This window comes from Lactuca serriola, chromosome 9 (genome assembly GCF_051521515.1).
Source record: "Lactuca serriola cultivar US96UC23 chromosome 9, Lser_US96UC23_V15, whole genome shotgun sequence".
In the NCBI taxonomy this organism is placed as follows: domain Eukaryota; kingdom Viridiplantae; phylum Streptophyta; class Magnoliopsida; order Asterales; family Asteraceae; genus Lactuca; species Lactuca serriola.
The window spans coordinates 214,950,463-215,022,387 of NC_136416.1; the positions used below are offsets into that span (position 1 = coordinate 214,950,463).

The 71,925-nt window shown below is 34.9% G+C and overlaps 6 protein-coding genes across 7 annotated transcripts; 2 read left to right on the forward strand and 4 right to left on the reverse strand.

The window, feature by feature from the left end:
* The first annotated feature begins 25,088 nt into the window (after positions 1–25,088).
* Positions 25,089–28,865, forward strand: LOC145072980 (ATP phosphoribosyltransferase 2, chloroplastic-like). The gene is made up of 11 exons (XM_079019502.1): positions 25,089–25,489; positions 25,607–25,666; positions 25,771–25,884; positions 26,947–27,012; positions 27,108–27,215; positions 27,309–27,392; positions 27,673–27,774; positions 27,854–27,967; positions 28,068–28,148; positions 28,273–28,392; positions 28,648–28,865. Exons 1-11 carry the CDS (start codon positions 25,238–25,240, stop codon positions 28,741–28,743), a joined length of 1,197 nt encoding a protein of 398 aa, XP_078875628.1. The 5' UTR covers positions 25,089–25,237; the 3' UTR covers positions 28,744–28,865.
* Positions 28,866–28,907: 42 nt separating this feature from the next.
* LOC145072981 (uncharacterized) lies at positions 28,908–30,338 on the reverse strand. Its single transcript, XM_079019503.1, has one exon. The coding sequence runs from the start codon at positions 29,825–29,827 to the stop codon at positions 29,171–29,173; it is 657 nt and encodes a 218-aa protein (XP_078875629.1). The 5' UTR covers positions 29,828–30,338; the 3' UTR covers positions 28,908–29,170.
* A 2,360-nt stretch (positions 30,339–32,698) lies between these two features.
* LOC145072365 (ATP phosphoribosyltransferase 2, chloroplastic-like) lies at positions 32,699–36,735 on the reverse strand. The gene is made up of 12 exons (XM_079018778.1): positions 36,248–36,735; positions 36,071–36,130; positions 35,861–35,974; positions 34,761–34,826; positions 34,560–34,667; positions 34,383–34,466; positions 34,012–34,113; positions 33,819–33,932; positions 33,638–33,718; positions 33,399–33,518; positions 33,047–33,143; positions 32,699–32,863 (listed from the first exon to the last, which is right to left on the reverse strand). The coding sequence occupies exons 1-11, from the start codon at positions 36,497–36,499 to the stop codon at positions 33,048–33,050; spliced, it is 1,197 nt and encodes a 398-aa protein (XP_078874904.1). The 5' UTR covers positions 36,500–36,735; the 3' UTR covers positions 32,699–32,863; position 33,047.
* A 3,013-nt stretch (positions 36,736–39,748) lies between these two features.
* LOC145074004 (RNA helicase family protein) lies at positions 39,749–56,187 on the forward strand. 2 transcript variants are annotated; one of them, XM_079020450.1, is made up of 33 exons: positions 39,749–40,112; positions 40,410–40,515; positions 40,639–40,829; positions 40,916–40,954; positions 41,018–41,168; positions 41,246–41,643; positions 41,734–41,952; positions 42,026–42,137; positions 42,202–42,390; positions 42,476–42,549; positions 42,642–42,764; positions 42,991–43,077; positions 43,167–43,267; positions 43,396–43,453; positions 43,556–43,621; positions 43,713–43,795; positions 43,861–44,041; positions 51,566–51,712; positions 51,800–51,901; positions 52,011–52,163; positions 52,383–52,487; positions 52,591–52,731; positions 52,821–52,910; positions 53,148–53,288; positions 53,396–53,494; positions 53,581–53,721; positions 53,794–53,864; positions 54,329–54,398; positions 54,481–54,573; positions 54,686–54,898; positions 55,195–55,287; positions 55,505–55,627; positions 55,910–56,187. In XM_079020450.1, exons 1-33 carry the CDS (start codon positions 39,813–39,815, stop codon positions 55,985–55,987), a joined length of 4,338 nt encoding a protein of 1,445 aa, XP_078876576.1. In that variant the 5' UTR covers positions 39,749–39,812; the 3' UTR covers positions 55,988–56,187. The 2 variants fall into 2 exon arrangements, with proteins under 2 accessions (XP_078876576.1, XP_078876577.1); XM_079020451.1 differs by having other exon boundaries at positions 39,860–40,112; positions 40,415–40,515.
* Positions 56,188–65,779: 9,592 nt separating this feature from the next.
* Positions 65,780–66,560, reverse strand: LOC145076542 (uncharacterized). Its single transcript, XM_079022377.1, has 2 exons — positions 65,853–66,560; positions 65,780–65,788 (listed from the first exon to the last, which is right to left on the reverse strand). The coding sequence occupies exons 1-2, from the start codon at positions 66,558–66,560 to the stop codon at positions 65,780–65,782; spliced, it is 717 nt and encodes a 238-aa protein (XP_078878503.1).
* A 60-nt stretch (positions 66,561–66,620) lies between these two features.
* Positions 66,621–68,035, reverse strand: LOC145076543 (uncharacterized). Its single transcript, XM_079022378.1, has 2 exons — positions 66,868–68,035; positions 66,621–66,766 (listed from the first exon to the last, which is right to left on the reverse strand). Exons 1-2 carry the CDS (start codon positions 68,033–68,035, stop codon positions 66,621–66,623), a joined length of 1,314 nt encoding a protein of 437 aa, XP_078878504.1.
* Positions 68,036–71,925: the final 3,890 nt, after the last annotated feature.

Consider the following 71,925-nt stretch of genomic DNA (forward strand, 5'->3'; position numbering starts at 1 on the left):
TATAAGAAATGAAAAAGTTTTGAAAGTTTACAAAACTTGCCCTCAAGTTTTGGAACAAGTAAAGTCTTGATTAAAACTTTAGTTCCAACCCTTAGAATTTTAAAAGTTAAAATTCAACCCTTATACTTTATAATATTATAAGTTAATAATATATATATATATATATATATATATATATATATGTATAAGATCAAGTCGTTTTACCGCTAGTACGCCTCATTCACGAAGCCGATCTATAAGGGGGGTATAAGGTTGTTTCCTATAAAATGGCAACTTAATGGGTGTCCACTCTCACCCACTGCTTCCTTGATCGGTGGAGGGTCGTTAGCCGAACGGGTAAGACAAGGACTTATAAATTCTCATTAAAAGTATGATGAATATTATAAAGTAACTAAATGTTTTTATTAAATTCCTAATCTTAGTTACTTTAGGAAAAATGTGAATAAGGTGTTAATCCATGAAATTACACTTTACACTTTGTTTAAGTCGTTGGTGGAGCGTGTGTGGTTAACCGACACACTAACTTGGACTTACCAAGGTAGGTAAAGGGTAACTTAAGGTTTATCATAGTATCGGTGGAGCGTGTGTGGTTTACCGGCACATCGATTGACTGATAAACTTTAAGGGTACCAAGTGATTTGCATGGTTACTTCACACCTCGTTTTGTGATCCTCGGTATCCCAACTCCAAAACTTGGAGGGCACACTCGAGATTGAAACATGCCTTTGAAAAGTTCATTGAATCTCAAAAGAATCTAGGAATTTCTAAGAACCAATTAAAAACCTAATATTTATATTTCGTTTTTCATGGTGGAAGTTGGTGAATCGTCATTCACCTACCTTTCAAATATGTTATAGCTTGGATTACGACATACCTCTTCTAAGTTATAATATATTGTGATCGGATCCTAGCCTTAATATTACATTTGGGTGTTTTATTAAGGACTCTCTTAATATCTAAACTAATCTTGTCCTTTTCCTTCAGATGTCTTCAAACAATGCTGCTTCTGGATCTAATCCTAATGGCTCCTTTACCCTTATGAACTTGTATGGGAAAGTCACTTTTGATGGATCCAACTTCAATGAGTGGATCAGAAACATCAGGATGATTACCCGCTACGAGTACAAAGAATATGTCCTGGACAAGGAGCTTAAGGAGATTGATGAGACCACTGCAACTCCCCAGGAGATCGTTGACTTCCGGGCACATGAAAGGGATGCTACAAAAGTGGCATGCATCATGTTGACCACCATGACAACGGAACTCCAAAAGTCCTATGAGGACTTCTACCCTTTTGAAATGAACCAAGATCTGATGGAAAGATACCATCAAAGTGCAAGACAAGAGAGGTATGAAATCATCTACTCCATCATAACAACCATGACGAAGTACGGGGAATTTGTCACGAGCCACATGCAGAAAATGCAAAGGTATGTGGATCGGTTGCTGAAGCTTAATGTGAACTTCCCTGAGGAGCTTGCAATAGATATCATTTTGCACTCCTTACCATCGTGCTATGATCAATTCCGCATGAAATATCACATGAATAAGGAAGAGGTCACATTCAGCAAACTTCAGGGACTCCTCAAGACCGCAGAAACAGGTCTTAAGGGTAAGTCAGTTGTTAACACTACTGCTCCAAACTCCGCCCCGGTTTTTGCAATCGGGAAAGGTCGAGGGAAGAAGAGAAAGAGCTCTTCGAAGGGTACTAAGGCTAGGACCCTTGATGGCTCTTCTTCGAGTGGAACCAAGAAAGGTTTCGTCACTCCTTCTTCTGACTCAAAAGAGGCTGAATGCTTCTATTGCCATGAAAAGTCACATTGGAAGTGGAACTGCCCAAAATACCAGCAAGATGTGAAGGATGGGAAATTTAAACCCAACCATGCAGGTATTTACACTATCTTATCTAATAACTCACCCCATTCTAATTTTTGGGTCCTTGATACCGGTTGTGGTATTCATATATCTTTTGATTTTCAGGGACTAAGAAGAAGTGAGAATGTGGAGCATGGAAGAATAAACTTAATCATGGGGAATAGGAAAACTTTACCTGTCACCAAGATTGGAGTTTATACTTTATCGCTAAGTAGTGGGTTTAGTTTGGATTTGAATAAGTGTTGTTATTCGCCAGAAATGGCAAGAAACATTATTTCCTTTCATGCATTGTATAAACAAGGTTTTACCTTTTCATTTGATAATGAAGTTGGTTCGATTAATGCTTTCTTTAATAATGTTCTTTATTTTAAAGCATTACCTTGTGATGGTGTGTATGAAACTGTATTTGTGGTTGATAACTTAGGTAATAATATATTGTGTATTGATTCTGTTAATGATAATAACTTGGATAAAACATCATTATGGCATCGTCGTCTTGGACATATAAGCAAGAAACGCATAGGTCAACTCCAAAAGGATGGAGTCTTGGATTCATTTGACCTAAAGTCAGATGATAGTTTCAAATCATGCTTACTTGGAAAAATGACAAAGTCACCCTTCACAGGTTCTTGTGAGAGGGGTGAAGGTTTGTTGGATCTTATACACACGGATGTGTGTGGACCCTTCAAACATGCCACAAGGGATGCTAATCGTTCTTATTTGACTTTTACTGATGATTACAGTAGATATGGATATGTCTACTTAATCAAGCATAAGTCAGAACTTTCAAAAGGTTTAAATAATTTAAACAGGAAGTCGAGAATCAATTGGGCAGGAACATTAAGATGCTTCGATCCGATCGAGGTGGTGAGTATCTTAGTTCAGAGTTCCTCGACTATCTTAGGAAATGTGGGATTGTCTCACAACTGACACCTCCCAGGACACCGTAGTTGAATGGTGTAGCTGAGAGGCGTAATCGAACCTTGTTGGATATGGTTCGTTCCATGATGAGTCGAGCTTCGCTAACAACATTTTGGGGGTATGCCTTAGATACTGCCGCCCATATCCTTAATCTAGTCCCTACAAAGAAAGTTGCCAAAACTCCTCATGAGATGTGGATTGGTAAAGTACCAAAACTAGACCACATTAAGATTTGGGGTTGCGAGGTTTTCATGAGACGCGAGACTCATGATAAGCTCGAACCTCGAAGCGAGAGGTGTATTTTCATCGGCTACCCACAACAATCCTTTGGTTAGCTCTTCTACAGACCTAGTGAAAATGTGGTCTTTATAGCTAGGAGGGCTGTCTTTCGAGAGAGAGAGTTCATTAGCCAAGGAAACAGTGGGAGGCAAGTTGACCTTGAAGAAATTCAAGAGTCAAGTGGTGAAGGAACTTCAAACCCTAGCACTCAACTTGAGGAGGAAACTCCTGTTGAGCCAATTGACAAGTATGTACCTCTAAGGCGTTCCACAAGGGTTAGGAATGCACCTGAGCATTACTATGGATTCCATATTACTACGGAAGGTGATACACTTATCAGTGATGAGACACTGATAGGTCTGGATGAACCTAACAGTTACGCGGAAGCCATGGCAGGCCCTGAGTCAGCCAAATGGAAAGAGGCAATGGACAGCGAGATACGGTCCATGTATGACAATCAAGTTTGGAACTTGGTTGAGAATGTACCAGGTCGTAAGACTGTAGGGTGCAAATGGATCTTCAAAAAGAAGACTGACATGGATGGTAAGGTACACACTTATAAGAAAAGACTGGTTGCAAAGGGTTTCTCATAAACTCCGGGAGTTGATTATGATGAGACCTTTTCTCTAGTGGCCAAGATTAAGTCTATTAGGGTTCTGTTATCCATAGCCGCATTTCATGACTATGAAATATGGCGAATCGATGTCAAAACCGCTTTCCTTAATGGAAAGTTGGTTGAGGATGTTTACATGAGTCAGCCAGAGGGTTTTGTCAATACAGAGTACCCTAATAGAGTGTATAAGCTTGAGAAATCCATTTATGGGTTAAAGCAAGCACCTCGCTGATGGAATTTTTGCTTTGATGAGAAAGTCAAAGAATTTGGATTTTCTAGGAGTGAAGATGAATCTTGTATATATGTCAAGGCTAGTGGGAGTATAGTTATCTTTTTGGTGTTGTATGTGGATGACATACTACTCATAGGAAATGACATCCCAACTCTGCAGGAAGTTAAGTCCTGGCTTGGGAAGTGTTTCTCTATGAAGGACCTAGGAGAAGCTGCCTATATTCTAGGGATAAGGATCTTGAGAGACCGGAGTAAAAGACTAATTGGACTTAGTCAGAGTACCTACTTGGATAAGGTGCTGAAAATATTCGACATGCAGGACTCAAAGAAAGGAGATTTACCCATCCAGAGTGACGCCAGATTAAGTAAGACACAAATCCCCAGTACTGAGGCTGAGATAGCAGAAATGAGTCGAATACCTTATGCTTCGGCTGTAGGATCGATCATTTATGCTATGACGTGTACTCGACCTGATGTAGCCTTTGCCTTGAGCATGGTTAGCAGGTATCAGGGGAACCCTGGCAAGGCACACTGGATTGCGGTAAAGAATATCCTCAAGTACCTACAGAGGACTAAGGACTGGGTACTTACCCTCGGTGGGAGTGATGACTTGATAGTTGTAGGGTATAGTGATGCTAGCTTTCAGACTGATAGGGATAATTTCCGGTCTCAGTCATGCTGGGTCTTTACCTTAAACGGAGGAGCAATTTCTTGGAAGAGTTCCAAGCAAGAGCCAGTGGCTGATTCAAATTGCGAATTAGAGTACATTGCAGCAAGCGAGGCAGAAAAGGAGGCAATATGGCTGAAGAACTTCATTGGAGACCTTGGAGTTGTACCAGCTATTAAAGAGCCAATGGAAATTTTCTATGATAGTGAAAGTGTTGTTGCCTTAGCCAAGGAACCAAGGGATCACGGGAGATCCAGACACATCGACAGAAAATACCATTTCATCAGACATCGAATAGAAGAAGGACTCCTCGTGGAGAAGAGGATATCATCGGATGAGAATCGAGCAGATCCCCTCACTAAGGGACTGACTCGGGTTAAGCATGCTCATAGCATAGGGCTGAAGGATGATATTAGATTTAGTAGTTAGATAACCTTGAAATTTGTAAAGTGTAATTGACATTAGATGATGAATGAAAGGTGTTTTATTTATGAGTAAAGTGTTGCTGTAACAGCCCGGATTTCCAGGTATCTTTTATGCTTATATTTTTTTGGAGTTTTGTGAGGGGACTCGGCGAGTTGGAGCTCAAACTCGCCGAGTAGGATCGCGGTTCAGGACGCGGGTTCGCGCCCGGACTTGGCGAGTCCAAGGAATGGACTCGGCGAGTCCGCGTCGTTTAATGAAACCCTAATTTCTCGGGTTTGGAGCCTATTTAAAGGGCCTTATGGCCGTCATTTGTGCTCACCAGTCCCTTGAGAGAAACCCTAGTGAGGTTGAGCGTTTGGAGTAAGTCAAGGAGCCATTATTGACCTTGGAGGTGTTATCTAGCAAGGAAAAGGAAGCAATAGCCAAGGTAGAAACAAGAGGAGCCACTTTCTGAAGATTCGAGGTCCAGAACATCACGTTTGAGGTACTATTTTCGAGCCATTCTCTGTTATGTTGATGTTCATGTTGATTTAGGGCTTATTGAGCCCTTTTGTGGCTAGATCTAGTGCTTCCTTGGTCCCTTAAGCGAGTTAGGTTATGGATCTGGACCCTTGGAGGTCCAGAGTGTCCCTTTGTCCAAGCTTTTTATGAATCCATGGGGGTTTTGGATTGGGGTCTTTGTGCTTGAGGTCAAAACACCATTTATGAGGCATGGGGTGTGTTATGAGCACCAAGACATGAACTTTACGTGATGAATGTGCTTGGGAGGGCCAGATCTATGAGTTGTTGGAGCGGATCTGACCTCAGAAGTGAGATTGAGTTGGTGCATGGCATGGACTCGCCGAGTCCGAAGAACAGACTCGGCGAGTAGCATGAAGTTTGTCCTTGACCACTCAGCGAGTGGTCTTGTCGAGTTAAGGGTCGACTCAGTGAGTCAGGGAGAGTTAGAGAGGGTTGACAGATGGACTGAGTCGAGCTGGGACTCGCCGAGTTGTTCTTGAGACTCGGCGAGTTGAGTCGTGGTGGCCCCGCGATTCATGCCAGGTGGAACTCGTCGAGTCAGGGGAGTACTCGACGTGTGAAAAGAGAATCCTAGAAGAGTTGGTGAATACGTATAGACTCGCCGAGTCGCCCTAGTGCACTCGCCGAGTCCGGTCAAAATTGACCATTGACCGTTGACCAGAGTTGACCAGTGTTGACTTGATAGGGATAGTCAACCTTAGTGGTAAAAGTGTTAATTAGAGATGTATGATGTTATAGGAGGATTATAGCTCGGAGGATCGAGCACGAGTGATTTACAGGATTCACGGGTTATCGAGATATACGAGGTGAGTCTTCTCACTATACTTTACCTTGAGTAGGTAATCAGAGGTATGTGTCAGAGTATGTGTATGTTATGTGTATGCTATGTGTTGTACTGCATGATGTCTATGTGATTTATGCTGTGCATGTTTATAGAGTTGGAACCGGAAGGTTCCCAGAGTTAGAACCTGAGGGTTCACAGAGTTTGGGTGCACGGACCCATAGAGTTATAGCCTCGAGTGGCTAATATGTGTTTATGTGGTATTTTGGGGAACTCACTAAGCTTTGTGCTTACAGTGTTAGTGTTGTTTGTTTCAGGTACTAGTGATGACCGTGGGAAGGCGCCGGCTTGATCTGTACACACGCAAGGGATTTTTATGTGATATGATCTTGGGATTTTGTATGATGTGAATTGAAGATTTAAACTTGATGTTTTATGAAAATTAAATGGAAAATGTTTTTATATTTTGCGAAAAATTATTTTGAAATTCACGGTGTTACAAGTTGGTATCAGAGCCTTGGTTTGAGGGATTCGAGTACACCTTCGGGCGTATTTGAACTCAAACTGAGGATTTGAGAAGTATTTTCAAAAAGAGTAAAAGATTTTGAAAAGAAACGCAGAGCAGAGTTGTGTGTACGATCAGTCCGCGCCCGAACGGTGATTTCCCAAAATACCCTCATGTTATGTGCTATTGATATTGATATGATGTATTCGCATGCTAGAGTAGGCTAAGTATTCCTATTAGGACTAGAGTGGCCTGATTTGTGATGCCTTAGCCTAGGAAGTGGTGAGCTGCTATGAGATGCTTGAGAGTGAGTAGGTAGCAGCGAGAGGCTTATGAGGGATCTATTAGAGAATAGCCTGTGCATGATAGAGTACTTGGAAGTTGGGATCCGAAGAGGAGGACTTGGGGTGTATTCTGAGACGGTGCGGACAGTAGTATTGGGCCCGTACTACTGAAAGCACCGGAGCGGTGTACAACCCAAGTAAGAATCTTTGGAATACCAAGGATCAAGGAGGAATGAGTTGTCGAGTGTGAGTATGCTCGAAGGGGTTCTAATTTTTCGTATGTTGTATTTCAGAGGTAGATCATGGTGAGGACACGTTTGATGCCTGAGAGCAGTGATACCGGTGATGAGGAGATCTGCCGGATCATCCACGAGGAGGTGGCTGCGGCCATCAGGGAAGATATACCAGAGATGTTCGGGTCTATTAAGACCACGCTGATTGAGACCTTTGATGAGCATTATGCCGCTCTTTCTGAGGCTGCTGTTGCAGCGGCCACCGCAGCTATTGCTGCCGCAAGGCCGCAAGGTGGTGATGTGTTGCTGTTCCGGGAGTTCAGCAACACAAAACCACCAGAGTTTGATGGGACCCAGGACCCGGTGGCAGCTATGATGTGGATTTCTGATATAGAGGGGTGTTTCTTCACTTGCTCATCTCCTGAGCATTTGAAGGTTCGGTTCACGCTGAACCAGCTTCGCTTGGGAGCGAAGGACTGGTGGAAGTTTGTGACGGCGCATTTTACGTCTGCTGAGCTTGCGGCAGTGACCTGGGAGAGGTTCACTGTCATGTTCCGAGATGAGTACGTTCCCCAGGTGGAGAGGGAGCGTTTGGCACAGGAGTTTCTGACCCTCAAGCAGGGTACTGAGTCAGTTACAGTGATCACCAGGATGTTCCATGAGAGGGCGATGTTCTGCCCTGAGCACGTGTCCACTGAGCAGGCACGTATGAGCCGATATTTGAGTATTTTGAGGCGAGACATTCGGGAGTTCGCAGCGAACTCCTCGTACCGTACATTTGCTGAGCTTCAAGCAAATGCCCGGAAGAGGGAGATTGAGCTGGAGACTCAGGCCAGGGAGGAGGCGGAGTCTCAGGGGAGGGATCGGCGACCGGCACAGTCTCAGCTGGCAGCCAAGCGGGCCAAGCCCGCTGATCCCAAACCAGGGAGCCAGAAGGGCCGCACTTGTGGGAAGTGTGTCAAGGGTCACGATGGAGTCTGCAGAGCAGGATCTTGCTACAAATGTGGCAAGGAGGGGCATATGGCCAAGGATTGCCCCAAGGGGTTTGTAGTGTGCTTCCACTGCAATCAGACCGGACACCGGAAGGCAGAGTGTCCGCAGTTGCGAGGGTCATCTCAGGGAGCACCTCAGGGATCTGCTCCTGCCGCCATCAGAGCTACAGAGAGTCGGCCAGTGAAGGCCGAGGCGCCGAGGGCACGAGGGAGAGCCTTTCAGCTGACCGCGGAGGAGGTCCGCGCAGCGCCCGATGTCGTGGCTGGTATGTATTCTTTCATGTATTTATTTTGATGTTGAGATATTATACTTATGTTATGTTATGCGTAGGTACTTTTCTTGTGAATTCTGTACCTGCCTTGGTGTTATTTGACTCGGGTGCGAGTCGGTCTTTTGTATCTTTGGCTTTTAGTCAGCATACCAGTGTTAGTCGTGAGGCGTTGAGTCGGCCTCTGAGAGTTTCCATAGCTGATGAGAGGGTGATATATGCCACGGAGGTTCTCCGAGGTTGCGTAGTCGAGATTTTCGGTGTTGAGTTCCCGATTGATCTGGTTCTTATTGCGATGGGTGATGTCTGTGTCATTGTGGGCATGGATTGGTTGAGAAGATTCGGTGCGGTTATCGACTGTGAGCGATAGCTGGTGACCATACGAGACCCTAGTGGGGGAGTTCTTTCGGTGTACGGCGAGGGTACACGTTCAGGATCAGCGTTTTGTTCGGCCGCTAGAGCGAGGCAGTGTCTACAGCAGGGCTGTAAGGGTTTTGTGGCGTATGTGATGGATACGCGGGTAGATTCCGAGAGGCTGAGTTCAGTTGAGGAGGTTCTGGTGGTGCGTGAGTTCCCGGATGTGTTTCCCGAGGAGTTGCCGGGTGTGCCTCCTGTGAGGCAAGTGGAGTTCAGTATCGATTTGGTTCCGGGGGCCGCGCCTATCGCCAAGGTGCCTTATCGCCTTGCACCTCCAGAGATGCAAGAGTTATCCTCGCAGCTTCAAGAGCTGCTGGGGAAGGGGTTTATTCGGCCGAGCAGCTCGCCGTGGGGAGCACCTATCCTGTTCGTCAAAAAGAAGGATGGTTCACACCGGATGTGTATTGATTACCGGGAGTTGAACAAGCTGACGGTCAAGAACCGTTACCCGTTGCCGAGGATCGACGATTTATTCGATCAGTTGTAGGGAGCATCTTGGTTTTCCAAGATCGATTTGAGGTCTGGATATCATCAGGTGAGGGTGCGGGATGAGGACGTCTAGAAGACAGCGTTTAGGACGCGTTATGGGCATTACGAGTTTGTGGTGATGCCTTTCGGGCTCACCAATGCCCCGGCAGTGTTCATGGATCTCATGAACCGAGTGTGTAGGCCGATGCTGGATCGGTCGGTGATTGTATTTATCAATGACATTCTGGTATATTCGAGATCTAGAGAGCAGCATGAGGAGCATTTGAGATAGGTTCTCGGAGTTCTGAGATCGGAGAGGCTTTATGCCAAATTCTCCAAGTGTGATTTCTGGTTGCGGGAGGTCCGGTTCTTAGGACATCTCGTTAACCAGGAAGGGATATTGGTCGATCCGGCCAAGGTTGAGGCGGTGATGAGTTGGGAGGTGCCGAAGTCACCCTCCGAGATCAGGAGTTTCCTAGGGTTGGCAGGGTATTATCGGAGGTTTATTAAGGATTTCTCCAAGATCGCAGTGCCACTCACCAGATTGACCCGGAAGGGTGTTGCTTTTTCATGGGGCCCCGAGCAGCAGGCCTCCTTTGAGACACTTCGCCAGAGGCTGTGCGATGCCCCGGTGTTAGCTCTCCCGGAAGGGATGGAGGACTTTGTGGTATACTGTGATGCATCGATTTTGGGATTGGGAGCGGTGTTGATGCAGAGGGGGCATGTGATAGCGTATGCATCGAGGCAGCTGAAGCCTCATGAGACGAGATATCCCACCCATGATCTAGAGTTGGGGGCAGTGGTGTTCGCCCTCAAGATTTGGCGTCACTACTTGTATGGGGTTCGGTGTACGATATACACGGACCATAAGAGTTTGAAGTATTTGATGGATCAGCCCAACCTAAATATGCGTCAGAGAAGGTGGTTGGATGTGGTCAAGGATTATGATTGTGAGATCCTGTACCACCCAGGCAAGGCTAATGTGGTAGCCGATGCATTGAGCCGCAGGGCGGAGAGCACCCCGCTGCGGGAGGTATGTTTGAGATTGACCGTGATAGCTCCAGTATTGGACGCCATTCGTGGGGCACAGGCCGAGGCTGTGCGACCTGAGATGCAGAAGAGGGAACGGGTTGTTGGTTTGGTTTCAGAGTTCCTTACCGATGGTCGGGGGCTTATGACATTTCAGGGGCGTATCTGGGTGCCGTTTGTGGGAGGAACGCGTACCATTTTGATGGAGGAGGCTCACCGGTCGAAATTTTTGATCCATCCGGGGGCCACTAAGATGTATTTGTATATGAGAAAAGAGTATTGGTGGCCCTGTATGAAGAGGGATGTCGCGTGGTTTGTTGAGAGGTGCTTGACCTGCCGGAGGGTTAAGGTCGAGCACCAGAGGCTGCATGGTAAGTTGCAGCCATTGGAGGTTCCCGAATGGAAGTGGGAACATATCACTATGGATTTCATCACCAAATTGCCAAGGACTGCCAGAGGATTTGATGCAATTTGGGTGATTGTGGACAGATTGACGAAGAGCGCTCACTTCCTTGCTATCAGCGAGAGTTCTTCAGCAGAGAAATTGGCGGAGGTGTATGTGAGGGAAGTGGTATCTCGGCATGGGGTGCCGATCTCGATTGTTTCAGACTGTGATGTGCGTTTCACTTCCAGATTCTAGAAGAAATTTCATGAGGAGTTGGGTACTAGACTGCATTTTAGTACCGCATACCATCCCCAGACAAACGGTCAGAGTGAGCGGACGATTCAGACGCTCGAGGACATGCTTCGAGCATGTGTGTTGGATTTTGGGGGTATCTGGGATGCCTATTTGCCCTTGGCAGAGTTTTCCTACAACAACAGCCATCATTCGAGCATTGGTATGCCACCCTTTGAGTTGTTGTATGGGAGGAGGTGTCGGACCCCCATTTGTTGGGGAGAGGTTGGTTAGCGGGTGATGGGCAGTACAGAGATCGTGCTTCAGACGACAGAGTAGATTCAGCAGGTCAGAAAGAGGTTGTTGACCGCTCAGAGCCGACAGAAGAGTTATGCAGACAGACGCCGGTCCGAGCTTGAGTTTCAGGTTGGCGACCTTGTACTCCTGAAGGTCTCTCCTTGGAAAGGAGTGATTCGATTCAGGAAGAGGGGCAAGTTGGGTCCCCGATATATTGGTCCTTTCCGAGTGATCGCGAGGGTAGGTCGGGTAGCCTATCGTTTGGATTTGCCAGCAGAGTTGGGGCAGATTCACGACACTTTTCATGTGTCGCAGCTGAGGAAGTCTATAGCCGATGAGTCGGCAGTGGTTCCATTAGAGGATATTCAGGTGGATGCAAGCCTGAATTATGCCGAGAGACCAGTGGCCGTCAGAGATCAGAAGATCAAGGTTTTGAGGAACAAGGAGGTACCCCTGGTATTGGTTCAGTGGCAGCATCGAAAGGGATCAGAGATGACCTGGGAGCCGGAGCGTGAGATGCGTGAGCAGCATCCGGAGCTATTTGCAGAGCGAGACTTCGAGGGCGAAGTCTAGTTCTAGTGGGGCAGAATTGTAATAGCCCAGATTTCCAGGTATCTTTTATGCTTATATTTTTTTCGAGTTTTGTGAGGGGACTCGGCGAGTTGGAGCTCAAACTCGCCGAGTAGGATCGCGGTTCAGGACGCGGGTTCGCGCCTGGACTCGGCGAGTCCGCGTCGTTTAATGAAACCCTAATTTCTCGGGTTTGGAGCCTATTTAAAGGGCCTTATGGCCGTCATTTGTGCTCACCAGTCCCTTGAGAGAAACCCTAGTGAGGTTGAGCGTTTGGAGTAAGTCAAGGAGCCATTATTGACCTTGGAGGTGTTATCTAGCAAGGAAAAGGAAGCAATAGCCAAGGTAGAAACAAGAGGAGCCACTTTCTGAAGATTCGAGGTCCAGAACATCACGTTTGAGGTACTATTTTCGAGCCATTCTCTGTTATGTTGATGTTCATGTTGATTTAGGGCTTATTGAGCCCTTTTGTGGCTAGATCTAGTGCTTCCTTGGTCCCTTAAGCGAGTTAGGTTATGGATCTGGACCCTTGGAGGTCCAGAGTGTCCCTTTGTCCAAGCTTTTTATGAATCCATGGGGGTTTTGGATTGGGGTCTTTGTGCTTGAGGTCAAAACACCATTTATGAGGCATGGGGTGTGTTATGAGCACCAAGACATGAACTTTACGTGATGAATGTGCTTGGGAGGGCCAGATCTATGAGTTGTTGGAGCGGATCTGACCTCAGAAGTGAGATTGAGTTGGTGCATGGCATGGACTCGCCGAGTCCGAAGAACAGACTCGGCGAGTAGCATGAATTTTGTCCTTGACCACTCAGCGAGTGGTCTTGTCGAGTTAAGGGTCGACTCAGTGAGTCAGAGAGAGTTAGAGAGGGTTGACAGATGGACTGAGTCGAGCTGGGACTCGCCGAGTTGTTCTTCAGACTCGGTGAGTTGAGTCGTGGTGGCCCCGCGATTCATGCCGGGTGGAACTCGTCGAGTCAGGGGAGTACTCGACGTGTCAAAAGAGAATCCTAGAAGAGTTGGTGAATACGTATAGACTCGCCGAGTCGCCCTATTGCACTCGCCGAGTCCGGTCAAAATTGACCATTGACCGTTGACCGTTGACCAGAGTTGACCAGTGTTGACTTGATAGGGGTAGTCAACCTTAGTGGTAAAAGTGTTAATTAGAGATGTATGATGTTATAGGAGGATTATAGCTTGGAGGATCGAGCACGAGTGATTTCCAGGATTCGTGGGTTATCGAGATATACGAGGTGAGTCTTCTCACTATACTTTACCTTGAGTAGGTAATCAGAGGTATGTGTCAGAGTATGTGTATGTTATGTGTATGCTATGTGTTGTACTGCATGATGTCTATGTGATTTATGCTGTGCATGTTTATAGAGTTGGAACCGGAAGGTTCCCAGAGTTAGAACCTGAGGGTTCACAGAGTTTGGGTGCACGGACCCATAGAGTTATAGCCTCGAGTGGCTAATATGTGTTTATGTGGTATTTTGGGGAACTCACTAAGCTTTGTGCTTACAGTGTTAGTGTTGTTTGTTTCAGGTACTAGTGATGACCGTGGGAAGGCGCCGGCTTGATCTGTACACACGCAAGGGATTTTTATGTGATATGATCTTGGGATTTTGTATGATGTGAATTGAAGATTTAAACTTGATGTTTTATGAAAATTAAATGGAAAATGTTTTTATAGTTTGCGAAAAATTATTTTGAAATTCACGTGTTACAGTTGCTATCTCTTGTCGATCGTTTACTATATTTCTTTTGCATGTTTTGACTTCCAGAATAATTATGTTTAGTATATCATATTATTCAAACCTCCACAGTCGGTCATATGTCGGAAGTAGGTATGAATCAAGACTGTCATGATTGGTTACAGAGGTCTAAGGTGTTGGACATGGCCACAACAATCATGAGTGCTCATAAGTTCTGAGCATTGGACTCAACCCACACTCATTGGAATCACTTCATGGAATTTATCTCGAGTGATCGTGAGACGGTAATATCATATAAGTCTTCAAACCTAGAGATATGATTTGTTACTTATGAGTTGGTTATGCATTGATTGTACATAAACGCATTGGTAACTCGATGTTATAAAACGTGCTTTTGTGTATAATCCAATGAGTAGTAGAACAAACATATGAGTCGAAGTTTATTTGTTCCTTCTTGGATTAGAAGCTGATATCTGGGCCCCTCGATGATTTTGTTTTGACCTATGTACCGGGCCCGGTCAGAACTAAGTTGATGTGTTCAATTAAGTTCTTTGTCAAACAAATCGGAAATCAGGAAACAAACTACTGGACAATAAGTAAGACATTGTTCCATGTATTTGTCTGGCTGGTATCTAGAACAGAGGATTATATGATCACTTATCTTAAATGGCGTATCATCATCTTCTCAGTTCCAAGAGACCTTGAAAGAGCTACGATTGCTGATTGGTTCCTGAAGTCACACTTGCAGTTATAGTTATTAGACTTATCCAAGTTGGAGACTGTTGGATAAGGTGTCTAAGTCCATAACTATTTCTGGTATGTACTTGACTCGACCCTTCATGGTCCATTTGGGTTGCATTGCACCATGAAATTGGATAGACTAAATGAGAGAAATAACACTTGTGGTTTATTAATATATTATAAGTTCTAATATATTAATAGTATTATTTAATTAGTATTGATCAATAATTAATTCGGAATTAATTAAGTGATCAAAAGATAACTAATTAAATATATGGGTTGATTATGTAAATCATCCATAACTTGTATAGTGGGCTAAGAGGCTCCATGGATTATCAAGTTGTGTTAAACCCATAGGATGCTCCATGGATGCTCCATGGTAGGGGTGAGCAAAAACCGAACCGCAAACCGAAAAAACCGCACAAACCGAAACCGAAATGAAAACCGATGGTGCGGTTTTTAGTTTTGTAAAAACCGAAAATACTCGGTGCGGTGCGGTTTCTAGTCTCGCAAAAACCACAAAAAACCGATCCGCACCGCATATATATATATATATATATATATATATATATATATATATATATATATATATTAAGTGTTGATATTTATAAGAACCAAGAACTTATGACAATTAAAATTTCTATAAATATAAATATCTATCTTATCTATCGGATGATGATTGTATATTTTTAAGCATACAGTCAGTGGTATTTACAATAACAAATAATGTTTATGACATTTTTTAACATTTAAATGTGAAGACTACTAGTGATGATAGTATCATTTTTATGAATACATTAATTGGTATTATTGCATGTACATGTGAAACAAATATTATATTAATTTGTATTATGTTCAAGCACAAGAAACATGTTGGATGAGTGGTTATGTAATTTGCTTTCAAACCAATAGGTGGTGGTATCGGTTCATCTCCAAAAAATGATTAACCCTCCTCATATGAGTCAAAGTAACTCGCCGAGTTACTTGAGTTTTAGTAAAAAGGCAAAATGAAAACCCAAAAAGAAAAAAAAAACTAAGAAAAAACCGCAAAAGAAAACCGAACCGTATAAAAACCGAACGGTGCGGTTTCTAAATTTCAAAAAACCAAAGTTGCGGTTTTCGGTTCGGTTTTGGGCAAAAACCGCACCGAACCGCACCATGCTCACCCCTACTCCATGGGAGTTACAAACCCATGGGTCATGGAAATGAAGAGTCATGACACATTAGGTTTTACATGGTGTAACCCTAGATGTGTCAGCACTATATAAGGAACTCATTCTCCACCAAAATTGGCTACACATGAACAAGTGAGGGCTAGGCCGATTTTTGCAAGTGTAAGATTCTTTCAAAAGTTTACTCCTTTGCATTTGGTGTTGTGTGAAGCATTTGAGGCATCACACTTGGGGTGCTAGGCTCACAAGGTTTCAAGGATCATAAGCAACAGCAAGGTAAGTTATTCTATCTTTCATTCAAGTTAAAAATTGTTCCCCATGTATGCTAGATAGGAATATAACCTTGGAATTTAACTTTGCATGATAATTAGACAAACACAGATCCAAGGTTATTAGGGTTGCATGTCCACTTAAGAAGTGTTAGAATGCTCAAAACCCATCAGTTGGGAATATGTATCGCTTTGGAATTGTGAGTGAGTTTGGATAAGTCAGATCTCGGGTCAGTTTCCTGCTAGTGTTTGGGTTATCAAGGATCATATATGCCATCGTGCATGCCAAAAAGTCCTTGATGGACCCACAGAGGGACGCATCTTGCAGAGTGGGTTCCGCGCGTACCGTTATCATTCTGGATCTTTGTTGGGATCGGTGCAGGAGTAATATGTAGAGGAAACTCGGTCAGGGTTAGACCGATAGTTCTCCAATAAAGTCAACATTCAGTGGTTCTATCATGGTTCGGGCATGGTCAGCAGTTGTCTATGGAAGAACTTTGGAGTTCAAGGCACTATCGTTGCTAGGACAGGACTAGTAGCATGAAGATGGTGATGTCAGTTGCGGGTGTTAGATGCATTAAGTATTTGGTCCTTGGATGTTCAGGAGAATTGCATTTCCAGCATGGGTTGTGTTCGGTTAGAGTTTAGAGGTGCTGCAAGATTGGAAGTGGGAACGAGGATTCGTCAGCCAGAGTGAAGATTAAGGCCTTTAGTTGACAGCATGGTAGATGGAGGGAGGTGTCAGACTATACCAGATTTCAAGAGTACTCTTCAAGCTTTCAGAGGATTGGAGATGTTAAGGTTTGACTGATAATTGATCGCTAGCATTAGTAAGCTCAGATTGTCGGCAATGGACTATTAGGAAGTAAGAAGGATTGGGAATCCTTCAATTCTTACGTACCGTGAAGACTTAGTCAAATCTAAGTGGGGGAGAGACATTTTGTAAAGTTCTCGAAATGTGAATCCTGGTTGCGCGAGGTGCAATCTCTTGGGCACCTTGTCAACCAGAAGGGTATTCTGGTCGATCTGGCCAAGATAGAGGTCAAGATGCAGTGGGAGATTCCGAGGTATCCAACTGAGATCCGGATTTTCCTGGGTCTAGCGGGTTATTACCAGAGATTTATATGAGACTTTTCCGAGATTGTGACTCCTTTGACCCGACTGACCAAGAAGTCATTGGCCTTTCACTAGGGGCCTGAGAAGCAGGCAGCCTTCGAGACTCTCAGACAGCAGGTTTTGGGAACCAGGTTAGAGCTCCAGTTAGGACTCAAGTTCAGTTGTGTGTTAGGTCGAGTACGTGTTCGACCGGAATGGGAAGTGTTGTAAGACTACGGGGGTAGCCGAAGCATTCACTAGCAGTCAGTAGCATGGAAAATGTTGTAAGATTGCGGGGGTAGCCGTAGCAATCACTGGCGGTCAAATAATGATAGAGTGTGTAAGTCTATGGGTGTAGCTGTAGCATTCATAAGGTTGACAGATAGTGATAGAGTGTCATGAGACTACGGGTGTAGTCGTAGCTATGACAACCCGATATTTCAAGTTAATGTAATGACCTAAGTCAAGTATTGTAATCTATTTTTTTAATTAATAAATAAATAAAAATAGCGTCAGAAATGAAATGATCAAAAGTCTCAATTGGGATACATAAAATGATAGATATCGTGTCAATGTTTTTAGAAATATAAAGAACACTCAAATCCGAGTTATAACGAAGAAGTTATGACCAATCAAAGATCCGCGTCAAAACCGGTAAAACACTGTTAAGTGTGAAAAGTGAAATTTCAATAAAATACTTTTTAGCCTTAGAAATCTAAACGAAAGTCTTAGATTAGGTTAAACCATGAACGTACATAAAAAGAACGTCAAAACCTGACTTTGTATGAGGAAGTTATGTTTTTTCTATGTTTCGAAATATCAGTAGACAACTAAAAACTTGAAATAAAGATCAAGCGATATTTAGCCGACACAACCTAAACGAGAATTGAAGATCTCGTCAATAGTAGTACAACGGTAAAAAGGCAGATGAAAACGGACGTCGCATGAAGAAGTTATGAAGTTAGATTTGAATTTCTGAAGTTCGGGACACGAATTCCCACACTAACAGAGGACTCACGACGTGAGCCTAAAGCTCACGATGTGAGCTAGTGACTGATGGGTTCCAGAGTCAGGCTATCATACATCGGTCTACGTAAGGGGATAAGATCGAACTCACGACGTGAGCCACTCCATGCTCACGACGTGAGTTCCACAAATGCACCATATAAACAGCGACCGAAGGTCTTGGGTTTAGGTGCTCAATTCTACTCTATCTTCCTACTTTTACTCAAAGTTAAGCATCCCGAAACCACCTCGACACCCCAGTTACGTATCCAAGCTTCGACGAAGGTCCGAAGTTCCGAAACTTCCGAGAAATTTTCCACTTTCTGGTCGAAGTGTTGCCCGAAAAAAGTCTCGTTTTCTTCAAATCATCACACTTACCAAGTGAGTTCATACCCCTATATTTTCACATCTTTACTATATTTTAGGGGGGAAATACAAGTGAAACGCAAGGAAAACTTATGTTAAAATGCAAATCGTTACATACAGTTTCTAATGCTTTGCCTACATTTTGTGTATAAATGTTAAATGAGTAAAATAACGTTATTATGAATGTTATACTTTACATGCAAAGTTGGTAATACACCAAGGTTTATCATTCAAATGAAACACACTTTTGAAAAACTATAATAGGTATAGTTTACGAAATATTCATGATATTTTACACTCTATGAACACTATAAAAAGAAAATACTTACATTTACAATAAAAATGAACTTTTCATACGTAAATCTATTTGATACTAACTTTTGTGAGACATTTAACTTCACGTACTTTCAAGTACGCATTTCAAGTCCTGTGTTATAAACCATAATCTCCTATAGGGAGAGCGTGATACTTGTGTATAGATCTATATGAGATTGACAATCACGCACCTAAACTATTAGCTACAGTTGGACCGGCAGGTCTAGGGTGACAAACGTCATATCATTCCAACGCCTGAAGAACGTTGTTACAGGCTGTCTGGGTCAATAGTACGGTTATAAAACTCACATGAAGTAGTAAAACATTTGGTTTAAGGGGCTATCAAACGCCTTATGGGTTATATATACATATATAAATCTACTCACACTATTTTAGGTATGGAAAATACTTATGCATTCCGGTTCTTGGAACTTTTAAAACCACTATTCATTTATGGAAAATATTGGATTTTCTAAGAAACAAACTCAATCACTTTATACAAAAAGACATACAGTTCTTATAAAAAAATGCTTATGAACTCACTAACTTAATTGTTGACACTTTTTCAAAACTACTTGTATTTCTCAAGGATTCAGTAATACAGGTAAACCACAGCTTTTAGGGAAGGAACGCTAAGGCGTTAAATTTCAAAATTATTATATCATCGTAATGTAATTTCTTTTGAAACATGTATTACAATCAACAATGTAATTTTTTAAATTATATTTATGATGGTTGTGTTTGCTTTCTTTACTATTTACTCAGCTGTTATGATACTACATGAAGTCATACACCCTCGAATGATTTCGTCGTTCTGGTTTGGGGGTGTGACAAATTGGTATCAGAGCATTGTTTATAGTGAACTAAGTATATCGAACCACATAAGATATACAAACTATAAATGCAAAGGGACTAAAACTCTCTGGTTTGGGGGTGTGATAGTAGCATTCACTAGGTTGGTAGATGGCATGAGCGTGTTGTTAGAACGTGGAAGGAACAGTAGTACCCACCAGTTCGGGTGTAGCAGTGAGGGCATGGCAAATCCACGAATTGGTTTGTGGATTTCCCCAGAGGGATTAGACCTAGTTAATCCAGTGATAAGACTGTAGGAGCGCCACTACAGTTATGAGATCAAGGAAGCAGTGGACTGCTTAAGGTCATTTGGGATATTAGGCTAACATTGGTCGGGTAGCAATCACTTTTAGCCTTGGATTTGCTGACGTCAGGATTCGATGCATGGACCCGATCGGTTGGGTCGGGAGCTTGTTAGGGCCACATTGGCATGATAACTAGTGGAAACTAGTCCCAGATAAGGATTTCGTTCGAAAGGCATGTGAGGTGACTAGGTGGGAGTCCTTTGGCTCTGCAGCCGGGTCGGAAACCAATATTTCAGATGATTGGCGAAAGAATTGAGACCAGGCAGGTCTCGGTAGATTTTGGAAAACAGCCATGTGGCAAGCTACTGCTTCAGGAAGTTCGGTGTTCGGGCAGTTTCAACGTTTGGGCAGTGTTAGTATTTGTCTTTTGGGTTGAAAATACGGATGGAATAATAGATTGATTGGGTTATGCTAAGTGACCAATAGGGATAATTGGGTTTGTGACCCTATTTTATAGCGGGAACCTCGAGCTATCAGAAGTTGAGTAGACAGTCGAGGGATAAACGGATTGGATTCAAAGATAATGATTTAGTATGAGTGAGTTGTCATGGAATCTGGCTATCTCGAGACAACAAATTTTAGGGCTTTGCGAAGATTGGTTAAGGTTACCATAGGAAGGCAAGGGTGTGCCTAAGATTGTGACCATGATACTTGAGTGGTTGGCGTGTAAAGTATGATAAAGAATGATTTCGAGGATGAAATCTAATTTAAGTGGGGGAGAGTTGTAACACCCCGTTTATTATGTAAATAAATAGATAAAGATTAATAAATGAATCCTAGCCAAAAGTTATTATTTGGATTATTTGTGGGTTAAATTATAAATTCAAGACTTATTTTGTAAAGGATTTGTGGAAGCGAAGGCTAAAGAATAAATTTTGGACCAAATTTGACAAGGATTTGTAGCGGGAGGAGCGGTTTTGTAAAATTCAGACTTAATTTGTAAAGGGTTTCAGGAGGCAAGGTTTAAATGGTAAATATTGGAGCTATTTTGAAAATATTCTTATGGGGAGGGCCGGAAGTGTAAAAATGAATCAAGACTTAAAAGTTACGGGCATAACCCGCCACCCTCTCATGCAAACTCCATATAAATATATACTAACCCTAACCCTAACCCTAGGAAAGAATGCAGCTGCCACCACCACCCTTATGCCTCCCTCTTCCAGCCGTCGCACCACCCATTTACTACCACCTTCGGCACTGCTAGTCATCGAAACACCACCGTCGGACGTCATGAGCAACCAAAAGAGAACCGCCAAAGTCGGAGCCTTGAACGTGGACGCACGGGTGAAGAACGATGGGAGCTGGTGGTTCGTTCCCTCTCGTGCTCCATCGCCACCACTCCTCCGTCATCTTCATCGTCTGCCCACTATCGCATCTTCCATCTGCCGTCGGTGTGCGTTCGTGTGGGGAGTTGTGTCCGATAGGGAGGTTGGGGGTTGATGACCGGACCGTTGCCGCCGCTTCTCGCTGTTTCACGCTCGTGGGTATCCGGAGGATCGCCATAGGCTGTGGAAAACGTTGTGCTCGTTGTGAGTGGGCCGTGAGCCACCGAAGAAGCACTAGAATGTCCTTCGTCCCCGTTATCTTCTTATTCTTCATCTGTTCGCCAATATCATGCAATGACCGCCAGGAGGTTACGCTGTTCATCGCCATACACCACCGTATAGGAGTGGTTGAGTTCGTAATTCGCTTGCCGCTTCGAGAACCTATCATTCAAAAGCTAGGGTTGGGTCTTCGGCACTTCAGCAGTGTGAAGTGAGTTACCTTCCAGTAGAAGTGGGTCTAAGGCCACAATGCCGACCCACTAGTAGGAGTTGTTTGTTAGATAATTTTCTTTGTGATAATTATCTGGTATGCTCTTATCTGTTATGTTTATGTGCTAGGATGTTATGTGATACATGTTAGTAGTAGTAGGGGTGAAATAGTCCCCAGATACCGCTTGAAAGATACCGAAGGGGTCGTCTGAACCCATGCATGTCTAGCAATATGTTTATGCTATGTTATTATGTGGTAGTGGTAAGGGGTGAAATAGTCCCCGTTATCCGGTTGAAACAGACCGAAGGGGAGGCCAGCACCCAGATATGCTAGGCAGTTATCCGGTTGAAATAAACCGAAAGGGAGGCCAACACCCATATATGCTAGGCAGTTATCAGGTTAAAACCGAAGGGGAGGCCAACACCCAGATATGCTAGGCAGTTATCCGGTTGAAACAGAGCGAAGGGGAGGCAGGCACCCAGATATGCTAGGCAGATATCTGGTTGAAATAGAGCGAAGGGGAGGCCGACACCTAGATATGTCTGGTAGTATGTGTTATGTATGGTTTTTGGTTTGATGGGGGAACTCACTAAGCTTTGGCTTAAGGTTTTCAGTTTTGGTTTCAATTACTTCGTTTTCAAAGGAAAGGAGTCGGCTCGATCGCAGCGCATCACACTATATTTCCGCACATGAGATCTTGGGGATTACACTCTGGTATTGTTTTATGATAACATGTTTTGATTATTTCTACTTTGGTTTTTGACATGAGATGTTATTATGGATGTTTTATTACTTATGGTTTTATAATAACTTAATTAAAAATGAAATTTTCAGCCTTAAATTTTGGGATGTTACATTGAGTCTTGGTCTTTCCCATGGATCTGGTCCTTCGACACATCTAACCATGATTCAGCTAGTGCCCTTTCTTCATCATCCGTCCACCCTCTACTTGGAGCCCTCCATTTTCCTTTTTTTTTGTGCGTGTGGTTCCACTTTGGGCTCTTGAAAGGATTCTTGAACTGGATCATCAATGGGGCCTTCATCAGAAGAATCGGATGACTCGTCGAGTAGGCGACGCGGTTGAGATTGAAAGTTAGTTTGCGGTTGGGTTGAGAAAAGAATTGAGTTTCTTGAACCGTTTCAAACGAATCAAGATCCATATCCAGCTGAGGTGTTGGTTAAGATTGGTCGTGGTAAAATCCCATTGGTTGAGAAGAGAAAGGATTAAATGGAAACATTTGTGGAGCCATTGTAGGAAAGTAGAAGTTAGCGGGAGAGTGAATTGGTTGATCAAATGATGGTCAATAACATGGTGGTGATGGAAGGTTTGTTGATTGAGTGTTTGCCTGTTTGGAGGTGGAAGGTGTAGTGATGGAAGGTTTGAAGTTTTTTTTTGTTGATTCTTGGGTTTTTTTTGTTTGAGATGAAGACATTTTTTCTGTTAGAGAATTGAGATAGTGATATTTTGTGTGTGTGTGTGAAATGTTAAGAATGTGGTTTGATTTATAGTAGTTGAATGGTAGATGAAATTTTTAATTTTTATTTGTTAAAAAACGTTTTTTTACCGCCGAAAGTAACTGTGCAATTGAATTTTGTGGAAAGTAAATGAAAATTGAATTGTAGGCGAGATATCTCCAGAAAATTCCCAATATTTTAGGCAAAATTTTAATACAGTCATAAATTTTATTTTTTGAATAAAAAAGTCTTGACTATTTCATATTTTGAATAGAAAAGCCCAAGAAACCGACTAATTTATTCACTTTAACCCTTTTTGACCTGTTCAGTAGGTCACGAGACCAAATTGTTAATTTTTCGAAAATAATGAGACTTTTTTGCAGATTTCGTCAAAATTTTTATGTAATGTATAAACATATTTTTTTTTACATATCTATATCTATTTTACATATTTTTGTATTTTTTATGTTTTTATATGTATATATTTACGTATTTTTATGTATTTTAAATGTATAAACATATATTTTTACTTATTTATATGCATTTTTAACCATTTTACATATTTTTTATGTATTTTTATGTGTTATTTTTTATGTATTATGTATTTATATGTATTTTTATATATTTTTACATATTTATGTATTTTTTAAAGCATTTTATATAGATGTTTATGTATTTTAAATGTATACACTTATTTTTTTACGTATTTATATCTATTTTAAGTATTTTACATTTTGTGTATTACGTATTTATCTATTTTTTAAAAGTTTTTTATATAGATGTTTTTGTTTATTTATGTATTTTAAATGTATAAACGTGTTTTTTACGTATTTATATGTATTTTTTAAGTATTATATATATATATATATATATATTGTGTGTTTTTATGTGTTTCTTATGTATTATGTATTTATATATATTTTTGCGTATTTATGTATTTTTTTAGTTTTCTTATATACATGTTTATGTATTTTTATGTATATTAAATGTGCAATTGTATTATTTTTACGCATAAAATATATAAACACGTAAAAATAATACAATTAAAAATTTAATATACATAAAAATACACAAACATCTATATAAGAAAACTAAAAATATATATATAAATACGCAAAAGTACATATATATACATAATACATAAAAAACAGATAAAAACACACAAAAAATATGTAAAATACTTAAAAAAAATACATCTAAATACGTAAAAGAATATGTCTATACATTTAAAATATATAAATATACAAAAACATCTATATTAAACACTTAAAAAAATACATAAATCTGTAATACATAAAAAATATATAAAATACTTAAAAATAAATATAAATACATAAAAAATATGTTTATACATTTAAAATACATAAACATCTATATAAAAAGTTTTAAAAATACATAAATACGTAAAAATACATAGAAATACATAATACATAAAAAATAACACATAAAATACATTAAAATATGTAAAATGGTTAAAAATACATATAAATAAGTAAAAAAAATACGTTTATACATTTAAAATATATATAAATACGCAAATATATACATATAAAAGCATAAAAAGTACACAAATACGAAAAAATAGACATAGATATGTAAAAAATATGTTTATACATTATATAAAATTTTTGACAAAAATTGCAAAAAAATCTCATTATTTTCAAAAAATTAAAAATTTGGTCTCATTAGCTGAACAGGTCAAAAAAAGCTAAAATGAATAAATTAACTGGTTTTTAGGCTTTCTATTCAAAAGAAAATATCATGATTTTTTTATTCAAAAAATAAAATTTAGGATTTTATTAAAAATTGCCAAAAATATTTGGATTTTTTTTTTTTTTTTTTTTGTGAGATATGGAAATTTAATGGTAAATTAAATAAAGTTTTGGGAAAAGCAGTGAAACTATTTGCATGCAATATCATTCAGTTCTTCTGCACCAATCAAACTCTTCCAGTGTTTTCTCTCTCTGCACGCCATACAATTGACGATCATCTCTTGACGAGTCCCGGTGGCGAACCCAGCCTAATACCCGTTTATTATCTCAAGGCAGCCACCACAGGAAAACATCTGTTGAAGACAATCATACCCGCAAATTTGAATCCCCTCACTCACCACCTACCCCTTCCGGCGGCGTTGCTGTTGTCTCTGCTCCATCAAAATCTCGTCGGAAGAAGAAAGAGAAGTCAGAGGGAAGCGGCCATGTCTCTTATTCAAACATCTCTGCAGCAATGTCCCGCCGCCACCACCGCTTTCTCACAGTTTCTTCCTTCTCCGTCATCACATTCGTCTACTAAACTTTCCGTCAGATTCACCGTATCATGTTGCTTATCCTCGTCGCCGATGACTAGTGTTAATGGAAACATCGACATGCAATCCTCAGATAGGAATGAGATTAGATTAGGTTTGCCGAGTAAAGGTCGAATGGCCACCGATACGTTTGATCTTCTCAAAGTAACTCTTTCTATTCGTGATTCCTGAGACAAGGAATCATTTCAACTGATTAAATATCTTCCAAGTTTTGATTTCAGTGTTTATTTTGTCATCTGATTTTTGCATTATGTTTGATAGGATTGTCAATTATCTGTGAGGCAACGTAATCCTCGGCAATACGTTGCAGACATTCCTCAGGTGAGTTTTTCCGACCAATTTTAATTGGTAGTTTCTGCTAAACAGCTTCGGCTACCTCCGATGAAAAACAGATAGAACTAAATTATGTATGTTTTAATTTGCAGCTTTCAAATGTAGAAGTCTGGTTTCAGCGTCCAAAAGATATTGTACGGAAACTGGTTTCAGGAGATTTAGATCTTGGTATTGTTGGTCTTGACACAGTTAGTGAATTTGGACAGGTAAGAATCAAGAAGCCCCATATAAAGATTATACTGTATAGTTATAGCTCATTTCCTAGTTTGATAAGAGCATTCTCTGTTCAATTCATACAGCATCACTATCCTTAGTTTCTTTTGTACACAGCACTATTATGTTTTCCAGCTACGCAACTCAGATGTTTCTCAAAACATTTGAGTGCCAAATTTGTGGTTTTGCAATATAATATTAATAATTATGCCAAAGTAAGGATGTGTGTAATCAAATTGGGTAAAATTGCATGTAATACTTGTTCCTATTTCGCTGATAATGCAACCAATTTCATCATGCAGAAGTTATGCATCTTGTCCTGGATTTTCTAGACACGGAAGTAAGATTGTTATTTCATGAGTCACCCAAGAGTATTTATCCACCATTGGGTGGATAATCTACTTTGAAAATCTAGTGACTTGTTCTTGATTACTTTGATGTATCATGCAACTCTCATGTTTATTAGGCTTTCTTATTTGTGCTTATAATACCCAATATGAGCCAAATTTGATTAGCAACACAATATCCCAATTCCAGTTGCAATACGATTGGATTTTAGATATTTGACAACTAAATTCAGTTTACTGGATATTATCTGAATCTGTTTCTGAAAAGGTGAACCCAAAAACAACAATACTTGAAGAAGTAATCTTCAATATGAAATCCAAAAGGTTTCATAGTTGAAAACTGAAAACAAAGTTTACATTAAAATCAACAATTTCACACGAAAACAGAAGGTATATCCCCTCAACGTAGGATACCTTTTAATATCAACATTTTTCAAAATTCTAAGTCATATGTTTATTAATTATGTATAAATGTAATTATTACCAACTCATAAGGATAACATGGTAAAAAGGAAATAAATCCAGATACGTTATATGGACATGTAGGCTTATATTATTATTATTATTATTATTATTATTATTATTATTATTATTATTATTATTATTATTATGTATAAGTTTTTCTGTTTTCTTCTTCAGCATGCTCATTGGGCTTGTTGTTTGAATATTATAATGTGTAAAGTTTTATCTCTTAATTGTTTTTGATAGGGAAATGAAGATCTAGTCCTTGTTCATGATGAACTTGCATATGGAGATTGTCGTTTATCTCTTGCAGTAAGTAGTACTTCTCTTTTTCCAAAATAAATTAAAATAGTTACAGTTAAAAAAATATATATTTAAGTGGCTTCTTTTACTCATGCTGTTAACAGATTCCAAAGTATGGGATTTTTGAGAAAATTAATTCAGTGAAGGAACTAGCACAGATGACTCAATGGACTGCTGAAAAGCCTCTAAGAGTTACCACTGGTTTCACATATGTAATCATTCTAACAACCATTCTATTATAATTTGTGTTCCTATTATCAATCAAATAAAAAAAGTTTAAATTGTTTTTTTTCTTTTTCTTGTAGTTGAGTCGTAAGTTTCTGAGAGAGAATGGGCTTCAGCATGTTGTTTTTTCAACTGCTGATGGGGCCCTGGAAGCAGCTCCTGCGGTAAGACATTGATGACACAATTATTTTCAAAAATTTCACAAATTTTATAAAAGTAATATTCTATTTTATAAAACTAAGAAGAAAATATATGTTTTTATTACAGTCTTATATGGGTTATTAAGAGCTTTTTATTATTTAACAGTGTAGAGTAGAGTTAAATATATATATATATATATATATATATATATATATATATATATATATATATATATATATATTCAGCTACATTGTATTATGTTATAAATTTATAATGATAAAATTATTTGTGTTGCTTATTTAGATGGGGATAGCTGATGCTATTGTGGATCTTGTTAGTAGTGGGACCACATTGAAAGAGAACAATCTCAAAGAAATTGAAGGCGGAGTTCTTCTAGAAAGTCAGGTGAAGTTTTTATTTAATTATTTATCTATAAATATAAATCTGCTTCTTTTTTTTCTGAGTAAAAAATGTTTTTTTATAGGCTGTCCTTGTTGCTAGTAAGAAGTCACTACTTGGGCGCAAAGGTTTATTGGACATCACACATGAAATTCTTGAAAGATTTGAAGCACATTTAAGGGCACTTGGTCAATTCACGGTAAATGAAGATTTTACCCTTCTTGCCATTGTCTTCTTTGAAGGGAGAGAGAGTAAATGACCATTTTACCCTTGTTGCCACTGTGATATACACGCTGCAGGTGGTTGCCAACATGAGGGGAAGCAGTGCAGAGGAAGTATCCGAGCGAATTCTGAGCCAACCATCATTATCTGGACTTCAGGTTTGTTTTTGTTTTTGTTTTTCTTATTCTTTCTTTAGTTGTATTACAGAAAGTGAAATAATAATAGTTAATAAATAGAAATTAAAACTTAGATATTTTTTATTACTCAATGCGTATATGACAGGGACCTACTGTAAGTCCAGTTTTCCGCAAAATTGACGGGGAGGTAAAAGCTGATTATTACGCAATTGTCATTTGTGTCTCCAAAAAGCAACTCTACAAATTCGTTCAGCAGCTAAGAGCTGTAAGATTTCCTCACAACTTTTTTACTTTTTTTTTTCTATCTGCTTTCATCTATCTGTTCAGTATAGTATCCTACTTCCATCTCTTCCTATAACAACATTTTTCTTCTTCTTGTAAAGGCATTGTACTTTGAAATATCTTTCAAGGTATAGTGTTGTTGTAATAGGAAGAAATAAAAGTAGGATGCTATAATAATTAATAAACAAATCAATGAAAGTAGGATTATTATATAATATGATATTGATATGACATACAGATCGGAGGAAGTGGTGTTTTGGTGTCTCCTTTGACCTACATTTTTGATGAAGAAACTCCAAGATGGCGTCAACTTCTTTCAAAACTTGGTCTTTAAGGTTAAGGTTTATCATTTGTTGTAAAAGCACTTGTTGATAGATTTCAATGTCTTGAGTGTGATACTCTTTTCGATCCTTGTGTTTGCAGACTTCTTTCTTGTGATTGAGATTGTGTTTTTTATTTGGTGTTGAACCTTTTATTTTAATGTTTAATAATTTAAAATATTAATAATTTAACCACAGATCGAGATAGAATATAGGAGGTTGTGGAGGCTCAGTGAAATGATATACAAGTAGTGGTTCTGATTTGTATCTCTGTTTAAACCTTTTTAAACAAAAACGAACCCACTTAAGAACACTTGATCATATAGATTGATAAAGGGAATCAATTTCACTCTTACATGACTTATAATCCATCCATGCATATGCTTTGCATTAATTAATGCATATATATACGTGCATGCATGAAACTTGTTCTTTAATTTCTTAATTCCAATTATACATCGGAGAGGATGAATAGAATGGACTCAGAAACGAATTCTTACCCTTCCCATTGTTCTTCCTTGTAAACAAATCAGTCACCAATGGAACCACAGGCTTCTTCTTCTTCATCACTTTCCTCTCCTTCACGTACTTTCTCTCTCCACCCTTCTCTCTCTCACCACCACCATTAAGCACTTGGCCTAAAGTGGTGGAAGGTCTCATTGCTGCCACCGCTTTTCCGGCCACCTCCGCCTCAGCTTTTGCTATCTTGGACATGTTCTTATGGAGCTCAGCATTCAAAGAAGCCAAAGCCACCTCCGTCTCAGACTCTCTCTCCTTCAATATGTTCAACTCTCTCTTTGTTTCTTCAAGCTCTGACTCCAGTTTCTTGAGCGTGGTCATGAGTGTCGGAGATGGGTTTTCTTCATTTTCCGGTGTCGATTTCCAAATTGGGGTTTCTTGTTTGGGTAAGGTGAAAGGTTTTGATGATGGTGATGAGTAGAGTACTTCAGTTGCTAGAAACCGTTCTCCAAAGACAGCTACAGCTTCCTTGACTGAGCGGAAAGGGCGGGAGTTGTCTACAGGTGAGTGGTGGATGTTGTCCACCGGTGGTGGTGGTGGTGGTGGTTGGTTTTCTGGTAGGGTTTGGGTTTGATCCATGGTGGTAATTTGGAAAGGAGGTTGAATGAGAATGTTGGTTTTGATAGGGGTGCATGGGAGGTAGGGTTGTTTTATCTTTGCTTGCACTTCACATCAAGGTGGTTCTACTGTGAATGTTGTTGAGATAGTGTGGTTTCAAGGGATTTTGGAGTTTCAAGGACATGGACTTCTCAACAACTTTAGCTTCTTCAATTCGGTTCATATAATCTATGTTTAAACTAAAAGTACATGTGAAGTTGCCTCACAGTTTTTTCTAAATCCTGTTACTTAAAAATATAGAAAAATGGTTAAAAATGCACATTTAAAAGCGTCCAAAAATGGTCTGAATCTCCATTGTCCACACTTCAAATATTAAGAAATGCAAAATACATGAAAAAACACAATATTTTATAGTTTTGTACATTGTTTAAATTCTTATATTTTATTTGTTTTACTAAATTAGCCACTCTATTTCTACAAAAATTCAACCACAACTACTGTGACTTTATTTTTCCAGGTTCAACATCTTAACATGATAAGTGATAATTTTTTCATTAAAGCCACACAATTTTATCATATTTTCTATATAACTACAATTACATCTTTTATTAATTTTTTTAGTGTTTTTGTTAAAGATGATTTTTATTGTCTATTTTTTTGTTAAGGATGGTATTTTGTTGCATCTTTTTTTTTTCATTTTTTTTGTTAAAGTTAGAAAAATAGGAAAATCACAATGTGATAGGTATATTTATTAATACTTGTGGCTGATGGCACTAAAAACTCAATGTCACAAACCATCGACATTGTTGTCCATGAATTCTTCATTAAAATACAAAAAATAAAAGTAAAATACAAAAAATTGAAAAATACAACAAAATACTGGCTTTTGCATTTTTTTTTTCATACAAAAAAACCACCGTCTTATAAAAGATAAAAATATACAAAAAACTGTTACTTGTTGAAATTAGATAATGTTTTAAAGTTGCACATGTATCTAGTTTAAAAACTTTTCCTATGAACTTTCTTTGTTGAAAAGATAAAATAATTTAACCACGAAAAACTTTCTTATAGTGTTGAGATATCATGAACTTTTCGAGTTGTGACTAGAAAGGTTAGTGAAAAAGTTTTCCTATGGCGCATACTCTATTTAGTTTTCCAATGGTGAAAAGTTTTTCTATAGTGCATGCTCTATTTAGTTTAAGTCTACTCTATTTAGTGAGAAAGTTTTCCTATGGTGCATGTTCTATTTAGTTTAAACATTTTATTTATAAGAAAAAAAATACATAAAAACCATCATATTTTGTTTGTTGTATGGTTTAAGCATACATATTTTTTTTTATTAAAACCATCATAGTTAGAAAAAAAATAATCCATTGTGACTCCCTTATTGTCATTCAACAGGTTACGTGTAACTTTAACACGTTTTCTAATTTCACTATAGTAACATTTTGTCACTTTTCATTTTTATGAGGGTTTTTTTTTTTTTTTTTTTTTTTTTTTTTTTTTTTTAATAAAAAGTTGTTAAAAGGAATTTTGTTGCATTTTTAGTTTTTCCAATAAAGCCACACGTGTATTGTCGGTTCAACTACTTATCATATGATAATTTGATATTTTTTAAACTAGATGCATGCAACTTTAAAACATTATCTAATTTCAACAAGTAACAGTTTTTTGTATATTTTTATCTTTTATAAGACGGTGTTTTTTTTGTTAGAAAGAAAAATGTTAAAGCCATTATTTTGCTGTATTTTTCAATTTTTTGTATTTTATTTTTATTTTTTGTATTTTAATGAAGAATTCATGGAACAACAATATCGATGGTTTGTCACATTGAGTTTTTAGTGCCATCAGCCACTAGTATTAATAAATATACCTATCACATTGTGATTTTCCTATTTTTCTAACTGTAACAAAAAAAAAATGAAAAAAGATGCAACAAAGTACCATCCTTAACAAAAAAAAATAGAAAACAAAAATCATCTTTAACAAAAAAATAAGAAAATAATAATAAATGTTATTATACTTATATATAGAAGATATGTTAAAGTTGGGTGGCTTTAGTGAAAAAATTATCACTTATCATGTTAAGATGTTGAACCTGGAAAAAAAAGTCACAGCAATTGTGGTTGAATTTTTGTAGAAATAGAGTGGCTAATTTAGTAAAACAAATAAAATATAAGAATTTAAACAATGTACAAAACTATAAAATATTGTGTTTTTTCATGTATTTTGCATTTCTTAATATTTGAAGTGTGGACAATGGAGATTCAGACCATTTTTGGACGCTTTTAAATGTGCATTTTTAACTATTTTTCTATATTTTTAAGTAACAGGATTTAGAAAAAACTGTGAGGCAACTTCACATGTACTTTTAGTTTAAACATAGATTATATGAACCGAATTGAAGAAGCTAAAGTTGTTGAGAAGTCCATATCCTTGAAACTCCAAAATCCCTTGAAACCACACTATCTCAACAACATTCACAGTAGAACCACCTTGATGTGAAGTGCAAGCAAAGATAAGACAACCCCACCTCCCATGCACCCCCATCAAAACCAACATTCTCATTCAACTCCCTTTCCAAATTACCACCATGGATCAAACCCAAGTGCTTAATAGTGGTGGTGAGAGAGAGAAGGGTGGAGAGAGAAAGTACATGAAGAAGAGAAAAATGATGATGAAGAAGAAGAAGAAGCCTATGGTTCCATTGGTGACAGTTGTTTACAAGGAAGAATAATGGGAAGGGTAAGAATTCGTTTCCGAGTCCATTCTATTCATTGTCCCCGATGTATAATTGGAATTAAGAAATTAAAGAACAAGTTTCATGCATGCACGTATATATATATGCATTAATCAATGCAAAGCATATGCATGGATGGATTATAAGTCATGTAAGAGTGAAACTGATTCCCTTTATCAATTTATATGATCAAGTGTTCTTAAGTGGGTTCATTTTTGTTTAAAAAGGTTTAAACAGAGATACAAATCAGATACTACGTACCACTACTTGTATATCATTTCACTGAGCCTCCACAGCCTCCTATATTCTATCCCGATCTGTGGTTAAATTATTAATAATTTAAATTATTAAACATTAAAATAAAAGGTTCAACACCAAATAAAAAACACCATCTCAATCACAAGAAAAAAGTCTGCAAACACAAGGATCGAAAAGAGTATCACACTCAAGACATTGAAATCTACCAACAAGTGCTTTTACAAAAAGTGATAAACCTTAACCTTAAAGACCAAGTTTTGAAAGAAGTTGACGCCATCTTGGAGTTTCTTCATCAAAAATGTAGGTCAAAGGAGACACCAGAACACCACTTCCTCCAATCTGTATGTCATATCAATATCATATTATATAATAATCGTACTTTCACTGATTTGTTTATTAATTATTATAGCATCCTACTTTTATTTCTTCCTACTTACAACACTACACCTTGAAAGATATTTCAAAGTACAATGCCTTTATAAGAAGAAGAAGAAAAATGTTGTTATAGGAAGAGATGGAAGTAGGATACTATACTGAACAGATAGATGAAAGCAGATAGAAAAAAAAAGTAAAAAAGTTGTGAGGACATCTTACAGCTCTTAGCTGCTGAACGGATTTGTAGAGTTGCTTTTTGGAGACACAAATGACAATTGCGTAATAATCAGCTTTTACCTTCCCATCAATTTTGCGGAAAACTGGACTTACAGTAGGCCCCTGCCATATACACATTGGGTAATAAAAATATTTAAGCTTTAATTTCTATTTGTTAACTATTATTATTTCACTTTTTGTAAATACAACTAAAGAAAGAATATAAAAAATAAAAAACAAACCTGAAGTCCAGATAATGATGGTTGGCTCAGAATTCGCTCGGATACTTCCTCTGCACTGCTTCCCCTCATGTTGGCAACCACCTGCAGCGTGTATATCACAGTGGCAACAAGGGTAAAATGGTCATTTACTCTCTCTCCCTTCAAAGAAGACAATGGCAAGAAGGGTAAAATCTTCATTTACCGTGAATTGACCAAGTGCCCTTAAATGTGCTTCAAATCTTTCAAGAATTTCATGTGTGATGTCCAATAAACCTTTGCGCCCAAGTAGTGACTTCTTACTAGCAACAAGGACAGCCTATAAAAAAACATTTTTTACTCAGAAAAAAAAGAAGCAGATTTATATTTATAGATAAATAATTAAATAAAAACTTCACCTGACTTTCTAGAAGAACTCCGCCTTCAATTTCTTTGAGATTGTTCTCTTTCAATGTGGTCCCACTACTAACAAGATCCACAATAGCATCAGCTATCCCCATCTAAATAAGCAACACAAATAATTTTATCATTATAAATTTATAACATAATACAATGTAGCTGAATATATATATATATATATATATATATATATATATATATATATATATATTTTAACTCTACTCTACACTGTTAAATAATAAAAAGCTCTTAATAACCCATATAAGACTGTAATAAAAACATATATTTTCTTCTTAGTTTTATAAAATAGAATATTACTTTTATAAAATTTGTGAAATTTTTGAAAATAATTGTGTCATCAATGTCTTACCGCAGGAGCTGCTTCCAGTGCCCCATCAGCAGTTGAAAAAACAACATGCTGAAGCCCATTCTCTCTCAGAAACTTAGGACCCAACTACAAGAAAAAGAAAAAAAACAATTTAAACTTTTTTTATTTGATTGATAATAGGAACACAAATTATAATAGAATGGTTGTTAGAATGATTACATATGTGAAACCAGTGGCAACTCTTAGAGGCTTTTCAGCAGTCCATTGAGTCATCTGTGCTAGTTCCTTCACTGAATTAATTTTCTCAAAAATCCCATACTTTGGAATCTGTTAACAGCATGAGAAAAATAAGCCACTTAAATCTTTTTTTTTAACTGTAACTATTTTAATTTACTTTGGAAAAAGAGAAGTACTACTTACTGCAAGAGATAAACGACAATCTCCATATGCAAGTTCATCATGAACAAGGATTAGATCTTCATTTCCCTATCAAAAACAATTAAGAGATAAAACTTTACACATTAGAATATTCAAACAACAAGCCCAGTGAGCATGCTAAAGAAGAAAACAGAAAAACTTATACATAATAATAATAATAATAATAATAATAATAATATAAGCCTACATGTCCATATAACGTATCTGGATTTATTTCCTTTTTACCATGTTATCCTTATGAGTTGGTAATAATTACATTTATACATAATTAACAAACATATGACTTAGAATTTTGAAAAATGTTGATATTAAAAGTATCCTACGTTGAGGGGATATACCTTCTGTTTTCTTGTGAAATTGTTGATTTTAATGTAAACTTTGTTTTCAGTTTTCAACTATGAAACCTTTTGGATTTCATAATGAAGATTACTCTTCAAGTATTGTTGTTCTTGGGTTCACCTTTTCAGAAGCAGATTCGGATAATATCCAATAAACTGAATTTAGTTGTCAAATATCTAAAATCCAATCGTATTTCAACTGGAATTGGGATATTGTGTTGCTAATCAAATTTGGCTCGTATTGGGTATTATAAGCACAAATAAGAAAGCCTGATAAACATGAGAGTTGCATGATACATCAAAGTAATCAAGAACAAGTCACCAGATTTTCAAAGTAGATTATCCACCCAATGGTGGATAAATACTCTTGGGTGACTCATGAAATAACAGTCTTACTTCTGTGTCTAGAAAATCCAGGACAAGATGCATAACTTCTGCTTGATGAAATTGGTTGCATTATCAGCAAAATAGGAACAAGGATTACATGCAATTTTACCCAATTTGTACTACACGCATCCTTACTTTCGCATAATTATTAGTATTATATTACAAAACCACAAATTTGGCACTCAAATGTTTTGAGAAACATCTGAGTTGCGTAGCTGGAAAACATAATAGTGCTGTGTACAAAAGAAACTAAGGATAGTGATGCTGTATGAATTGAACAGAGAATGCTCTTATCAAACTAGGTAATGAGCTATAACTATACAGTATAATCTTTATATGGGGCTTCTTGATTCTTACCTGTCCAAATTCACTAACTGTGTCAAGACCAACAATACCAAGATCTAAATCTCCTGAAACCAGTTTCCGTACGATGTCTTTTGGGCGCTGAAACCAGACTTCTACATTTGAAAGCTGCAATACAGACATAATTCAAATCCTATCTGTTTCTGAACGGAGATAGCCGAAGCTGTTTAGCAGAAACTACCAAAATTGGTCGGAAAAACGCACCTGAGGAATGTCTGCAACGTATTGCCGAGGATTAAGTTGCCTCACAGATAATTGACAATCCTATCAAACATAATGTAAAAATCAGATGATAAAATAAACACTGAAATCAAATCTTGGAAGAAATTAAATCAATTGAAATTATTCCTTGTCTCAGGAATCACGGATAGAAAGAGTTACTTTGAGAAGATCAAGCGTATCGGTGGCCATTCGACCTTTACTCGGCAAACCTAATCTAATCTCATTCCTATCTGAGGATTGCATGTCGATGTTTCCATTAACACTAGTCATCGGCGACGAGGATAAGCAACATGATACGGTGAATCTGACGGAAAGTTTAGTAGACGAATGTGATGACGGAGAAGGAAGAAACTGTGAGAAAGCGGTGGTGGCGGCGGGACATTGCTGCAGAGATGTTTGAATAAGAGACATGGCCGCTTCCCTCTGACCTCTCTTTCTTCTTCCGACGGGATTTTGATGGAGCAGAGACAACAGCAACGCCGCCGGAAGGGGTAGGTGGTGAGTGAGGGGATTCAAATTTGCGGGTATGATTGTCTTCAACAGATGTTTTCCTGTGGTGGCCGCCTTGAGATTATAAATGGGTATCGACCGCAGTCAACTCAGATTACACATCGCCCTTGCAAGGTGCCAACAAGGCACCCATCTTTCTATAATTGTAATTTCAATTGCAATACGACCAAGTTTAGATTCGAAGCTGGGGCGGTGTATCTATTTTGAGCGTCAACACTTAATAAACACTTATATAGTTTAATTCTTTATAATTATATGATTTTTTTTTTGTTAAATTTGATATAATATACTATATTGATATAATATATTGATTATTTTGAATTATATAATAATACATACATTTATTATAACTTCATAATCTCAATCGTTTGAATGACTTCTACCCGCGAGTTACACATGAATAAAATTAAATATAATATATGATTTGATGTTATTTATAGTTGTTTTTATTGTTAATTACTTTTTTAAAATTTATTTGCTTAATGTTTTAATTTCTATCATTATCATTATTTAAAACATCAAACATTGTTTTTTATTTTAAAGCTAACAATATAATCATTTATATAGAGTTGTTTTTAACTATTGTTATTGTAAGTTATTTTAAACTACCTATTTGGAAACTTTTAACGATTATAAAAATATATTTAAGAAATATTTTAGTTAAATTGAAATTACAATTTAGTTTTTGCTTTTATCACTACAATTTATCACTTTTAACTATTTACAAAATATTCTTTAGTTTTTTTAAATGCAACTGAAATTTATATTTAAGTTGACATTATAATACACAGAAACACCTATATACTTGAAGTCTTTATAAATATATATTTTTTAAAATATAACACTAACGTTGTTGTTAAATTTGATATAATAATCCGTATATTAATTTGATATAATATATTGACTATTTTGAATTATATGATAATAGATAAATATTATATGATAATATATAAATATATTATAATGTCATAATCTCAATCTTTTGAATGACTTCTACTTGCGAGTTACACATCAATAAAATTAAATATTATATATGGTTTAATATTATTTATAGTTGTTATTTTAACTAATTTTTTAAAATATATTTGCTTAATGTTTTAATTTCTATCATTATAATTATTTAAAACATCAAACATTATTCTTTGGTTTTAAAGGTAACAATATAATCATTTATATAGAGTTATTTTTAACTATTGTTATTATAAGTTATTTTAAGCTACTTATTTGAAATTTTTTAACGATTATATAAACATATTTAGGAAATATTTTAGTTAAACTGATATTACAATTTAGTTTTTTGCATTTATCACTATAATTTATCACTTTTAACTATTTACAAAATATTATTTGGTTTTTTAGTGGAACTGAAATTTATATTTAAGTTGACATTGTAATGTTATATTTAAATTAACAATTTAAGTATTTTGTCCAAACTGTTCAAAAGTTGTAGCTTTAACTGATAATGGTTTACATGCAACAACATTTTAAATCTAATAAATTAAGTATAATATGTTAAAATTTAAAGAAATAACTTTATAATAGAAGTAAATATATTATTTTAAAATTGAAATTTAGTTTATTTATGATTACACTTTAGGTTTGATATTTATTTAACTTTATTAACCAACTTACAATCATTATTAGAAAGACACTACAATTTATCACTTTTAACTATTTATAAAATAATCTTTGGGTTGTTTAAGTTAAATAAAATTTATATTTAAGTTGAGCCTATAATGTTATATTTTAATTAATAATGTAAGTATTTTATACAAATTGTTAAAAAAATTATACATTTAAAATGATAATGGTTTACATCCAACAATATATTAAAACTAATAAATTAAGTATAATATGTTAAAAGTTAAAAAACATAATTTTATAAGTAGAATTAAAGATATTATTTTAATATTGAAATTTAGTTTATATATGAATACACTTTAGATTTGATATTTATTTAACCTAATTACCAAATTATAATTATTATTATAAAGAAATTGAAAAGTCATGGGAGTTTCAAATGAATGTGGTGAAAGGAAAAAAAAAATGGGGGTTTCAAATGCATGAGATTCAAGAAAAAATGTTAGCTTTATAAGTATGTATGATGTATGACTTAAGGAATGCACGGAATAAATATATGCAGTTTAATATGGTTATATATATTATGGTAAAATAAATAGTCAATATTTTTTTAAGTATATGATTAATTAAGAAGTTATGATTTTAAAACAAGTAAGATGTTAACATAATGCAATTAACAACATTATTACATTATAATTGATATGGTTTAATCTATTATGTATAGGTTGTATATAAAAGTTGTATGCAAATAAATAGAATGTACTATATTTTTTGATTTACAAATAATTTATACTAATAAATAATGCAAAATTATTATTAGTTTAAAATTGTAAATGTAATGTTTATGTATAATTAGTATTTAATGTAATTATTCGATAATTGATTAAATATAGGTTCTCATTTGTGGTCGTATGCGTTTAATTTCTTAAGTAAACATCACATGTGTTGAATCACATTTTTTGAAAATTATTGAAAATGATTAGATAACGTACTTATTGACTGAAATGTTTGGTATTTTAAGACATCTAATTTCGTATTTTTTTCATTGTAGATTTAAGTGGAGCTTGTGAATTTTCGCCATGAAATCTCTATGCTCGAGTTTCACATTCATTTTTAAAGGTTTTAAATCTACTTTGATTCTTGGAGTTTCAGATTCTTCAAGAATTGTGGGTATACCTCTTGTTCTTGCATTTTTTAGTAAGATTAAAACAAATATGGTTCTAAAAACTTATCTGAAATGCAAAAGTTTTAATATTCTATCTTGAGACTTTAACTCCGATAAAAAATATTGCGAGACGTCCCTAATAGACGAGACGAGACTCTGACTCTCGATCAATGACTCAACCGGAGATCCCACACAAACACATGTTAGATTGAAAATGGAGCGCCGATACTTGAAGCCCAAAAGATACATTATTCATCAAACCGATTTAACACGGACCAATACCGAATACATATCGAGTCCAGCACCAGCACTAAATCCGGGCTCAAGAGTCGTTATAAAGTCCATTGGGTCAGTTCGGCTCATTTTAAAGCCCGATAGGCCCATTGCTAGTTGCGTAATAGCACTAATCGCGGCGAGTCCCTCCGGCGACCCCTTAACTCTCCGACGAGTTCTCTATCACACACAGACATGGCTCCGAAGAAGAAGAAGCAGCAGCAGCAGCGGAAGTCAGCTTCTTCATCGTCATCTACCTCATCCAAAAGCAAGCCTCAGGCTTCTACCGGTCCCAAACTCCAAATATCTGCAGAGAACGAAAACAGGCTGCGACGGCTTTTACTTAACTCTGGTCGTTCGACGCCGGCTCCGGTTCATGAAGATTCTAGCCTTACCAAGGCGCAGAAGGCCAAAAAACTGTACTCTGTTTATGAGAAGCTCTCTTGCGAAGGTTTCACTGATGATCATATCGAACGTGCTCTCTCTCATCTTAAGGTCTTCAACTAATCTCAGTCAACTAACTTTAAATCTCAATTGGTTACGGAGGTTTAGCAGAAAGTAGGATGTAACTACACCGAATTTAACTGCCAATACTACCAGGAATAGGAAAATGTTGAGTGAGCAACAAATTCCTTTTCAATTTTGCATTTGAAAAGAACTAGGTTTTCACTCTAGGAGCAAATGAATTTGGGAGGTTTAGCTTCGTAAAGTTTCTGATAGTGCACATTTCTCTGTTTCTTTCAACGTATCAGAAGACTAGTCTGATTTGTTCCCCTTTTATTTGTTGAAAAGGAAAGTGCTACTTTTGAGGCTGCTTTAGACTGGTTATGCTTGATTTTATCACCAAATGAGTTGCCATTGAAGTTTCGCAGTAGCAGTGCAGTCCTTCCAGATGAGGGTATGCACAAAGCGATTTATCATGTACTCTAATATATATATTTGTTGCTACTCTTGTTCTTCAAATTAGATTGCCTTAGTGAAAACAACTAATATACACTCTTGTGCTCTATTGACATAACAGGAGGTTCTGTCGGCATCATATCAACTGCACGACATGATTGGACCCCTTTGGAGGACTCATCAGTTGCAACTGAAAATGAAATGCCAGAAATATCAATCAAGAGTAAGGGGCAGAAGAAAGTTGATTCATTGGATTCTTTGCAGAAGTCTCAAGCAGATTGGATTCGTCAGTATATGGAGCAACAAGAAGAGGTACTCAATCAGGGTACTATTGCAGGACATTAACCTTATATTTTGCATGATTGCTCATGACTCATTCATCTTGCATACTATTGTAGGATGAATACGACTCTTGGGAAGATGCTGTGGTTGATAAGGTATTATTGATGGTATATATATTGGCATGTATATATCTATTTTATATTGATTTCTCTTTTTAGATCTCAGAGCCAAGAAGCTATGATTCTATCCGTGAGGAATATCATAGTGCTCGGCTACAAGCTATAGATGCCAAAGAAAAAGGGGATAAGAATGGCCAGCAGCAATCTGGTCAAATAATTCGTAAACTTAAGCAAGAGTTGGCTGATTTAGGTTAGCATGAGTTCACAATTCATGTCTTCTAACTTCATTTCTCTGTAGACATTACATTTTGTGAAAATTTTCTGCAGGTATATCTGTTGATACCTTGGCTGCAGAGTTTGAGAGTCGCTATCGTGTCATTGAGGAATCTTCTTGTGAGTCCAAAAATCTTGATGCTGGTGTATGTGAGAAAGATGGTGACACGTGTTCTTCTATTGAGCAAATAGACTTGAAAGACAACGGAGCTGTTTCAGAGAGTTGTTCGGAAGATGTCTCAACCAAGGGTATTTCGGTAAATGTTCCCAGCCATGATGGAGCTGTTGTGGATGATGACTCTGGAGATATTGAGCTTGGTGATATGTTTCTAGAAGATTCATCATCTGGTCAAGTTTTGGATGCCAGGATTGCGGAGCTGCAGAAGAAGGAGAAGATGAAGGAGTTAACTAGTGAAAAAAACTTGGAAAAGTTAGAGGGAATCTGGAAGAAGGTAACACTTGCTTCATATGTCTATTGAGAGTGTTTGTTTATATCTATATCTATTTACCTTCTTTCTTATGATGTTTGTTTACAAATACAGGGGGACCCACTAAAGATTCCTAAAGCCATTCTTCACCAGCTTTGTCAAAGATCTGGATGGGAGGCACCAAAATATAATAAAGTACAAAGCACAGGAGATGGAAGTAGTTATACAGTTAGTGTGATACGTAAAGCTAGTGGGAGGGGTAAAAGCAGGAAAGTTGGAGGACTTACTACCCTTCAACTACCTACTCCTGGAGAAACATTTGAAACTGCAGAGGTATATTTTAAAGCATGACTTTTTATCGACAAGAAAGATTGTTTGTCCACATTTCTGATATTTTCTGTTCTAGGATGCACAAAACAGGGTTGCTGCATTTGCTTTATATCAGCTCTTTCCTGATATACCTGTTCACTTGATGATGTCAGATCCATATGCCACACTTGTTTTACGATGGCTGGAAGGTAAATAAATAGGAACTTTAGAGTTGTTTATTTCTTTTACCATAATTTTTTCAAAAACCTGCAGGGGACTTATCAGGAGATGTGAAAAACAATGAAGTAGACAGAAGGGCTGGTTTTGTGGATTCTTTACTCAATACCAATGTATCTGATGCTGCTGTTTCTGTCGACTCATCTGTAAAAAATGATTCTCAAATATCTCATGTTCAAGAAGATAAAAGTTACAGATCTGGTGGTGTTAATACGAATGTTGAAAGTAAGTTTTCTTTTGTACCTTCATAATCGTACAATAAGTATAAGTTTTAACATGTGAACCCCCTTACTTTGGGTTCTTTTTGTAGGTAATCATAAACAGGTGGAGAGTTCTTATCTTAAAAAGCAACAAGAGAGCAAGAGAAAAATGAAGAAGTATGAGGTTTGTATATTTACTCTTTATGAACTCTTTTTATTAATGGAAAAAAGAAGGTAGGCGGCATTTTACATGATATATTGCCATTGTTTTTGTAGGAGATGTTAAAAGTTAGAGCTGCTCTCCCTATTGCTGAGCTGAAAGGCGAAATTTTACATCTGTTAAAAGACAATGATGTCCTTGTTATCTGTGGAGAAACAGGTTGTGGGAAAACAACTCAGGTGAAAACTAATCCTTACGCTTTAATTTGTTGAAGTTATTGTAGATCCCAGACAATGTCCAAATGCGGAATTGATTTGAATTATGAACAAGAACACACAGTAATGAAGTGAGTAAATCTGGTGTGGAATGATTCTATTGGTAGAGATCTTGTTTACAAACTAGATTGAGGAAATTAATATGTCTACATATATATACAAGAGAAACATTACCTAGTATTTCATGTAGGTCCCACAATTTATCTTGGATGACATGATCGAAGGGGATCGTGGTGGTATTTGTAACATTGTGTGCACACAACCACGGAGGATAGCGGTTAGTCGACATTTTGTAATATTATTAATTTATTATTCACATAAAATATAATAATGAAATTGGGAAATGTTTGTTTTGTTCTTTTATAGGCAATTTCTGTTGCTGAAAGAGTTGCTGATGAACGATGTGAATCTTCACCAGGTTCTAAAGATTCTTTGGTTGGTTATCAAGTACGTCTTGATAGTGCAAGGTGGACTAAAATATATACCACTTATTTTAATTTATCTGTCAACAAAATTTTCATTTTTAACTAGAATATTTATGTATTAAACCATCCATTCTCATACTGACACGTGGCATGATCTTTTCTGTTTCCAGACATGACAGAACAAAGCTTCTGTTTTGTACAACTGGCATTCTGTTGAGGATGATTGTGGTGCGCTTATTCTTATTCAATAGAGAATTTCAGTTAATGTTTAGGATTAGAATTATGTATTGTTTTTTTTTATTACACAATTCTTTTAATTTCAAACTGCAGGGAAACAAAAGCTTTGCTGATATAACTCATGTCATAGTTGATGAAGTGCATGAACGTTCTCTCTTGGTGAGTTAGTGAGATTATATTTGGTATATCAATTAATTGGTGGGATTATAGTTTCTTATGACTATTTTTTATAACTTTTATTTTGCAACAGGGTGATTTTCTACTAATTATTTTGAAGAATTTTATAGAGAAGCAATCTGCTCAAAGCACACAAAAGCTGAAAGTTATCCTTATGTATGTATGCTGAAACTCACAACATGTCATAAATCTTTTTATTCATAATTTAATTTGTTTTCCAGGTCAGCAACAGTCGATTCACAGCTATTTTCTCATTACTTTGGTGATTGCCCTGTTATTCATGCACAAGGCAGAACACATCCTGTAACAACTCACTTCCTTGAGGACATTCATGAAAGTATAGATTATAAGCTTGCTTCTGATTCCCTAGCTTCTTTGAGATCCAATGCACCAAAACAGAAGGTATTTTACAATTTATATATCGTTAACTAGGCGAGTGCCCGCGCATTGCGCAGGATAGGAAAAAAAAATATTTTATATTAAAAATAACTAAATTATTATTATTGACAATTAAATAATAATTTCAAAACAAATATAAAAAAATGATTTTTAATATTATCATTATGTTGAACTATATCATAAGAGATAAAATTGGAACTTGAAGTTGTGCATATACTAAAAACAAGGAGAATTTGAATTTTAAGCTGAAAACTGCATCTGTAATAATTACAGTTAGGGCTACAATTTATAGACAAGAATAAACATGGAAAGAGCTCTAATCTAGGCAAGCTAGCTATACAAATAATCACATTAAAAATAAAGATTCCTTTTGACAGATTTTTAGGGATCAATCATGATTCTGATTTGACTTTCCATTCCAACACTCCCCCTCAAGTTGGTGAATGTATATCCCACATTACTAACTTGGAAACATTGCATTCGAAATCTGTTTTCAGCAATGCTTTAGTGAACATGTCAGCTTCCTGCTGCTTTGCTGGTACATAGTTGAGACTGATGGTACCATTCTCTACTTCAGTCTTGATGAAATTTCTGTCTATTCGAACATGCTTCATTCTGTCGTGTTGAATAGGATTATGGACAATTGCAATTGCGGGTTTACTATCACTATTCAACTTCATTGGACCATCAACATCTATTTTAAGATCTTCCAGCAGCCTTTTAATCCAGATTAGCTCACAAATTCCTTGAGATATTGCCCTATACTCTGCTTCAGCACTGCTTCTAGCTACCACAGTCTGTTTCTTACTTCTCTAGGTAACTATGTTTCCCCATACTTTAGTACAATAACCTGTTGTTGACTTGGCATCAGTTGAGCCTCCCCAATCTGCATCAGCAAACCCTTCAATGTTTCGTTGTTCATTTTTCTTAAAAAATATTCCTTTTCCAGGTGTGCCTTTCAAATACCGTAGAATTTGTTGAACAGCTTCGTAGTGTCTTTTTGTGGGAGAATGCATATACTGGCTTACTACACTCACACTGTATGCAATATCAGGACGTGTTAGAGATAGGTAAATTAACTTACCTACAAGGCGTTGGTACTGCTCTCGATCAACTGGAGGGTCATTATTGCTGATTTTAGATGTCCAGTTTCGCTCTTGAGGAGTACTTGCTGGTTTGCATCCAAGTTTTCCTGTTTCTTTCAAAAGATTGAGAACATATCTTCGTTGGGACACAAATATTCCTTGCTTGCTTCGAGCAATTTCCATTCCAAGGAAATATTGTAACTTTCCAAGGTCCTTAACCTTAAACATGGAATGCAACCTTCTTTTCAAGTTCTCAATCTCATGAATATCATCCCCAGTGATGATCATATCGTCTACATACACAAGTAATATCGATTTCTTACCATCACTAGACTGTTTTATAAATAAGCTGTGATCAGCTTGACTTTGCATGTACCCAAATTGCTTCATAACTGAGCTCAGTTTATTGAACCATGCGCGTGGTGACTGCTTCAAACCATACAAAGATTTTTTCAATTTACACACCTGATCCATTCCCTTATTTTCTTCAAACCCTGGAGGAAGTTTCATGTAAATGTCTTCTTCTAGCGTTCCATTGAGGAATGCATTCTTTATGTCTAGTTGGTGTAGTTCCTAATCTAGATTAGCAGCAAGAGAGATAAGAACTCGAATGAAGTTCAATTTTGCCACGGGAGCAAACGTCTCTTCATAATCAATCCCCTAGGTCTGGGAGTACCCCTGTGCAACTAGCCTTGCTTTGTGTCTTTCAATGGTTCCATCAGCACCAACTTTAATTGAAAAAATCCATTTGCACCCAATTATCTTTCTTCCTTCAGGTGTTTTGACCACCTTCCAAGTCTTGTTTTCCTTAAGGGCATTCATTTCTTCCATGACAGCTTTCTTCCACTTCGAATCAAGTAGGGCCTCATGGATACTTGTAGGAATCACTTCTTTATCCACCTGTGAGAGAAGGCCTTGTATTTTGAAGATAACTTACTGTATGAAAGATGCCCTGAAATCGGGTATCTACAAGATCGAACCCCTTTCCGAATAGCAATAGGGACATCAAGATCATCAGGATCATGTGTTTGAGCTTCTTCTGGAGCAGATGTTTCAAGAGATGATGATTGGCAATTACCAGGTCGTGGCCTTCTGGAGTATACTTTAAATGTGGGTTGTTGTGGTTCTTCCCCTTGACCAGGATCCTCAATGGTTGGTGGTGTTGAAGATAACATAAGGGATGAAGAAATAGGATCGGACAATGACACAGGAAGGGAAATTGAGGGATCCCAATGGATTTCTTCACTAAGGTTTGCCCCCTGAAGAGATGTAGTGGGATAAAAACTTTGTGTTTCAAAAAATGTGACATCACAAGTTACAAACACCCTTTTTGAAGATGGACAATAACACTTATATCCTTTTTTAGCTGACGAGTATCCCAAAAAAATGCATTTGATAGCTTTAGGATCTAATTTCCCTCGAGATGGACTTGTATTGTAAACATAGGCTTTACACCCAGACACGTGGCGAAAGAGAGTTTAGAACTCTGAGTTTAGGGAAACATTTTTGAAGACATTGTATTGGGGTTGAAAAATCAAGAAGTTTTGAAGGAAAGCCTATTAATTAAATAGGCAGCAGTAAGCACAGCTTCACCCCAAAAAGAGTGAGGGACATGACAGTTTATCATGATAGCCCTAGACACTTAAAGAAGATGACGGTTTTTTCTCTCAGCCACTCCATTTTGCTGTGGAGTTTTGGTACAAGAAGATTGGTGGAGAATACCATGTTCAGTTAGATAAGCTTTGAGATCACTAGCAAAATACTCTCCGCCATTATCAGATCGAAGGACATGGATTCTGGATTGGAACACATTTTCTACATGCTTGTGGAATTTTTTAAAAACTTCACCACAATCAGATTTGTTTTTTAACAGATACACCCAACAAGCACGTGTATGGTCATTGATGAATGTGATGAACCATCGGGATCCATTTATGTTAAGAGTACGGGATGGGCCCCATATATCACTATGAACAATACTGAATGGTTGGGATGGTTGATATGCATGGCTTGGGTATGTATTTCTGGTTTGTTTAGCAAGAACACAACTTTCACATTGAAACCCAGAACAATCTTTATTGATGAATAAATTTGGATTCAAACGACGCAAGTAATCAAAACTAGGATGTCCTAAACGTTGATGCCATAACAAAACATTAGACTCAGAAGTAACAGAAAGAGAAAGGTGTTTAGGGTAATGCGACATGGATGAAGAGCCTGTGAAGTAGTAGAGACCGTTGTATTCTTTAGCAATGCCAATCATCTTCCCCGAAGACTGCTCCTGAAATTCACAATGTGTAGGGAAACAAGTTACTATACAGTTTTGATCTTTAATAAGTTTAATGACTGACATTAAATTAAACCGGAGATTTGACACATATAAAACTGAATTTAGTTTTAAATCATCATAGATAGCATTCCCTATTCCGGTAACACGAGAGACTTTTCCATCAGCAACTGTTACAGTAATGTAATTGGTGCTTGGTTTAAAGTCTTTTAGTAAATTCTTACTCCCAGTCATATGGTCAGAAGCACCAGTATCAACAATCCATGCTTCAAATGATCCATTTTTTTTACAGAAAAGAAGGTATTTGTTTACCTTGTTGTGCCCCATTACCTAATGGAGTGGAGGATAAACTGGTGGATTGTAAGAGTGACCTGAGTACTTCCATTTGATCTGCTGTAAAAGGGCTGGGAGAGGAACTATTTTCTTGTGAAGTCTTTGCAACATGTGCAAATGTTGTTTTGGATTGTACCCTTCGTTGAGTCCAGTTTGCGGGCTTTCCGTGAAGGCCCCAACATTGGTCTTTTGTATGATACGGCTTCTTGCAGTGTTCACACCAGACTTTGGCGTTTGAAGACTTATAATTCTTTTGTCCTTCTGATCTGTAGGCAGCAAGGGCAGAACCTTCAACATCGATACTTGTTGGGGTATGTAGCATCACCTTCTTGCGACTTTCTTCTCGTCGAACTTCTGCAAATACTTCTCGAAGAGAGGGAAGTGGTTTGGTGCCAAGGATTCTGCCCCTAACCTCGTCTAGTTCTTTGTTGAGACCTTAAAGGAAATCAAAGATTCTATCTTTTTCAAGCATTTTTGCATGAAGAGTGCCGTCTTGAGGACATGACCAGTTTATGTTGTAAAACACATCCATCTCCTGCCATAGTTCTGTTAGAACATTGTAGTATTCAGTAACCGATCGTCCTCCTTGGTTGGTACTTCGAAAAGCTGAACGAATCTCAAAACACTGTGAGGTGTTTTCAAGATCGGAATACATCTCTTGGACAGCTTTCCAGATTTCATGAGCTGTGTTATAATGGAGATAGGTTCTTCTTATATTCGGGTTTATAGAATTAACCAACCACGCCATAACAATGGAGTTTTCTGCCTCCCATACTTTGTAGTGAGCATCTTTTTTGTCCGGGGCTTCAGTTTCACCGGTAAGGTATCCGGTCTTCCCTTTCCCTTTGATGACAAGAAGAACCGATTGAAACCATTCATGGAAATTCAATCCATTAAGTTTATGTTGGGTAATTTGAAGAGAGGGATTGATATCAGATGGTGGAAAAAGAGATGAGTTTGGGTTTGAAGATTCAACAGAGCCCGACATTATGGTGGTAAAAAAAATCAAGAATAAGATGATCACAAATGGTTGTTTGGCAGCAACTTTAGCCGGCAGAAGTTGCATAGCTCTGATACCATGAAAACAAGGAGAATTTGAATTTTAAGCTGAAAACTGCATCTGTATTACAGTCAGGGCTAAAATTTATAGACAAGAATAAACATGGAAAGAGCTCTAATCTAGGCAAGCTAGCTATACAAATAATCACATTAAAAATAAAGATTCCCTTTGACAGATTTTTAGGGATCAATCATGATTCTGATTTGACTTTCCATTCCAACATATACAAAGTTATGTGGTTAAAATAGAAAAAAATTATAAGTTTTTTATAAATAAATAAATCATTATTGTTATCTATTAAATAATAATTTCATATTAAATTAAAATGTTTATATTAAATATTATCATTATGTAGAACATACGATAACGGAGACAACTTTTTATATATCTTAAATATTATCATTATGTATAACATATGATAATCTAGACATCTTTTTATCTTAAATAGTAAATTAGAATTTTTTTTATATAAATAATATTATTATAATTATGTAGAACATATGATAATAGCGACGTCTTTTCTAAGGTTATAACTTAAAATTGTATTACATACATGGTTGTAAAAGTTGGCTAACACAACCAAATACTTGGGATGTTACTTAAATTCGGCCTCCAATGGAAGCGAGTTTGCCTAACTACGCCAAAATACACTCGGATATTAATCAAACTCGATCCAAATCTAAAAAATCTAGTCTAAAATAATTTTCGAAATTCTGAAACTTAATTGGTCACTTGTCAACAAAGACAATTTCACCAAAGAAAAAGTTTGTTTATATTTAGTTTCATGATTCAAAAAGTCATTATAAAATGAATTCATTTATAAAATATAATTGAGTATATATTTCGTGCTTTTGAATTTTTCAAACAATTATAATTTTATATTTAGGTAGATTTTTGTTATATTTATATAACATTATGTAACTTATTTATAATATTGTTAGAAACAATTTGAATAATCATGAGATTTTCAAATGTATATGGTGAAAAGAAAATGTTTCATTTATCGGTTCAAATTGATCAAATTTAGACCGATTCAACTCAATATACCAAAATACATAACGTTTTTTTACTGAAACTCGGTTTGTATATATTTCGTGTTTTTGAATCAAATTCAATTTTCAAATAATTATTAATTTTATGTTTAGGTAACTTATTTATAATATTATTATGAACAATTTGAAAAAATCATGATAGTTTCAAGTATATGTGGTGAAAGGAAAATGTTTCCTTTATCGGTCCAAATTGATTAAACCCATACCGATTCAACTTAATATACCTAACTACATAACGGTTTTTCAACTTAAACTCGGTTTGAACCTGAACAAATCATGTTCAAAACCATTTTCAGAATTCTAAAACTTAACTGGGCAGTTTCCAATAAAGACAATATCACCAAAAAATACCCTCAACATCCTAAAAAGGTAGGCGTAAGGAAATTCCCATGGTTTGATCCCTTTGAAACATTTCACAATCTTTCCTATTTATAGAAGAAGAAACGTTCTCTTGTTTACTCTTGTGGGATGAAGACATTATAATAAAACACACATTCTTGTTTATAAAACATTATTTCACTTATTTAATAAAACACCCTTTCTCTTGTTTACATTTTCTTTATTGTTCAATAGTTTCATTTTTCTATAATCTCGTAAGTTGCTATCCAAAAAAGCAAGTTTTTATTAATTAACTTTTTGATAAATTCTAAAATCATAAATTTAGTTAGGTACTTAATATAGAAAGTTTGTTTATATGTATATTCATGATTCAAAAGTTTACTATAAAATGAATTCATCTATAAAATATAATCGAGTATATATTTTGTGTTTTTGAATTAGAGTGATTTTTCAAAAAATTATAATTTTATGTTTAGGTTGATGTTTTTTTATATTTATATAACATTATGTAACTTATTTATAATATCATTGGAAACAATTTGAAAAATCATGGGAGTTTCAAATGTATGTGGTGAAAGAAAAATGCTTCATTTATCGGTCCAAATTAATCAAACTCGGAGCGATTCAACTCAATATACCAAACTACATAACTTTTTTCTAGTGAAACCCGGTGTATGTATTTCGTGTTTTTGAATCAAAGTGATTTTTCAAACAGTTATAATTTTAGGTCTAGATAGATGTTTTTTTTTTTGTTTTTTTTATTTATTTATATAACATTATGTAAATTATTTATAATATTATTAGAAATAATTTGAAAATTCATGAGAGTTTCAAATGTATGTGGTGAAAGGAAAATGATTCATTTATCGGTCCAAATTGATCCAGTTTTGATTCAACTCAATATACCAAACTATATAACTTTTGTTCTACTGAAACATGGTTTGAACCTGAAAAAATCCGGTTCGATACCATTTTTGGAATTCTAAAACTTAACTGGACACTTGCCAATATGGACAATCTCACCAAATAATACCCTCAAAATCCTACAAATGTAGGCATAAAGAAGTTTTCATGGTTTGGTCCCTTTGAAACATTTCACAACCTTTCCTATTTATAGAAAAGGAAACGTTCTATTGTTTACTCTCACTATCGATGTGGGATGAAGACATTGTAATAAAACATCCTTTCTTGTTTATAGAACATTATTTAACTTATTTATATTTTTATTGTTAAGAAATTGAAAAGTCATGGGAGTTTCAATTGAATGTTGTGAAAGAAAAAATGCTTCCTTTATAAGTATATATAGATATAGATATAGATAGATATAGATATATAATATATTATAATTATATATTGTTTTCTTGACTTCAGGGTGCTGCTGTTGACAACCATAGGGGAAAGAAGAATCTAGTCTTATCTGGATGGGGTGATGACTCTGTTTTATCTGAAGGCTATATAAATCCGTATTATGTTTCAGAAAATTATCAAACATACAGTGAGCAAACTCAGCAAAATCTGGTAAATGATCTTACAGTAAATTGTAAAAAAGAAACACAACACACTTTTCAAGTTTGCCTTTTACAAATTCAGTAACTTTTTGAACAGAGAAAGCTGAATGAAGATGTTATTGATTACGATCTTCTCGAGGACCTGATTTGTCACATTGATAAAACTTACCCTGAGGGTGCAATACTGGTCTTTCTACCAGTAAGTTTATATAATGATCTTATATTCTATATTTTTTAAAATTTTCTGTATGATAATTTATATACAAGTATAAGAATAAGATAAATCTGTTTGTTGCAACTTGCAACAGGGAGTTTCTGAAATTCACACATTGCTTGACAAGTTAGCTGCTTCTTACCAATTCCGTGGTGTAGCATCGGAATGGCTTCTACCATTACATTCAAACATTGCAGCATCTGAGCAGAAAAAAGTGTTTCAAAGGCCTCCTGATGATATTCATAAGGTAAATTACACCATAAGTTTCTTTCTTTTGTCCTTATCAAAGGGCATTTTCGTCTTTTACTATATATTGTAAAACATATTTATTAGAGTTGTTCAACTTGGAATTAGTAACATCCTTTCGGTGTGTTGTTAGTACTTTTGCTTATTTTATCCAACATCTATCTTCGGTTTCTAATTAAATTATTCCTTAACATTTTAAAATGTTGTTTTTATATTTCAGGTAATAATAGCCACAAATATTGCAGAAACTAGTATCACAATAGACGATGTAGTCTATGTCATCGACTGTGGCAAACATAAAGAGAATCGTTACAATCCACGCAAGGTTTGTTGATTCATCACATAATCATTAATCATATAATAAATTATGTACATACAATTTATTAATTATTGTAGAAAATGTTTTTGTGTTTTTATGATGTCATTAGAAACTGTCAAGTATGGTTGAAGATTGGATCTCTAGAGCTAATGCAAGACAAAGAAGGGGAAGAGCTGGACGCGTAAAACCAGGAATTTGTTTTTGCTTGTATACACGTTACAGATTTGAAAAGTTTATGCGCCCATTTCAGGTATCTTTATTATTATTATTATGGTTATATTTATGCTTTTTTTTGTGGGACCCACTTTAATTTAATATGGTTGTTTTTCTTGTTTGAAGCTTCCGGAGATGCTGCGGATGCCATTGGTGGAATTGTGTCTACAAATTAAATTACTTTCTCTTGGTCCAATTATGCCATTCTTACAAAAGGTAATTTCATACATATACGTAGTATTAGGAGTTTTTTTTTCTTGATAATCATGTTTAAAAATGTGAATATCTTTATAAAATATTTGACTTTGAATTACATACATCTCAACAAATAAATAAAATAGGCGATAGTTATTTTTGAAAATAAACTGTGAGTTATAACAGTTATTAAATAAACAGTCATTTGCTATTTACCATTATTTTTATACAGAAGGGTAAAATGGTCATTATTTTTAGGCTCTTGAACCTCCAACAGAAGAAGCCATTACTTCAGCAATTTCATTGTTATATGAGGTTGGTGCTGTTGAAGGTGATGAAGAATTGACACCTCTTGGGTATCATTTAGCAAAACTCCCTGTTGATGTGTTAATTGGAAAGGTATGCATGCAGTTGCACTCTTACTTTCTAATATTTTTCCTATCTTCTGTAATCGAATTTATTTACATTAAACATAATATGCATTCTTGATGTTTCTTTCAATACAGATGATGTTATATGGTGGAATATTCGGTTGCTTATCACCAATCCTCTCTATCTCAGCGTTTTTAAGCTACAAATCACCCTTTGTATACCCAAAGGACGAGGTCTTTTACTTCTTTCTTTATCATTCAAAATACTCTTTATCTTTTTCTTGAACGAAAAATAATAAAATAAAATATTTAAACTTCAGAGACATGCTGTTGAGAGAGCAAAGTTGGCTCTGATGACTGATAAGGTAGGTGGTACAAATGATCCGGATAATGGGAATCGCCAGTCTGACCATTTGGTGATGATGATCGCGTATAAAAAATGGGACAAAATTTTACATGAGGTCAGTTCTTTTTTTTTTTAATAATTATTTAAAAATCCTGAAATGTTCATCTTACTAGTTCTCTTTTTGCAGAATGGAGCTAATGCTGCAGAACGATTCTGCAAATCACATTTTTTAAGCAGCTCTGTTATGTACATGATAAGGTTTGGCATATTGTACATTTGTACTCAGGGTTTTTTTTTTTTTTTTTTTCCTCGTGAGTCCTATATGGCTATAGTGGCTGAATGGGTAACAATGTCTGTCTGGATAAAGTGTTTTATGCATAAAGTCTATTTCTTTTATAGACCTAATGAATTGTCTTAATGAGAGACTAAACGATCATTTTATCCTTACATTCCAAAAAAAGCAAATTTAAGGAGTTGGGAGGATAAACGAAGGTCAAATAGGTAAAGGGTTAATGTCTTAATACATTAAGTCAGTTTTTTTTTTCTTTGGGCTTAACTCATTAAGTCATTATGTTTGGATTGAGTAAAAAAGAAACAGCCATGTATATATTTCATGATTAAGTGCTTAAACCATTAACCTCCTTAAGTGGGAAAAAAACCAGTTAGAGTCTTTACTTCATAACTTGCCCTAATTTTCTAACTTATACACCTACATGATATAGGGATATGAGGGTGCAATTTGGAACATTGTTGGCAGACATTGGTCTCATTGACCTCCCAAAAAATTATCAGGTAACTTCATTCATATTTTTTAAAATAACTTATATATATGCATATATTATTATTTATAATTGGGTGTATACTCTTTTGTCAGATTGGGGGTAAATGGAAAGAGAAACTCGACTCTTGGTTTTCAGATACTTCACAAACATTCAATGTTTATTCAGATCACTCTCCACTTGTGAAGGTAATTTTTCTATTCGTTTTTCTTATCACTAATAGAAGGGTATAAAAGTAAAAATTCAGGGGCAGTGTTTATTTTTTTTATTTAAAAAATATATGTATATATGTGTATGCAGGCGTTGCTTTGTGCTGGTTTATATCCTAATGTAGCTGCTACAGAACAAGGTATCTCTGAGAAATCTTTGGGTACCCTTAGACAGTCTGTGGGTCCCACAACTGATGACTCAAATGTATGGTTTGATGGAAGAAGGGTAGTCCATGTTCACCCTTCTTCTGTTAATAGCAACTCAAAGAAATTTCAGTACCCATTTCTTGTTTTCCTTGAAAAGGTATGTATGTCTCCATTGTTCCTGTTGTCTTTTGGCTAAATGTTAGAAATAGCAACATACTTTCATTTATTTTTGTTATTTATAACATCTTGCTTTCATTTCATTCTATTACAACATTGTACTTTGAAAAATGCATAACCCAATTATACCATTATACTTTCCAAAAAAAAACTTTTTATTGTCATATTATACTTTGAAAAACCTACCCAATTATGTATTAGGAAGAAATGAAAGCAAAGAATAAACAAAAAAAATTCTTTTTATCCTATATTTGATTTTTTTTTTAATATTTGTAGGTTGAGACAACCAAGGTATTTCTTCGAGATACAACCATCACTTCCCCCTACTCTATTTTGCTGTTTGGTGGCTCTATGAATATTCAACACCAGGTATAAAACAAGGGTATTTTGGTCTTTTCACTAAAAAAATGAAATTCAATTCCTTCCACCCTCCCACCCCAGGAATTCAATGGTGAAATCCATCCATCAACCGTAATTTTTCATGAATTCCAATGGAATTGAAACACACCACGGAATAGAATCATGAATTCCATTCCGGCTTTTATAATTGGATTCCAGTTAATTAATTACATTTGCTATTTTGCAGACTGGTGTTGTAACCATAGACGGTTGGTTAAAAATGGCTGCACCAGCTCAAACTGCAGTCCTCTTCAAGGAACTTCGGCTAACCCTTCATGCAATTCTGAAGGAGCTAATTAGGAACCCACAGGTGTCATTTCTTTAAAGTAAATTACATTATTAGTCCCTGAGTGTTAACTGATTTTTTCAAATCTTAGTAGTCCCAAAAACTTTTCTTTGGTCCTTATTTGTGAGGCTTTTGTAACAGTTCCCAAACATAGTCATTTTATGTTGCAAAAACCTCAAATAAGGATCAAAACTGTGAAAATCAGCTACTCAGGGACCAAAAATGTAATCTACTTTTTTTCTTTATTTTTGCTTCTAATTTATGGTTACTTTATCTGATTAGATTATTTGTGTTGTTATTTTGCAGACTGGGAATATTGCTGAAAATAGTGTCATCCAGTCTATAGTTCATTTACTATTAGAAGAAGATAAACCAAAAACTTGATATGCTAAAATCTCTCATTCAAATGCTTTTTAAAAACCAACCAATTGCTAGCTTACACATGGCGTTTAAAGATATTAGCCTCTTGGTATAGATTCATGCTAATTAGCTTTTGACATTGAATGATGATAATTAATACGTACATGTACAACTTCACAATTTTGTGTTTAAAGAGAAAAAGAATAAAGTCCATGTGTAAATTAGTTTCTTTGTACTTGATATATATATATATATATATATATATATATATATATATATATATATATATATATATATATAGGTTCATTTGTTTAAACTAAGTATAGTGTTATCGTATTCATAAATGTGGGCCAAGAATTTGTTAACCGTATTCTATAAGAAATAATGTATTTTTTGTTTTTATTCTTCAATTGATTGTTCAAGAATTTGTTATTCTACAAGAAGTTCAAGAATTTATGGTTCAAGAATATTTTTATGTTTGAGTAAATAATTAAATAAATAAACATATTCTGTCAGAATGACCGAATTAAAATAGTTATAATTCATAAAATCGGATTTTTAAAATTAATAGAATCTATGATCCCTTAAAATATGCAGTTTTCCTTTATTAAATCTATTTTAATTCAATAATATATATTAATCACTTTTTTAAAATAAAGAAAATTGATTGGCCATAGTTATGAATACAATAACATAATAATTACTTTGAATAGATTAATCTAGGCCTATATATATATATATATATATATATATATATATATATATATATATATATATATATATATATATATATATATATATATATATATATATATATATATATATATATATATATATATATATATATAGAAAAGTTTTTAGGGTGGTTATGCATGATATATTTACTTCAAATTTATTTAATTTTGGTTTAGTATCCTATAAGAAATTTATAAGTTTTAATAAGCATGATTCAGAGACAAGATCAGTGATTGGTTGGATTAGCGTAAAGCGCGCAGATAAGGACGTAAGTCGCGGTGCCGGACCACAATCATCGCCGGGACGATTCCCCTCTGCTCACCATTATTAAAACAAGTAAGTTTTCTTATAGAATTTTAAAACAAAATTAATTAAATATGAGTAAATTTTCAGGCATACTATCTAAAAAATATATTCCTGGTAAAAATATCAACAATGAACAAGATAATGATGATAATCAAATAAATTCTATTGAAGAAACCGTTAATAACATAGAACAAAGTTTGAATAATTGGACAATACCTAAAACTAATATTAATACAATATATAGAATAGGAACTTTTGATTATTTTCAAGGTTATTCTATTAAAATGACAGAACAAACTTTGTCTATTGGTCAAAGCCAACAAAATTTACATTTGTTATCATCACGATCTATTTTAGAGCATAGAACGAAATATAAATTTTTACATGTCGGTTTAGTCCAAATTGCTATCAAGCCTCTATTTAGAATTGGAATAGATGCCCCTGTTCTCCTTATTCTAAGAGACAAAAGACATAAAGATTTTCAAAATTCTATTTTAGCTATGGCTGAAACGAATATTGCTAACGGACCTATTTATTTCAATTGTTATCCAAATTTCTCTGTAGGATTATTTGATAAAAATATTTTAGATACTTTGGTTTTAACTATAGAAACAAAAAATTTAGAATTTAAAGATGATACAAAGCCTTTAGCAATAATTTATCGTGTTTGTTACAAAACTATGACAACTACACTTGAACCAAAAACACGTTTATTATCAAGTCCTAGAAATGAAACAATTATTTTTGAAGCAAATACTAACCATACCAAAGTTCATACACCGAAAAGATTAAAATGGTCTAATATAACTCAATCATGTAATTGGAACTTACAAAATGTTATTGATCTAAAACCATTAGACTCTTCAAAACAAATCTCAAATATTATTGAATATAATGATGGTTCTGTAGATATAAAATTTTCTTCCTTAAATATTTCATCATCCAAATTATCAACTTCTTTTATCCCAGAAACATGCTCTTCAAAATCTTCGTTATTAAAGTCGAGATCTTTAAAACTAAAAATTGTTGACTGTACTAATTCTATTCCCAAACCATTATATCAAGATGATCAAAATAGTGAAAATAGTCTTCCTAGTCCTACTAAATCAGATTTTATTGATGAACTTCAAAATTTTAAACAACAATTATGAGTTCTAAAATACAAATTAATTGTTCACAAAATAATAAGCTTTGGGCTAATATGTTAAAAAGGCATTGGAAGATAAATTCTAATATATGCAAAACCATTCAACATTTAGAACAAACTATAACTCATGAAAATTATAATTTATACAAAATACCTCCATATACTAATAAATATAATAAACAAATAGAAAAAATTTCTAGACTAAAGATAGGCATAAAAAAATACGAAAAATCAAGAAGTCATAATTTAGAATCGATAAAGCATATTCTTCAATCCTAACAAAAACAACCTGTTAAAATGAATTTCTCGAATTTAGAGTATCAAGTTGATTTTGATTACTTAAAAGATATTGAGTATTATAAAGATTATAACCATAAAAAAAGAGTTTGGCACGAAGAAAATTTTTCATACTACTTAAGATTTCTCCATTTAGGCCTTTGGGAAAATTATGTTTTATCAAATAAAATTCATTCTCCTTTTTTTCAATGGTTTGAATTAATTTATGCCCCTAAACATAAAATAAATTACCCATTTAAAAATGATTCTATCACTCCCATTTTTGAGAAAAAATATAAAGATATTATTTCTAATAAAGAAATTATTGCTAATTTTCCACCAAAAGGAGAAATTATTATTAACGATATGTTTATTGCAACTCCTTTAGTTCAAGCCCCAAACTAATTAACTACTGAAAAGGGTCTTCAAAAAATTATTTACCAAAATAATTATGCAAATGAAACCTTATCTAGTATTACCGAGCATTTAGTTAAAATTGAAGAAAAAAATTTCAAAAATAAAAACGTTAACAAGCATGATATGGCAAGCACTAGTAATTTAAGTTTTGTTCCTTGCCAAATCGATGGTAATTTTAATCTAGGAAATACATATTTAATTAACGAATTAGAAAAAAGACTTTCAAAACTTCATATCTCAAACACTAATAATATTAATACTCTTACGAATGAAGAATCTGAAAATAGTGATATTAATAGTGAAACAAATTTTGAAACTCTTGCTCAACAATTTGATACAAATGATGACATTAATCAACTCACTAATGACTTTTCAAAACTTAATAAAATACATCAATCAAAGCAAAGCACTTTCGGAAAAAATCCAAAACCAACCATAAGAAATTATTGGAATAGACCCTCTCTTCCAAATGTTCAACTTGAAGAACGAACTTTTCAATTTGATCGTTCTCAATATGATGGTAATTCTGTTTATGAATGGAATATTGATGGCCATTCTGAACATCAAATTATGAATATTGTACAAGAAATGACTATGGCTGCTAATGCTTATAAAGCTCATAATAATACTCAACTCCAAATTGTTAATATTATTACTTCTGGTTTTACTGGCAGTCTTAAAGGTTGGTGGGATTTCTATATTTCACAAGAAGAAAAATATTATATTTTATCTGCTAAGAAAACTATTATAAAACAAGAAAATAATCAACAAATACAAACGTTTGAAGATGATATGATTAACACTTTAATTTTTGCTATTATCAAAAACTTTGTAGGAGATCCTACTACTTTTCAAGAAAAAACTTCAGAAATTTTAATGAATTTACGTTGTAGAAAACTTACTGATTTTAGATGGTATAAAGATAATTATCTTGTTAAAGTTTTTTCAAGACCTGATTGTAAAGAGTCCTATTGGAAAAAACGTTTTATTGCTGGCCTTCCAAAACTCTTTGCGGAAAGAGTTAGACAAAAATTAAGAGAAAATTTTAATAATACCATCCCTTATCAAAATTTAACTTATGGAGATTTAATAAACTATATTAATAAAGAGGGATTAGCAGTTTGTGCTGATCTTAGGTTTAAAGAAAAACTCAAAAAAGATAGAATTAACAGTAAAAATGAATTGGGAAATTTTTGCCAACAATATGGTTATCAGCCCTTGAATGGTCCGTCTACTTCAAAATCTAAAGTATTTAAGAAAAGATCTTCAAAATATTTCAGGAAAAAGAAATATAATCTTCCAGAAAATTATAAAAAGAGCAAAGATTACGCTTCAAAATCTAAAAAACCTTATAGACTAAATTATAAAAAATCTAAATGAAAATCAAAATATATTATTATTTGTCATAAATGTGGGCGTAATGGTCATACAGCTAATAATTGTTATGCTAAGACAAAAATAAATGAGTTAAATGTCTCTGAAGACTTGAAAGAACAAATAAGAAAAATTATTTTAAATACTGATTCAGATTCCGATGAAAGTATTTCTGACTTTCAAACAAATGATTTAAATATTCTCGAAAATACTACTTCAAGTTCTGAAGATTCTGATATTTGCGAGTGTATTGGTAAATGTCACTGTAACAATTTAATCAATGTAATTACTAGTAGCTCCATTAATGTTCTTTCACAAGATGATAAAGATCTTTTAAACTCTCTTGATTCTATAAAAGATAAAAATATCCAAGAATTGCTAATAAAACAGATGCTTAATAAAACTAATAACATAACTCCTGCTAATAATGAAAATTTTAATTTAAAAAATATATACGAAAGATTTACTGAAGCAAAACCAATTTCTATGCAAGAACTTCAAGAAGAATTAAAAATAGTAAAACAAGAAATAAAGGAAATAAAAAATAAAATTTTTATTTTAGAAAAGGAAAAACCTTCTACTTTTAAAAACAAAAATATAGAAATTAATAACGAAGAAGAAAATAAAATTGAAAATGTAACTATTGGTAAACTTATAAATAATCAAGTTTCTCAAAAATGGAACACTCAAATTACTTTAGTCAAGGATAATTTTAAAATCAACTTAACTGCTTTAATTGATAGTGGTGTTGATATGAATTGTATTCAAGAAGGAATTTTTCCTACACAATTTTATGAAAAAACTACATCTAGACTTACTGGTGCCGGAGGTATAAAATTAATTGTAAATTATAAAGTTTCTGATGTTCATATTTGTAATGACCAAGATTACTGCTATAAAACTCACCTAATTTTAGTAAAAGATCTCTCTTCTCCTTTAATTCTAGGAACGCCTTTCATTACAAAACTATATCCTTTTATGGTTCATGATGATGGTATAAGAACCAATGTCTTTAGAAAGGAAATTATATTTAAATTTTGTGAACCTCCTCTATATTCAACGATTAATGTCCTTAATTATAAAACGCAACAAGCCAAATATCTTATTAACGAAATAAATAATGTTCGAATAACTAATCAATTAAATGATAATAATATTCAAAATAAAATAATAGGTTTAAAATTAAAATTTGAAAAAAATGTTTGTTCTAATATTCCTAATGCCTTTTGGAATAGAAAGCAACATATTGTAAAACTACCATATATAAAAAAATTTAATGAAAAGGATATTCCTTCAAAATCTAGAGCCATTCACATGAATAATGAATTAGAAAGTCATTGTAAAAATGAAATTCATGATTTAATAAATAAAAAACTCATAAGACCTTCTAAATCACCATGGTCTTATTCAGCATTTTATGTCATGAATGCCGCAGAATTAGAAAGAGGATCACCAAGATTAGTTATCAATTATAAACCTTTAAACAAAGTTTTAGAATGGATTCGTTATCCTATTCCTAATGAACGAAATTTGCTAAAAAAACTTTATGATTCAAAAATATTTTCAAAGTTTGATATGAAATCAGGATTTTGGCAAATACAACTTCATGAAGAAGATAAATACAAAACTGGTTTTAATGTTCCCTTTGGGCATTTTGAATGGAATGTAATGCCTTTTGGATTAAAAAATGCTCCTTCTGAATTCCAAAATATTATGAATGATATCATAACTCCTATAAGTAGTTTTGCTATTGCTTATATTGACGATGTCCTAATTTTTTCAAAATCAATTGATCAACATTTTAAACATTTAAATCAATTTCATGACTTAATTTATCAAAATGGTTTAGTTGTCTCTGCAACAAAAATGCATTTATTTAAAAATGAAATTCGTTTTTTAGGACATGATATTGTCAAAAACACTATTAGACCTATTACAAGAAGCTTGCAATTTTCTACTAAATTTCCTGATGAAATTAAAGATAAAAAGCAACTTCAAAGATTTTTAGGATGCTTAAATTATATCCATGATTTTTTCAAAGATTTAGGGATCATATGTAAACCACTTTATAATCGATTAAAAGACAATCCTGAACCATGGACTCAAAAACATACAGATATAATTAGATATATAAAACAAAAGGTCCCTACTTTGCCATGTTTAAATTTACCTCATCCCGATGCCAAAATCATAGTTGAAACCGCTGCTAGTGATATTGGATTCGGAGGAATTTTAAAACAAAAATTTGTTAACTCAACTGAAGAGCAATTGGTTCGATATTACTCTGGTGCATGGAATGATACACAGAAAAACTATTCAACTGTCAAAAAGGAAATTTTAAACATTGTTTTATGTATTAAGAAATTTGAAGATGATTTATTTATGAAAAGTTTTTTATTAAGAATAGATTGTCAATCTGCAAAAACTATTTTGAAAAAAGACGTAAAAAATATTATTTCCAAGCAAATTTTTGCTCGTTGGCAAGCCCTCTTAGGTAACTTTGATTTCGAAATAGAATTTATAAAGGGAGAAAATAATTCGCTTCCTGACTTTCTTTCTCGAGAATTTTTGCAGGGAAAATGAGTTCGTCGTCCTCTTCCAAACATGATGACAAGAAGCCAGTCTCTCAAAATCTTGTTCCAGTCTCTCAAAAGCTAGTTCCATTTCAAAATCAAAATCGTTTTTCTCCTTTAACTCCTACTTCTAAGAATTCACAACTTTATTCTAATATCCTTCAGTCAAAGCTTGTTACTCCAAAAGTTACTTCAACCGACACAATAAGCCCTTTTGCAAAACCTATAACTCCTCAAACTCAAAAATCTATTACTCCTAGCCCTTCTACAAAAACTCCTTATGTTCTTAATCCAAATTTCCTAAGAGTTCAAATTCTTGAAGATTTTCAAATCCATAAGTTGCACCAAGGTTTTCATGTTCTCACAAATCATCTCTTTGGACAAGGGAAAACCTTTTATGTTGATTCGTATAAAACCCGAGAATATTATCAAGCTATTCTGCAAGAATCTGGTTCAGTCAATTTTGTTCATCGTTCTAATTCTAAAGAGGGAAACATTGATTTTAGCAAAGCTCATATTATCAAAATCATTTCTCCAGAAAGTTGGGTTCCAAACCTTCACTCTGAAAAACCTCTTATAAGTTATCCTGCTTATCCCAGATTTTCTTACTATGATTATCAAGACGCCTGGACTAAGGCATTCTTTATTCGGAATTATTCACATTCATGGTTTATCTTCTTTGATTTGAACTTCAATTGTGAATATCCAAGATGGTTTATCAATTGGTACAAATATATGGGTATTCTTCCAAATTGTTTGCCAAAAGAAATTTACGCTGGATATCTCAAATTTAAGAATTGTTTATTCAACAAATTCCAGAATTTGAATACATGTTACAATTCACCATGATATTTAAAGTTCCATGGATAATGTCTTGGACTTTTCATTATCAAGAAGCAAAGGATTCCTCTCCTCCTTGGCTTAATCGCCAATTTCGCTCAAAATGGTGGGATAAAATGAAGATTTCTCAAGCCAGTGAACAAGCAGTAATTAAACATTATCAAGAAATATATATTCAAAAACCAGAAGTTGAAGCCACTTTTATCAACAGTCTTCCCAAAAGTGATGTGGATTTAATTGCAAGAATTAAAGATACTGCTACCTCTTCCCCTGAAGAACTTCAAAAATTACTTCAAGAAATTCGCCAAACTCCATCAGTTTCTGACGATTCTCCAAAATCTATAAAGAATGATTTATTTGAAGACGCTCAAGACCCTTTTGATGATCCTTATGAAGAATAAGAAATCATTATCCATAAATTTGATGTAATACTTTAAATGTGGGATATTTCGTTTCTTCTATTATCAAAATTTCGTTTTTCAAATACGTATGCATGTATACTATGTAGGTATTCATGTATTTATGTATAAACAATTTTTATCAAAATTATTATCAAATCTATGATCAATGATGATATGAAGACAAAAAACTTTAGAAGATGTTTTATAATGGCTTGCTTTATCAAAAGAAGATGGTCATTGATTACAAACGACAATTGTTTCAAAAGATGAATGACAACCAATTTCAAGGACAACCACTTACAAGTAATTATTTCTATTGATTGGCCATGGGTTCTTACGGTGAAAAATATCACTAGATGATTTCAAGACTTTGAAGACTCCAAGATGATTATAAATAGAGATTATCCTTTAGTTGAAGACACAAGAAAAAATTCATTCTCTAAAAAATGTTCATCTCATGTCTAAAAAATCTCCAAGAGTCTCTCTTTCTACTAGTAGATGTTCAAAGTCTTTAGATTTTCAAATAATTCTTTCTCCAGAAGTATGTACTGATTGTAATTCAAGCCTAATTCAAGAAGGTATTATCTAAAATATTTTATCATTGTGTTGCTTTTATTTCTCTATGATAATTTCATTTCGAGTTATTCTAACTATTAATTCTACAAGATTTGAAGTTTTTGTTAAAATAGCACTCGTTTTTAATAATCAAATTAATCAAATTCATGCTTAAATCATTTAATTATGTCTAACAAAATCTTGATGAATTGTATTCCTAATAGAAATATTCTTTTAAAAATACAGCAAATCCAAGAATCTATAAATAACTCTGAGCAAAATCTTAAAGATTCTTATAAAACTACTAATCAAGGTACAAAATTAAACAATAATCATATTCATGATGTTAGACGGTTCATAAGAGCAAGTATAAAAATTCGTTACAAGCTGATACGTTATCTAAAAACAAAACTATTTGTTTTCTAATTGATAATTATCTCTAATATTTATTATTATCTCTAATCTCTAATTGATATTTTCGTCGAGAAAAATGAAGGGGTTGTTCACAAGTGTTTTTCTTTTTGAGTGATCAAAAATAGATACATGGTTGTGATAAAATGTGGTGTATTGGAAAATGTTTGTATGGGCTTCTGCTATATCTATTTGATGTCACATATTTCTTAACAAATTCTATTACTTTCTAGCTATTTGAGAGTTGAGTCAAAGTTGTTCTCTAGTTAATGTAATAATAATAATTCTTTTGAGCTATTTAAGCTTTCGATTGAATTTGACTATAATATAATAAGATATATGTGAATTCTAAAATTTAAGGATGTCAAAAAGTCTCGTAGGACCATCATATGATATAAGTGGGTATTTGTATTAAAAAATCGGGCTCGAAGCGGGAGGAAAGGTTAACCTCCGTTTTAATTTTAGGAGCAATGGTGGGGGTGGTTAGTCTCGTTCTGAACCCTCAATTGGGGGCTTTGTTAATATATTGTATATATTAATTATATAAATATAATAAATAATAGCATGATTTTAAGCTGTCAAAATTTAGCAAAACATAATGCTTTTAAGTTGTTAGTGTAATATTTTTAACATGTCATTACATTTTTGTTTACTACAAAAATGTTTCCTGTGGTATGTACTTTTTCTAGGTTTTAGTCAAAATCCTAACGTCTTTAGCTTCATGGTCCTTTTGGCAGGGGTGGAAAACGAAAAGTTATACCGGGGGGCCGAAACTAAATTTTTAAAAGCACTAACAAAATTTATTCGATTCAACGTCATAAAATATAAAAAAAATTAATATAAAATATTCTAACATCGCTCATTAAAGTGGAATTCGTCGATTTAAAGTCTTGCACGATCGTCTCTAAAGTAATTTTTTCTGCAAGCTCCCTTTTGAAGTATAAAACCAATGAGTCGTTCAAAAATTCATCTTCCATTTTATTTTGTAGTCTTGTTTTAACAAGACTCGTTGCTGAAAATGATCTCTCAGTTGTAGTTGTGGAAACCGGAAGAGTGAGTATAAGGCTAACTACTCGATAAATAAGATAAAAATTGGTTGCTCTTCTAGTCTTTATCAACCATTGACACAATTCTAAAATAGATATCAATTGTTTATATTCTTCACGTTGAACGACGTCCACCTCGTAATGTTGGAGTTGCATCTTCAAAAGATTTATCTCGATTTCATTGAAATCTTCAGGATAAAACTTTTCTACTAATTGACATACATCACCACTTCGAAAAGGTTCATTAGAACTTTTAGGATCTAAAGTTGTTGAAAGATGGAGTAACTCCATCGAGCTATCATTGAACCGATGATCTAATTCCATTAACTGATAGTTAATTGCTTCGATGAAAATATCTACTCGATAATGATGTTCAAGTGTATAATCGATATGCTCATTATGAGCTCGAGCCCCTCTACTAAAGTAAGAAGAAGACAAATCAGGGATATCGATGTTGTGTTCAAGACAAAATGACTTAACATGAGCGAGAAAACTATCCCATCTTTCATCTTTCATTTTTTGTAATAGCAATTTGGTGGATGCAACTAGCCTCAATGCATTCAATATATCTTGAGATTATCTTTGTAAAGCTTGGCAAAGTAAATCTGTGATCTCCATTATTTCTTTCTCGAGATGTAGAACAAAAATGAATTCAAATGTAGTAATAGTCTCATATGTTGAATCTGCATCTCCTTTGATCGAACCAATGTCATCCTCAATAACTTTAAGTAAAACCTCACAAATTGGACTAAACATTTTTATTAAGCTTGAAACCGATTTCAAGTGAGAACCTCATGTGGTATCCCAGCCCGTTGTAATGTACCAATCTGATTGAGGCCTCTACCAGTCTCTAACTCACCAATAGATTTAAAATATGCCATTTGTTCAGCTTGTGCATCTCTTAGTTGGTCGGAACGCTTGGAAGAAGCACCAACGACGTTGATAACAAAAGATAATTTAGTAAAAAACTTTTGCACCACAATAACTCCTTCTGAAGCAACCATTAATGCTAATTGCAATTGATGAGCAAAACAATGAACATAATATGCAAATGGACAATCCTTTGAAATCAATGCTTGTAAACCTTTGAAATGACCTCGCATATTGCTTGCACCGTCATACCCTTGGCCACGAATCGACTTAAAATCAAGATTGTTATGTGTCAATAGAAAATATATTCTATCCTTCAAAGTTTGTGATGTAGAGTCGGGAACATGAACAAGTCCAAAGAAACGCTCCATAATAACGCCATCTTTATTTACGAGTCTCAAAACAATAGACATTTGTTCTCTGTTAGACTCGTCACGTGCTTCATCAACAAGTAAACAAAATTTTCCACCATCAATCTCCTCACAAATCATCCGTCTCACCCTATTAGAAATAAGGTTTAAAATCTCCTTTTGAATTGTTGGTGATGTATATGATGCATGTTTAGGAGCAGTACAAAACAATTCTTTCATCTCATTGTTAAAAGAACAAATTGCCTCCAACATTTCAAGGAAATTTCCTTTGTTAATGGAATCTGGTCTTTCATTATGACCTCTAAATGCAATTGCTTGAAAGGCACACCAACGGACTGCATAAATAATAGCTTTTAATCTCAATTTATTCTTCTTACGATCTTCATCGGTAAATTTCTCAAACGTATTTCGTATATTTTGAGTCTCATTTAACAAATCACCGTATGATTTTTGTGCAACATTGTGAGATGTACACTCAGTTCCCATATGCTGCAAAAAAACGCATTTTTTCCCACCTACTTTCTTCCAATTTTGAAATCCATCTATAGTAAATGCCTGTTGGCCATAGTATCCCATTCCAGAAGGGTTGTTAAAAAGGAAACATGGAAAACAAAATGCAGCATCTAAACTCTGTGAATATTCAAGCCATGGAAATTGCTTGAACCAAGAACCTTGAAAGCTACGTTTATGGTCTTCTGGTCCAGATTTTGGATATGCAGAAAGTATTGGTTGAAAGGGACCAAGATTCATATAAGCTCGCCGAACTGTATCTCGTTGATTGATTGGATAATCGTAAATTTGGATACATAAACTAGGATCTCGTTCTAGTGTATTAAGATCAACATCATTCATTTCAAGACAAGGTTTTTTGGGTTGAGTTGCGCCCACAAGATCACTATCATTAAGAGTATTTGCATCTATAACATTTGGGGTGGCTCTACCGGTACTTGAGAAGAACTTTCATGTTTTCTTTTAAAAAATCCATCAAGTGTTGCTTGTTTTTCATTTTGGCTTACTCTACATGGCATAATTAATAAATAGTTAACAAGTAACTACAAAATTAATAATATCAAAAATAATAGTTAACATATTATTATTATTATTATAAACAAATAATCGGACTTTGTTCTAAAAGTTTCCACTAAACAAACAAAACTTATTCTAAGGTTTTATCAAAAAAACAAATGATAGATAATAGTATTATACAATTAAAAATTATATCCTTTTAATTTGACAGCTAATAGGATTAAACAATTCAAAAATATAACACTTTTAAAATTGACAGCTAGTACCCTCTCCATTCTCCAATTAAGTTTCAACCATTAACATATTATATAGAGAGAGAAATATAAACATCGTCATGATATTATAGAGAGAGAAAGAAAAAAGGAGACTGGAGAGAGAACCAAGAAGTTTACAAGGGGATAACTGATTAGAGAGATTGAAGAGTCGCACCATCTGGTCGGAGATCGATCTATCGGTGGCCAAGACACAGAAGTCAGAAAGGGCGTATGGTAAGCACTCCGGCGGCGGCAGTGGCGGCTACGGTGGCGATTTGTGGTCGGAAACACAGAAGATATCAACGCAATGTTGGTCGGAGTAACAAAAATCAGCAAGGGCGGTGTCGATCGGAGACCCAATGGGTACGTTTTCCGGCAGTGGGTTTTTTCCCGTGCTAACTCAGGTGGTGGATTTTTGGGTGACTCCAGCGGATGAGCACTCGGTGTGATTTCCAGCAGAAGCAAATTTGATGATCTCTTATGTTGTGAATAATTTGGATGTTAAATTTGTTGTTTGATTTTCTTTTATAGAGTTTTAGTTTCCTAAAATCAGTATCCTAGTTTTATTAGAATTGTTATTGATTTTTGTCAACAAACTTCTCGCTTCTCCGCTTCTGTTGGAACTGATTTACGTGCGTAATAATCGAACATAACCAATTTGTTGATTATTTAATATTCATAGTTAATTACTTTTTTAAATAATTTTTTCAATTACAGAGTAACCTTACTATACATAATACATCGCAGGGGCTATGACGTTAGCAAACTGATAAATCTATTATATATATATATATATATATATATATATATATATATATATATATATATATATATATATATATATATATATATATATATATATATATTAGAATGCCAAAAATCAGAGGGGGGGCCATGCCCCCTGGCCCTCTCTTAGCTCCGCCATTGCCTTTTGGCCATGTTTTTATGTGAAAATGGTCCCCCATCTTAACTCTCATTAAGTTGTTACTGTTAACCCCCTAATGTGCCTCCCATGTGAGAGTATATTCGTCTTTACACCTTTTAGGGACCATTTTTGTAGATGAAAAAAATTATATTCCCTTTAAATATGTTCCTCGCCATTGTGACCTTCCCGAAACATCTTTCTTCTTCCCTTTCTACCTCTTGAGCTCTTACAATAACAATTGTGGTTTGCTTTTGTGGAAAGCTTGCAGTGGTGAAAACATCATGGACCTTACTTAATCTCGGATGGAGATTTTATGCTTGTCCTATGAACGATTCTATTTGTGTGTTTATTGGGTGGCTTGACCTGCCAATGTGTGCTAGGGCTAAAGCCAACATACCTGGTCCGCTAAGAAATTTGAATAAAGTGCAAGAATGGTGCAATTGATTGGTTAGCAAGAACATCTTGGTGACAAATTGCAATGCATTGAAGGATAAATCTTTGAAGCTGAAAATCTATCTATTTGTAAGTTGGTTTATGTTTGTGATTGTTATGTTTGGTATTTGGTCTGTGTAGAGGTTATAGTTAGATAAATAGGGGTGTTGGGGGGTTAATAAGTGATCAAGGGTATTAGTGTAAAAATGAGGTTTTTGTTGTAAGTTGATTGATCATGTTTGTTATGAATTATGTTGTTAATGATATAAATGGTATGTTGTTATGAATTATGATTTGATTATGTTATTATGAATTATGCTTTTAATGATATATATGGTATGTAAGTATAGAAATGTGACAAAATAAGCACATCAATAGAACCAAAAGTACATACCAAAATATGTATCAACGTATGAACAAAATGTACCAAAATAAGCACATTAATAAAACCAAGAGCACGTTACCAAAATATGCATCAAAGTATGACCAAAATGTACCAAAATAAGCACATCAATAAAGCCAAAAGCACATTACCAAAACATCATGGACCTTACCAAAAGTACATGTGTATAAAAATTTGACCAAAATGCACATTTCATTAACCACATCGGTAGAACCATAAATACATTACCAAAATAAGCATAAATGTGTAATTACACCATACATAATCACATCATTACAACCAAAATACAATAAAAGTGTCATTGCACCATATATAAAAGTCAACCATAAAAGTGTCATCCATCCCTTTGTCTGTCTTCCCATTAAACACTTCACACATGTTTGAAATCAACACATCATAAACTGCTCTTCCCGTTGTACATGACAATAGCATAGAATTAATACAATTAATGGAAATGGAAGTATATAATTACCATATTTACCATATTTACCTAAAAAATGACTTTTTGCCTAGTGTATAGGAGGAATCTACTTCAACCACTCACATACCTCCCTATTATAGTAGCCAAACTCCCTCATCAAATGGTCAAATTTAGGAATGGTGGTTGTTGATGCACATTACCATAAAATGCTCCCTATAGTCAATTTTGTTTCCACCTCTTTCTCATATTGTCATGAATATGTTTGAGACAACACATGTGCTCATCATTGGGAAACAATCGAGCAATTGCAGGCATTAAACCCTACATGAATCAAAAGTCAATAACTAGAATTAAAAACATACATTGAAAATAAGCAATTGTATAAGTATGCCTTACCTTTTTCCTGTTAGTTATGAACGTAAAATTTGATTTTGTTCCAAGCTCTAAGTTATCCCTAAGTTTTTCTAAAAACCACTTCCAGCTACTTGTTTTTCCAGACTCAACAGTTGCATATGCCAAGGGGTAAATGCCATTATTGGAATCCAAACCTATTGTTGAACGAACCTAACTAGGGGAAGAGCCTTTCATGAAGGCATTATCCAAACCTAATGAATCCCTAATTCATGCCTTGAAACCTTTTTTTAGTGGACCCAAGCAAACATACATCCTTCTAAATTTCCAAGCAGGAGAAGCATGGTTAGGTTGAGAACATACATCTATCTTCACTATGGTGTCTGGGTTGGTAGTTTGAAGTTCAAGAACATAGTCCCTCAATAATTCATATTGTTTTGTGTAGTCACCAGTAACATGTTTTCTTTCCAAGCCTTTTGTGTAGTCCTTCCTTTAATTCTTTTTTACTTTTAAATTTCTGACCAACAATGAAAGATACCTTGTGTATTTCCCCAAGGTTGCACCTTTTTTCTTTTCCCAAATTTTTGATAAGAGCTCTTCTTTGTCTGTCTTGGTCTGATCCTTCATCCAAAGAATCTTACTCCTCATTGTTTCATTGTTTATCACTCCCATGTCTTTAGGTTCATTACCAACATAAACATCATTAATACATGTTCCTCCTTCCATAATCTGGTGAGAAAACATCAATACTCTGGTGAGAAAACATCAATTTTACCAACTCTACCCCTTCAATACTCTTGTGAGAAAACATCAATTTTACTCCTAAAA

Bases quoted from the DNA above. Each gene is read 5' to 3' on its own strand.
- LOC145072980 (XM_079019502.1), top strand. From the start codon at position 25,238: ATGTCTCTTATTCAAACATCTCTGCAGCAATGTCCCGCCGCCACCACC. The intron at 25,667-25,770 runs GTGAGTTTTTCC...TTTAATTTGCAG, and splicing joins ACGTTGCAGACATTCCTCAG to CTTTCAAATGTAGAAGTCTG. The intron at 28,149-28,272 runs GTTTGTTTTTGT...CGTATATGACAG, and splicing joins CATCATTATCTGGACTTCAG to GGACCTACTGTAAGTCCAGT.
- LOC145072981 (XM_079019503.1), bottom strand. From the start codon at position 29,827: ATGGATCAAACCCAAACCCTACCAGAAAACCAACCACCACCACCACCA.
- LOC145072365 (XM_079018778.1), bottom strand. From the start codon at position 36,499: ATGTCTCTTATTCAAACATCTCTGCAGCAATGTCCCGCCGCCACCACC. The intron at 34,467-34,559 runs GTAATCATTCTA...TTTTTCTTGTAG, and splicing joins TTGCCACTGGTTTCACATAT to TTGGGTCCTAAGTTTCTGAG. The intron at 33,144-33,398 runs GTAAGATGTCCT...TATGACATACAG, and splicing joins CCGTTCAGCAGCTAAGAGCT to ATTGGAGGAAGTGGTGTTCT.
- LOC145074004 (XM_079020450.1), top strand. From the start codon at position 39,813: ATGGCTCCGAAGAAGAAGAAGCAGCAGCAGCAGCGGAAGTCAGCTTCT. The intron at 52,164-52,382 runs GTAAATTACACC...TTTATATTTCAG, and splicing joins CTCCTGATGATATTCATAAG to GTAATAATAGCCACAAATAT. The intron at 52,911-53,147 runs GTAATTTCATAC...CATTATTTTTAG, and splicing joins TTATGCCATTCTTACAAAAG to GCTCTTGAACCTCCAACAGA.
- LOC145076542 (XM_079022377.1), bottom strand. From the start codon at position 66,560: ATGAAAGATGAAAGATGGGATAGTTTTCTCGCTCATGTTAAGTCATTT.
- LOC145076543 (XM_079022378.1), bottom strand. From the start codon at position 68,035: ATGAATCTTGGTCCCTTTCAACCAATACTTTCTGCATATCCAAAATCT. The intron at 66,767-66,867 runs GTACATTACAAC...TTTTACTTAAAG, and splicing joins TAGAGGCCTCAATCAGATTG to TTATTGAGGATGACATTGGT.